Source organism: Amblyomma mixtum, chromosome 10, assembly GCF_055824585.1.
Source record: "Amblyomma mixtum isolate Tamu chromosome 10, ASM5582458v1, whole genome shotgun sequence".
NCBI classification, from domain to species: Eukaryota; Metazoa; Arthropoda; class Arachnida; order Ixodida; family Ixodidae; genus Amblyomma; species Amblyomma mixtum.
The window spans coordinates 124,084,667-124,156,539 of NC_143021.1; the positions used below are offsets into that span (position 1 = coordinate 124,084,667).

Below are 71,873 nucleotides of genomic sequence, written 5' to 3' on the forward strand. Positions count from 1 at the left end.
AATTCTCTCGCATTTCGGTGGACATTCATAAGAGAAGGGATAAAGGAGGGAGTGTGAGACGAAAGGAAGAAGGAGGTGCCGTAGCGCCCTGGGATAATTTCAGCCGACTGGGGATCTTTAACGTGCACTGACATCGCACAGCACACGGGCACCTCTTGCGTTTCGCCTCCATCGAAACGCGCCGCCGCAGTCGGATCACAACGTTCTTTTATGTGTCATAGGTATCTGCATGATGTGACATTGTTTGTCACGTCAACTACTTGTCATGGAGGTGTCGGTTTTGATGGGTTTTGAATTATGAAGTCTTTGTACAGCCTGTGATTAAAACCAAATTAAAATATCTTTTCGGCCAAAGGAAGTGTTACTATTGCCTGGGGGGCATCTCTATATAACCAGGAATTTGTTTCTGAACTTCGTAATTTTGTGTCTATTGTGTTTTAAAAAGATCACCTGTATGCAAAACAGCCTGGCCATGCAACTGTTCTGTCCCTTCTCCAAAAATATCCTGAAGTAGCATTTCTGCATTCAATTAGGATAGAAATGTGACATTGTGGTTGTACACAGTAGTGTGTTCTGTACTTCCTGGATTGCCATCAATGACGCATGTTCATCTCCAGCCCCACTGAATCACGCTGGGGAGAGCGTGAACGAAAACAGTGCGCCACCCAGCAAGCTGGAGGGGTCGACAGCTGGGACTGTTGATGGTGAGATTTCACTTTGTTTACTTCTGTGCAAAAAGAGAAATGCAAGCCAAACATGGGGACACAGTGAGAGGACAGAACAAATGCTGCTTGTCCCGTCTTTTCACTGCGTTCCTTTCTTTTAATTACACTCCTATTTTGTCTAGTATCAAGTGACACAACAAAATATAGAAGCTAGATCTGGTTTGCCTTAAAGAAAAACAGAGCAAATTTTAAATTTCTCATTGTACCTGCTGCTGCCGAGCAGCAGTCAACAGGCCCAGAAAGACCTAGAGAATATACTTATTCAGGAAGATATTTGCACGGAGTTCTCCTCAGTGGCTCTTGAAACTGTGCTAGGAGCACATTTCTAGTTTCAAACTATGTGCTTTGAAAGGGGTCACTCTGAAAATCATCACATGTATTTCTCAAAAACGATTGTATTGAACTGAAGTGGTACTGGAATTTACAACCTAGTACTTCCATTGCTTTCTCCTCTTGTGATTCATAGTGGAGTGGTTGTTGTGTGCCCTTCCCAAGAGCTGTATGTTGTGCTTTTGTTGGGTTCTTTTGGATCCTGGCATTTCTGTTGCCTCTCTCTGTATACATCACCACCAGGAAGCCACTCCTACGAATTGCACTCTACACAGTAGTCCCATGTTCTGTGCATTTGTTTCCTTACCAGCATAATTTGGTCGCTTGGTCGCGGTTGGTCAGCAAGGCCCATTGTAATTTTTCATTGTCTTTCAAAGTATTTTAAAAGTTTACTGGTTGGAAGTCAATGCAGTGCCTTGGATGCAGCGAAATGTGCTGAAAAAAATTAATTGCAACATCACAAAGCTCCCATAAAGGGTGCTGAAGGAGATAAGCAGCCAATAATAGTGGCATGCTCTGAAGGAGGACCTCTTGCTTAGGAAAGAACTGAACAGCCTAACTGCCTTGTGGAGCACATCAGCTGGCTCCTAGTCTTGTCTTGCCTGCAGCAAAATGGATGCGTGGTAAGAGATAAATGTGACCTTGTTTTATGTCTCAACGGTTTGGCACCTCCTGTGCCTAGCAAGAAACATTTCCTGTCAGCTAAGGGCTATAATTCCATAAGGGCTATCTTTGTTGCAGTTTTAATGCATTGATCCCTGCCGACACTTGCAGTTAGAACAGATGTCTACCTCCAGCATTTTGGCCAATGTGGGTTTTGCCGTAAGCAATACTTTCCAAATGGTGCAATGCTATATTAAGGGCACAGGCCTGCTCTGCTTTCTCGCTTCTATTAGCACATGCTTCTCATGACACTGGAAGAATCCATTTGCGACTAACTGCTGCCATCTCTGCCATGGTGCAATAGCAGTGGAAATGCCCATGAAGCAATGTAAAAATTGGCGAAGCTCATAGACTGAGAAGTCCTTTACACAACAAGGCTGCAGGTTCTGTGCTAGCTATCACACATAGAGCAGCTCCATTTCACCTAGGTGTTTGTCAGTGCATGGTGACATTTATGGCATTTAAATTAGGCTAGCAAGGAATAGAACATGAATTAGAAGTGTCCTGGAGGATAAAAACTGGTGGAAGTTTAGGAGCATAGTACAGAGTGTGTTGCTGCCTACTGTTAGCCTCATACTGTTCTTTATTGTACCTCAGTGCGCAAATGATATTATTGCGCCCAGGTTAACCCTGCTCTCACTGAAATTGTTGATTGCTTCAGTTTCAGCTACCCTGCTGAAGCTGATGTGCCTGGTGCTGGAGGTCCGACAGCAGCAGCGCGACTTAATGCAGCGGTTACAAAGGCTGGAGGATCACGTGCTGCTGCGGTCGGACCGGCAGCTGGAGCAGAGGACTCGGCCAGTGTCCCCCTCGCCACCGCCTCCCACCCTTGCACTGCCCGCATTCTCCCCCGAGGAGTTGGACACTGTGGAAGCTGCCGTCCAGGACGACAGCGTGGCTGCTGGAGTGGTGATTTAATGTTTCTGATAATTCGTGTCTGGAAAAATGAATGCCTACTAACGAATTGCATGCATAATGTAATTCCGAGGTTTGTGAAGAAATCTTGAGCTCCAAGAGTATTTGCATGCCATGCTCTGTGAATTACATGCTCTTCATAGATATAATTCCTACTGTTGTGCTGGAGTGTGCTGTCACAGTGTGTTTTGTTAATGTAAATGTCTTGTTCATGAAAGTTGCTTGCTGATATACACACTGGCTGTTTCAGTGAACATTTTCAGGAATTCCTAAGAATAGGGAGTTCAAAATAGAAGAAATATTTGCAGGTACAAACGCACACTTATGCAGTAAATTATGTCCACCACTGCTCAGAGATCGTTCCTCCAAAAAAAAAATTGTTTTCCCATATCGAACTTGCGCTTCTTTAGGAATTTTTGAGAGTGTTCACTGGAACGCCCTGTCGATTCCTTGTGTGGTGAGATTTACTGTTGGAAGCAAAAGTGGTACGCAATGCCCAGCCGGTAGCAGAGCTTGCAAAAACTGCATCACGTGTCGGGACAGCTGTTAGGGGACTCTCTTTATCTGCTCTTTGGCTCCTATCAATTTGTTGGGCTCAGTAGCAGTGCTGAACATGTGGCGCTCGCAATATTGCTTACGGCAAGTGCCAGTTGTCACATCATGTTTCAGCCACGCAATGCAAAGAAAATGCCACCTGCGAGACTGCTGTCGCATCAGAGCGTTTAGGCGAGAAGGAGCGCTAAACAGCAAACCAAGCTACTGATGCTGGTTCTGTGCGAAGCATTGCACCTGTCACATCTTGTAGTAGCTTGGTATTTGGCGGTGCAGTCACAGGCTTTTTTGGGGCAGTTGCTCTCAGATGGTGTCACTCAATGTCATTCGATGTAGTTTTCCAGAGCTCTGCCGGTGGCCGGTCGTTGCGTAACAGACTTGGTTCCAACAAATTTTTTTTCCCAGTCAAATATTTCTGTGATTACACTATTGTTTTACATCGATCAACAGCAAAAAAAAATCCCCTATGCTTTTGTTGCCTGTGGCTGCCTTTCTTCGTGTGTCTCATAACGAGCCCCTCATTTTCCTTACATTTGTCATTTATTGTTGTGCTGTTTTAATTTAGTTCAGCAGTGGACTTTGTAGCTAACATTAAGGATGTTGTAAGGTCTGTTTTACAGGAAGCTGTGCTTTCGGTTAATATACTGTTGCATGAACTGCTGTGAACACAGCTGGAAGTTGGTCCTCTCTCAGCGCGTCTTTAATTTCGGCTAGGTTTCCCAAATAATGGGGCAGCTTTAACCCACCTCTTCCCTGTCTTTTGCTCACATTATGCACATTTCATTACTTAATCTGCTGCCAAAAACAAGCAACATCGTTTAATTAAATATGGTTGCTAAGCACGCAGCTTTACTCAGGTGCTTGGGGATTTAAATAAGCGCCCTTTGTATAGCATTAATTAGATGCTCAATTTCAGGGTAGTGAGCCCCGCCATGGTGGCTCAGTGGTTAGGGCACTCGACTGCTGAACCCAAAGACTCAGGTTCAAACCCAGCCGTGATGGCCAGTTTTCCATGGAGGCGAAAAGCAAGGCGCCCGTGTGCAGTGTGATGTCAGTGGCGCATGTTAAAGACCCCACGTGGTCGAAACTTCCGGAGCCCTCCACTATGGTGTCCCTCATCATAGCCTGAGTCACTTTGGAACTTTAAGTTCTACAAACCAAATCAATTTTAGCGTAACGGCTGTGCAGAGAAAACACATCCAGCACATAGATATCTGCAAAAAGCATTATAGTTATAATATAATAATGTCCAAGATGCAAAGCATAATGGGTAGGAGTTGGCCACCTTTGCTTAATCGCTAAAGTTTCCCTGCTCTTAGTAAACTGGGAAAAAAAAGAATGTCCATATTGGTGGTGGTGCTTTCTGCTGGTAGCAACTAGTCAAGCTATTGTATCATACAGAAATTATGCATTATGATTGTAGGTACTCGCATGGGCTGTTGACAGGTAGTCACACAATTGTCTTAGCTATTCGATTCTGCTAAACTAAATGAAATTATAATTGATGTTTGTGCCTAATAGCTTGTGCACCTGTGGTGTTTCTTTTCAGCGAAAGCAGCTGGTCCGCCTGGGGGGCAAGGGCCTGAGGGAGGTGGGCTCCAACATAATGACCGCCATCATGGGGGTGGCTGTACAGAGGATGTACAGCCTCCATGGCCGCAAGGGCAAGTGGTCATTTATTGCCCTGAAGTTATGCAAGGTGGCAACAGGTATGTTGTTGCAGTAGCTTTTAACTGAATTTTAAAAGATGAGTGGAAGAACATGCACCAGGTTCTGCTGCGCTTTGTTTTCTTTTCTTCTTTTCAGTTGATACTTTACCAGTTTTCTTTTTCATTACAGGTGAATATTTTGTTACTGTTTTTATGGGGGTAGTCATCTGCAGTTTTCTTCCATGTGCATCTGAAGATATATGAGTCAGCAGATGCCTTTCAAAGAAAGCCCTCCCATCAGTCACATCCATCTCTTGTCATGGATCGTAGTCGTGCCTTGTATCTGCCAGCCATTTGTGCTCCCATATGTTAGTAGTGCAAAGTGGTCGACCGTGATGTCGCAGCAGCTTTATACAGTTGGTTAGAAGAGCTTTCAGGTGGATTTTCTCCTCAAGTTGTATTTGGATACTGTAGTCCTTTCATTTTGGCACGCACTTTGAGTTAACATGTACTTGTGGCCTTTTCTTTTTTCTCTGTTGCTGAAATAATCTTGATTTCTGTTAACGAGCAAACTTTTTCTGCTGGCCTAAAATGAACGCTTATCTTATGCAGATGCCATCTGTGAGAAGACGGGGGCGGATGTGGTGGAAGCGCAGGGGTTTATTAGGAAGTGGTTGCCAGGTTCGGTGGACCGTGGCGGCGGACGCAAAAGGCGTTTTGCCGAAGCGTTTCTGCCAAGTACCGCTGCCGGCCTGGCAACCACTGCGAGCCCCTGTGCTTCAGCCCCCAGCACAGTGCCCTCCCTTCCCCAAGCGGCCCCCACCTCCCAGAAATCCTCCTCCCGCGCGGCCCTGGCTCCTTCCCAAGGTCCCGCCTCCTGCGCGGCCCTCGCTGCCTCGCAGGTCTCGCGCAACCGCGCGTCCCCAGCCACGGTGCCTAATTATTTAATAAATTGTTTCTCAGTTGGATTCTTTCGTTGCCTCATTTTGTTGTGCATGTGTATAGAAGAGACGATTGCAGCTTTGCAATGCCAAAACCCATGGCTTTCCCAATGCGAACATTAACTGGAATGTGAATATTCGCTGAACTGGAAATGCAATGGCATAAACTTCGGGCAAGCGTTAGCAGAAAGGCTGAACAGTGGCCTAATTGTGGTATGTCAAGCCGGTGTTGGTAGAGCGGCTGAAAGTGGGTACAATAGCGGCATGAATGTCGGTTCAGTGTTGGTAGAGCGGCTGAACAGTGGTCTGATAGTGGCATGAATGTCGGTTCAGTGTTGGTAGAGTGGCTGAAAGTGGGTACAATAGCGGCGTGAATGTCGGTTCAGTGTTGGTAGAGCGGCTGAAAAGTGGTCTGAGAGTGGCATGAATGTCGGTTCAGTGTTGGTAGAGCGGCTGAACAGTGGTCTGATAGTGGCATGAATGTCGGTTCAGTGTTGGTCCGAACATCAGGCCAAGGTTGGAAAAAGTAACTTTTTGCCCCAATGCCGACGTCGGTACGACTTTCGAGCCGGTTTTGACCAGCATTATGCCAGCGTCGGTCCATTGTTGGTGTGCTGCTTGGGTTAGTATTGTTTTTTTCAGGCAGTACCCTCCGTAGGGCTTAGGCAGGCTGATGATGATGGTGACATTTTCATTATAGCGTTGAGAGTGAACGGTCGCAGGCCTTATACCATTTCTTGCCCGGCTGACGAAGTTTTTAGATCCATTCCACTAAACTCTAACTAATTTTATGTTTTTCGCTGAGGACCTGGCGAGTAACTTTGCTTCAAAAATCTTGTTTTTCGTTTTCACAGATTTATCCGTGAAAAGGAAAAATAAAAAAGGAATGATATGTACCTGCTCATTCTGCGCGCCTCCTTGTCTTCTCCTGGTCCACACGGAATTCCAAATATGTTCTTGCGCCGTTATGATGAACTTTTATCCGAATTTCTAGCCATAATCTTTCATACCAGCCTATCAACCGGCACTGTTCCCACGGATTCGAGAGTTGCGCGGATTCTGCCAATACTGAAAAAAGGTACAGCCTCACCTGTTACTAATTTTCGTCCGATATCACTTACATCTTCTTCTTGTAAACTAATCGAACACATTGTAGCCACTCATATAACTTCCTCTCTAAATGACAAAGACATTCTATCATCACACCAGCATGGATTTAGAAAGGGCTTTTCGACCGTCACTCAATTAAATTGTGTTGTACATAGCTTTGCTGACATTCTAAACAAAGCATGGCAGATGGATGTCATTTTTCTAGATTTTAAGAAAGATTTTGACCTTGTTTCTCATGCCAAACTAATATATAAGCTTGAAAATATCGGTCTTCCTTCTTTCATAATTTTCTGGGTTCCTGCTTACCTTTCTAACCGCGTCCAGTTCGTCAGTATTGATGCCCATTGTTCCAATTACCTTCCGCAAGGAAGTGTGCTTGGACCATTACTATCCTTGGTCTACATCAATGACATTGTGGATGTAATTAGTGAACCAGTGCAAATCAGGCTTTTTGGCGATGTTTGTGTATTATTTCATGAAGTCACATCCTACGAACACCAGGTCATCCTTAATTCTAACCTTCACAGCATTCACTCATGGTGCAGTCGATGGGAGATGGAGCTTAACAATGACAAAAGTCTTTATGAAAGTGACCAATAAACAAAGTAGCCTATCATTTCCGTATGCCCTTCCAAATCATTCTCTTGAGGAAGTTAACGAATACAAATACTTAGGTGTTACTGTAACCAATAACCTTAGCTGGAACAAACATATAGCCAACATATGTACGTCATCCTTTCGGAAACATTGCTTTCTTAGGCATAGATTAAAAGGTGCCCCTTCTAGTGCAAAGCTTCTAGCCTATACATCCTTCATCTGACCGAAACTTGATTACGCATGCACCGTCTGGGACCCTTACACAAAACATAACATTGAGGCACTGGAAATGATGCAGCGAAAGTGTGTTAGAGTAATCTTTAATAAATATCGTTCTACTGACTCTCCAACCACTCTTATGTCACAAAAAAACATACAGACATTGCAAACACGAAGAAAAATTCAACGATTGAAATTTCTTTTCCTACTCAAAAATAACAAACTTTCCATGAGCCCAGATTTATTTCTTAAACCGATCACAACGCCACTGACACGACATCGTCACACGGAATGACTAACACCTTACAGCGCTAGAATCAATGCTTTTAAATACTTATTTTTTCCTCACACAATAACTCAATGGAACGAACTCCCGCCTGAGGCTGTAAACAGCATGGATGCCATTAACAAAATTACTTATGATAATTGCTGAGTTGTTTTTTTTCCTTGTTCTTTACTATGTTCTATTACAGTTTTATTTTTGTGCTATGTAATCTGCCACGCCTTTTTTTTGTGATTTTGCGCCTCCTGCTTGGACCCATCTTAGGGTCTGCAGCATTCTGTAAATAAATAAAAAAAATCAGTAACAAAAGGCGCAAGAGTGTTTATGCGGACTCGGTCATGGACTTCAATGAAGCTCTAATGGACCCACCAAAGCTTCTTGTACATTTTGTTCCTTTTCGCAGGGGTTCTGTGATTCCGCTTCGTTCGCTTTGCTTAACTTGAAGTAATTCGGTAGGCTTTACCTTGATTTCTGGAGCAGCAGCATTAGCCATCTTGCTAGGATGTTTGATGTTGTCCAGTTCAGCTAAATTGAAAATTAATTCCCAGAACTTTTGTGCCAGAGGAGTTTTGATGATCTCCACAAATTAGGAGTAGAAAACATACACAGTAGAATTTCATGACAAGAAAAGAAGAATTGGTGCGAACGCTGTGAAACCGGTTCTGACATCTCACCTGGAATGAAGTCACTTTGATAAAATAGATGAACAGGTGTTTAAGGCGGGATGGCAGGCAGTGTTGTCAAACTCGGCACAAACTCGGCACACCCATACTCGGCACACCCTCGGCACAAACTCGGCACAAACTCGGCCCAAACTCGGCACAAACTCGGCAAACTCAGCACACCCAAACTCGGCACACTCGGCACACCCGTCAAACTCGGCACACCCATCTTTAAAACCTGGAACCAATCTTTGCGCGTACTAACATGTTTAAGAACTCATTTTTTTCCACGCACTGTCTCACAATTGAATGCACTCCCAGTAGAAGTTTTTTCCGCGCATGATGTAAATGTTTTCGAAGAACGTGTACGAAAAGCTCTGGGTTGATGTTATCTTCGCTTTTGCTGATTCATTTCTTTTTCCTTCTTTTTGTGCGTTTGCACTGCATGCTGCGCGTTTTATACCCTTTGATTGCTTATGATTGCTTGTGTTGGTTTTTTGTGATTGCTTCCTAAAGGTGGCGCTGAATTGCGTTTACTTATGATCTGTATTGCCCTCCTGCTTAGTCTTCAATGACTGCAGTATGTTTAAAAAAATAAAATAAATAAAAGCATTTTGGACTTAGCGATTTAAATATGACCGGATTCCTTAGGAACACACCCTCAAAATAGCGTGCTTGTATGCACTGGAAAAACATCCCCAAAATGGTTCCGACCGCACCTAGTCCCAGTTTAAAGAAGTGTGACTTGAGTCAGGCTTGATTTTGGGAGCTTCTTTTCTTGCAAAATAAACAAACGATGTTTGGTTTGGTTTGGTTTATGGGGTTTAACGTCCCAAAGCGACTAAGGCTATGAGAGACGCCGTAGTGGAGGGCTCCGGAAATTTCGACCACCTGGGGTTCTTTAACGTGCACTGACATCGCACAGTACACGGGCCTCGAATTTCTCCTCCAAAGAAATTCAGCCGCCGCGGCCGGGATCGAACCCGCGTCTTTCGGGACAGCAGCCGAGTACCATAGCCACTGAGCCACCGCGGCGGCCAAACAAACGATGTCCTAAAGCATCTGTTCCGTTTAGAAACTAGACACAACACCCTGGAGGAAAAAATTCTACGTTTCAATAGTTCTATGTCTGGTACAATTGCGCTGTGCGCTAGTGTTGAACCGCTATCAGTGGTTTTACTAGACGCAGCCTAGTTTTTGGACTTCAAGAAATCTGGAAGCTGCTTGCCGCTTTCTGAACACATTGCCAAAACACTTACTCCCGTTTTTCTTCGAATTCTGCGTGAGAAGCGAATATTTTGAGCAAACGAGTGTGCTGTGCAAGCCGTATTTTGTGATATTGTGCAAAAGCACGTGAACAACAACTTGATAACAAGAACCTGCTTTCGTGGTTCTGCCAAATGGAAGAGGTAGAAGATGAAGGACTTTGACACGACCGGCTTTATAAAGCACATCAAATAAGCGACCCGAGAGGCTAGGAACAAGGTACATTTCGAAACTGGTACTGCGCAACGAAAGTTTAAAACTCAGGTGATGAAAACGCAACGTTAGTTCACTTTGTTAACTCTCTGATCAACAGTGTCTGAGCAACGTGTCGAGCACTCCATTAAAGCCGGAATGGGTAAACAGTAACGTGCGTTTGCTCCATGATAGGACAGCGCTGACCATGCGCTTATATAAGAGATACATATAGCTTAAGAAAAAAACGTTAGACATCGTCTGCGGGAACTCGAATTGGAAGAATGCGAAGGCATTGCGCCTCCACGGTACTCGTTCTCTCTCTTTGCCTCGTATGCAGCCCATATGAGTTATATGTGTCAGTATACGTGCCTCATATGAACAAATATAGGCTTCATACGAGTTCATATGTGCCTCGTTTGACTCATATGGGCACCATATGAGCCATATGTGTCGACAAATGCGCCTCGTATCAGCACATATACTTCATACAAGTTCATGTGTGTCACAAATTAATGTGTCTCGTATGAACGCGTATAGGCTGCGTACGAGCTCATACGCGTCACAAATGTAACAGATGAACACATCTGCTGCATATATAGTAGTTCACGCGCTACAGAAAGGTGACTTGTATGGATTACATATGTGGCATACCTTAACTGACACGCGACACTCGTGCGTATACAAGAGCTCCGATATGCACCGTATCAGCTTACATCAATCTCGTGCGAAACACATAGCCGCTGATGAGTGCCTCTCATAGAGTGGGCCTTGCTGTTTGAAACACGCGGAAAAGAAGGGATGAACAAGCGATTAACAAGTGCCCAACCAACGCATAAAAAAAACTCTTGGCCTGTTTCAAATATTTTTCTCCTTGATTCTCTGCTTGTGCCCTCCTGTTGTAAACCGCGCCTATCCAAACAGTATGACGTTAGGCGTTTCCAATGTGCTTGGACAAACGTTCAGCCAGAAGGCAAATGTTGCCTTCTGGGCTTAGTTGAGCTAATAACGCCAGGTATTTTCATGCAAGAGCTCCGACTGTAGTTAACAATATGTGCGCAATGAGAGTACTACGATCAATGGTGCAGGCGCTGTGAAAATTAAAATACATACAAATATCAGATCTTTCAGTACTTATCACAGAGCACATCAAGATCCACAATATCAGTGGAAGTGCAATCGGCTGTAGTTCAGCTCCTTATACCTTAAAAATAAACATTTGTCCTCGCACCTAACCGTCGAATTCTATAGTAGTGGGAAGCATAGCATAAGTCTTCTCATCGAAATGTAAAGTGGTTTTTACCATGCCAGCAGCGATGCCGGACGCAAGCCTGAGGGGGCAGAACCTACTAGAAAGGAGACGGAGGCGTCGAGCGGTGAAGTAAGCGTGCCAGCGTTCCAAGAAACCGAGCCAGCGACTCTGACCGAGGAGAACCTTGACCAGAGCGGCGCCCGCACGACCGGCGTCCCTGCCCCAGCGAAGCGGCCACACGCCCAGACCGGAACCGAAGACGACAAGGCGGAAGCCCCCAGCGTCGAAGAGCCGCCGGCAAAAACGACCCAAGGACGGCGGTCGTCCATCCGGACACGATCAAATGCGTCGACGGAGAGGAGAGCCCTTGACAAGCCGCCCCCGCTGCCAGGCCTGGCACCAGCACCGGATGGCTCCGGTGTCAACGATGTCGTCTAGCCAAGCGCTAGACGTGAACGGTAAGCACCATGTTCCCGGCCTCTTTCTTCTGCATTAGAATGGCTCATGCGTTCCCCATTAAAGTCGGTACACTTAATGTCAGGGGACTAGCAAGTAAGAAGAAGCAGAGCCAGGTGTACCGCCTTTTAACTGAGCACGACATTGACGTCCTTGCAGTGCAGGAAACGAAAATTGACGGGGAAGAGGAGACCGGGAGCATGGTGAGACGTTTCACGTCTAGGTTTTTTGCAGTTTTCGCCCACGCTGTAGGAACGTCTGCGGGTTGTGTCATCTTTGTAAAGAATGTACCGGGACTTTAGGTTCAGGCATATACGGCGTGTCCTTCGGGTCGATTTGTTTTGGTTGACCTCCTGTACGACAAAACATATTGGCGCATCATTTGTGTGTACGCCCCAAATGCGGTGGATGAGAGGACAGCGTTTTTTCAACGCGTACAAAAGCACTTCAGTTGTGAGAAATGCCTGATCGTAATGGGTGACTTCAATTGCGTCCTGAGGGGCTGTGACAAAACCAGTGCAAGGGCATTTAGGGACAGAAGCACTGAAGTACTCTCAGAAATTATAGACACATGCAACCTCGATGATGTGGCCGAGTGTTTAGAAGACGAGCGTTGTGTGAGACTCACCCATTTTCAACGGTCAAGCCATGCACGGCTAGATCGCATTTATGTGTCACCGAACGTTATTTCAAAATGCAGTAGCTACAATGTAGTACCGGTATCATTTTCGGACCATTGTTTAGTGAAGTGTGGGATAGGGACAAAGAAACGAGGAAATCAGTTTTCTTGGGAGATGTGGAAATTAAATAATAAGCTCATTACAGACGACATCTTTAGCAGGAAAGTAAACGAAGAAATCAGTAAATTAAAGCCGAGCGGGGAACTGAAAGTATGGCAGCAGTGGGAACTTTGCAAACAACAAATGAAAATAGCAGCAATCGAAAGGTCAAGTTGCATACGACAAGAGGAGAAGCGTGAGGAGGACAATTTAAGATCTTTACTAGCTAGACTTCTCGAAAGGGAAAGCGAAGAGCCTGGCAAATGGATGGATGACATTAGGAAAATAAAAAATAAGATTGAACTCTTTGACGAAGAACGCTATCGTGGCGCACTGGTGCGGGCTAGGGCGCAAGATATAGCTGATGGGGAGACACCTTCAAAACGAGCGCTAGGAATGGAAAAAACGCATGCTCAACGAAACCACATTGAACAGATTGAATGGGGCGGGGCGTTATCTGGAGAAAGCGGGCATATCCAGCAGGCATTTCTTGAATATTATCAGGCGCTGTTTGCAAAGCAAGAAGTGGATGTGAGCGCATTCAAGGAAAAGTTTCTTGGCGCTTTGCCGCGATTAGATGACGAACAGAAAGAAAGGCTGCAGCTGTCGATAACTGCGTCGGAGGTCGAGCAAGCGATAAAAAATTTGAACCTGGGAAAATCTCCTGGACCTGATGGGTTAAGCGCCGCTTTTTACAAAGCATATAAACGCGAAATAGTGCCAGTACTGACAGCAGTTTTTAACGAAGGCTATAAAGAAAATGAATTGCCCCCGTCTTATGGTAAATCCCATACAGTGCTAATCCCTAAATCCGATGACGCAGAAAAGTTAAAGCAGGTCACAGCATATCGTCCTATCGCCCTCACAAACGTGGATTATAAAGTTTTCATGAAGATTTTAGCCTGTAGACTACAGTCAGTAATTCAGGATATAGTCGGTCCCCACCAGACGTGTGGGATCAAGGGACGCTCTATTGTTTCCAATATTCATAAAGCGAGGTGTGTGCTGGAATGTTGTGATTACACAAATAGCTGTGTAGCCATCCTTCAGCTAGATCTTGAGAAGGCATTCGATTGTGTTTCGCACGATATCCTGTTCTGCATACTCGACCATGTGAATTTAGGGTCCATTATTTGTGAGGGAGTGGCCTTGGCGTACCGGAGCTGCACGACAAGATTAATTGTAAATAAGAGTTTGGGGGCCCCCATTAGCCTGCAGCGTTCGGTGCGCCAGGGTTGTCCCCTCAGCCCTCTTCTATTCTGCATTTACATTGAAGCGTTGTGTTTGAATATCATGGAAAGTGAAAAAATTCGAGGATTCCAGCTACAGGCAGCAGAAGTTAAGCTGCTGGCTTATGCGGATGATGTTGCGGTGTTCACAGTGAACCGGGAGAGTATAACCGAGGCCGTGGCATGCGTAAAAGAATTCACCAAGATCACCGGTAGTAAAGTGAATTGCTCAAAGTCCCTGGGGCTTTGGCACGGAGAATGGCCAACGAAGCCCGGCAATTTTGCAAACGTGTCCTGGGTGACGACCCCAGTAAAGTACTTAGGCGTTCCACTGGACGGTTATCGCGATAGCGATTCGTACTGGAAAGCACAGACGCAAGCCACGCGTGAAAAGGTGGAAAGGTGGAAAGGGCGACACCTTTAAATTTTCGCAAGGGCCACAGTGTGCAATCTGTTTTTTATGTCTAGGCTGTGGTACGTGATGCAAGTGTTGCATTGTGCAAGGATGAACGTACAGAGACTGCACCGGATCTTTGCCGTTTTTGTGTGGGCTGCGGACTGGGAACGCTGTAGCCGGACCAATTTGTTTAGGCGGGTGAAGGATGGCGGCCTGAGTCTGGGACACTTATTTCTGCGGCAGATTGTAAGCAGATTTTGTTTTGTGCGCGATGTAAGCGATCCGTTTTTGCGCACTGTGTGCCAATTAAGGCTCGGAAATGCACTGCCGGACTTTGTTGTCACAACCGAAAGGTTCTCGGGACGTATTTTTGGTTACTTTAGAGAGGTTGTCGTGAGTGTTCGATTCCTGTCTGTTCGATTTTCGTATGAATATTTATCTTCTGTTAGCAGGAAGAAGTTGTATAAAGATTTGTGCGATGTAGTTCTTCCACAACCTATGTACAGGGCCTTATACAATGGAGGCCAGGGACGCGACGTACTTAAGCGTGTGAAGGCGATGCAGGTGCCGCCAAGTGCAAAAACTTTTTTCTTTAAATTACATACCGGAACACTACCAGTAAAGGAATTCTTGGAAAGGAAGCAGTTCTTTCTACCTTGGGGATCACATTGTTTAATTTGTAAACAACCAGAAACAATAGACCACGTTTTTTTGCACTGTTGGGAGGGGGTATACTTTTGGGACATTTTGCAACGGACTTTAAAAAAGGAATTTCCGCTCGACGCTCATGGTATTCGGTACTTGCCTGTAGAGAGTGAGGATGGGACACCATTCGACCTCATTATGCTAATGGGCCTCCATTGTATTTGGCGCTCCAGAATGGCAGGATATCATTGCGATCCTGATGCACGGACAGCACGGATCTATTTTCGGGAGTGCATGCATAAGTATATTGAAGTTCAGAAACTTGCTCCTGAAGCTCCCGAGTGGCTTGAAAGAGTTGAGCCTGTGGTGACGCTTAAGGGGTTTTAATATGATGAAGCCACGCACCCCCGGGCGGATAGTGTTGTTAATTATTGCTCATTGCGCTCTGTAAGTGTATTTGTGTACTGTGGTTCTTGCCGAAGTCAGGCAATAAATTAAAAAAAAAGCAGTGGTGTAGTGGGTAGTGTAGTGAGCTGTAGATCTCTAGGTCGGTGGTTCGAATCCGGAACGGCGCGTACTTTTTTTTTTCGCGTCCGAATTTTTTTTTTACTTTCCTTAGTTTACTAACTTCAATGGAAGCTATTTTATTGCTAATTGCCTTATAATTCCACCCCAGCCCTTCCCTTTCCTTTCCCAAAAATTGTAAACCAGACACATATGACACATATATACGAGATTTTTCGATAGGGACGTATTAATCGCTATCGGTTAATCGTCTTCATATTGATTACGGTCATAGATTTCAATCACGCGTCTTCAGCGCGCACTTCGCTTCTGCGTCGCGTGGTTGCTTCGGACGGTAGCAAGAGTTGGGGGGTGCGTACGTCGACTGATGTTTCGGAGTGCGATCGTTTCCTGCCGTCTTGATCCAAGCTTGAAGACGTAGATGCGACCGGCCGTTGTGAAATACCGAGATCTTGCAAGATCTGACGGTATTCTTTTTCAACGATACGGTACTTGCGTTGCTTTGCATTCATGGCGAAATGCAGAAGCTTTGCGGTGAAAGACGAGGACCGCAACAGCCGCACAAAGGGACAGCAGACAGGCAGTACGACCAACACCTCCACACCACAAAAGAAAAACAAGCGCGAGCACTCGCGTCATGACTCGCGGGCAGGGTTGCCGTTGGGAACATTTTAAAAGGAGCCAAAACTTGAGCTGAAAGTAGTCAAAAGTAGCCATGCCATTCCTTCTTAGCTGTCGCGTAAAATAAGATGTTTTGCTCATTAATAAATTGAAGTGTAAAAAAATTGATAAAAATTATTCTTGGCGGTGTTGTCAACACTAAGCTTCAAAGAAATTTTCCGAAACTAAACGTGTATTTATCCACCGCTTTACGCATAAACGTAGGCATCCGCTCTCGCTCCCACGTGCGTTCCAAGCCAATCCCAATCCATAGCTTGTGGTCATTTCGTTTGGACGTTTGGCAGCAAAGCGCGCGCTTGTGAATTTTTATTTCTTCAAGCTTTTTGAAGTTTGGTGGCGGCACGCGTGAGTCACCGAGGGGAACCAGGAGGCACTGCTTGCGTAAGTATACATTCTGTCCTTTTTTTCCTTTTCATGTTAGTTGTCAGCTAATATTTACTTGTGAACTTGTCAAGAGTGAGGACAATGAGCACGCCTCGTGTGTCGCCCCTTTATCTAACTTGTCTGTAGGCATCTGTCAGCAGTTGTCTTTTGATTAACTCAGCGGAGCATTGCAAGGTGTAACTGCGTGTAAGGGTTGGGGTAATATGAAGTAACACACACGTACACGAAGGGAAGCGCTTCTAAATGTCGTGTGTGTTTGTGTGTTCCTTCATCAGGGTGAACGCACTATCCCGGCAAATCTTGTTGGCGCATTGCTTCTGAGAGGGTTTGTTTCTCACGGCACATCGTACATTTATGTACGTGTATAGATATTATGATCATGATCGCAATGACAGTCGTCACGTGGTTACGGCGCTCGGCTGCTGACTCGAAATACGCGGGTTCGATCCCGGCCGCGGCGGTCGAATTTCGATGGAGGCGAAATTCTAGAGGCCCGTGTACTGTGCGCGATATCGGTGCACTCTAAAGAACCCCAGGTGGTCGAAATTTCCGGAGCCGTTCTCTGCGGAGCCCCCCATGACCAACCAGTTGCCACGTGCGATGCAGTTGAGTGTTTTTCATCGCCAATTTTTGCTTTTGTGAGGCTAATCGCTTGGTTCAGGCATGCATGTCAGACGTCATAGAGTCGCAGCCTGCATGCCTTGTGCTTGATTGACACATGCTTCCATGGCAGTGTTGACATTGTTGCGTTGCGAGTCTCCGTGCGATGAGAGAAATGTGACAAGAACAGGATGAATGAACACAATTCTTCTGTACTGCCAGAAGTAATGCTGCTCCTGCCAGTGATCGGTTACAGAAAAAAAATTGAGAGTACTTTTTATTTATGTGTGTCCCTTCCCGCTACTCAGAGCCTTGTATTACAAAGTCTAGATCAGTGTGACTCTAGCGAGTGCTAGCGAGTGCTAGTTTCGAGCTCGCTAATTGAACGCGCTTGTTTTCTCTCTTCCTCATTTGGTCAATCTTGCGTTTTACTGGTTTCTTTTTTCATCTCTATGCTCCTGGTAGACTGCACTCAGTTTGATGTTCAATGCAGTGAAGTTGCACGCCACTATTGCTGGCTGTTATTTGGTTCACATGACAGCAGGCACAGAAATATTGTTTAAATTAGTCCCAAATTGCAGGCGCTCGTGACACTTGTAACTCTCAACTCATGAAAGTTCAGAAGTGCGTTGCGAAGTAGAACGAGATGGTTGTAAGAGTACCTGTCAGTTGTCATGGTAGTGTGAAGTTTTCGGCACCCAAACAGGCAAGTGCCAGTAGATTATGGCACAGACAGTGCCTGGTAAAAGTCCTTGTTTCCCCATTAATCTTTTGTCGTGTTTTCTCTGTGCAGCATGTCAAAACCATTCGCTGTGGTGAAGTTTCCTCTTGAGGACGACTGCCTTGCAGTCATTCCTGTCGGATGGCTCACAGAGACAAAAGAAGAGTGCTACTGGCCTGTGGCCAGGAGCTCGGAGGTGACGCGGCTCGCAAAAGCTGAGGCCGAGCCAGCTCTCGGAGGGGAGTGGATGCGTTGCCCAGTGGTCGTCGTTACCACTTGCCATAAGTAGTCTTATTGCAGACATATTGATGGTAGCTTCATCAGCGATTGTAAAGGCCTCTTTGCTAGATTCTGTGAGTCTTTACCTCTGCATGGCTAAATTACGACTAAGAAGTCATGTTGATAGCCACCGCTTAGCCAGCTGTCAAAAAGAGGAGCAGAATGAACTGTTAGCTATTGCACTTGTAAGCTGATGAACTACTTCTGAAACTCATTAGTGCCTTGTTTTTGAAGACCTGTAGTTCCCAGAATTAGTGCTGCACTCAGTATGCTTAATAATATTTAGTACAGAAAGGTTTAGTATGTTAATTTTTTTTTCATTATGAAACATTTTTTGGCACACAGAAAGCACAGACAAGGAAAGAGCACACAATACAAATGCCAGACATCAATTGATGCTTTGCGTTGTGTGCTCTTTCCTCATCCATGTTTGTTGTGCACTGAGCCAGTGTTTCATAATGCAAATTCAGAACCAACTCATCCAGCTGTTTACATTTAGTTCAGTTTGAATTGTTAGCCTGTCGCAGTGGCTGAGTGGTCCATGCTGCTGAGCCGAGGGCCCAGGTTACATCCTGTCTGTGGTGAAATGGAGCAGTGCAGAATGCGCTTGTGCTCTGTAATATCAGTGCATGTTAAACAACCCCATGTGGTCTAAATTAATCTGGAGTCTTCCGCTACGTCATTCTTCATAGCTTAAAGCTGTTAAATCCTAGAAACCAGAATCACGCTTTTAATTGTAAATAAAACAATGCCTCTGCCACATGAGTGTTTCACAGGCTTTCAAACTGATAGTCTGTTGGCCTGAGTGTTGATATACAGGCAGCTGAACGGGCATCAAGTCAGCAAAGCAGCCCTCGGACATATTTTTTAGTGACAATTCTGTTAAGTATGGATACGTGTTTAATTATGAGGAATTATGTGAGTCAGTTTTTGGAACCCATAGTTTGTACGAGATTTTGGTGCATGGTATTGAGGGTGCCTAAGACTGTATGCTGTTTGGGCAATTAAATATGTGCTCTCGAAAGTCTGCCAGTTTCCTTTCATAAGGTTTCTGATATAAACAGCAAGCTTCTTGTGGTAAGCGGCCGTGATGGTTAGCAGTCTATGGTTGAGGAAGGAAGGACCCGTGCTCTCACTGTAATGTAAGTTATCAATCGCTCGTACAGCTCTTTTTTGTAAAGTAAGTACTTTCACAAAATTGGTTGAGGTAGTCGTTCCCCAGATCAACAAACAATATTGTACATGCGAAAAGACTAGAGAGAAATAAATTTGTAGTTTGAATTTTCGAGGCAGTATTGTGCGAAATTTATTTAGGATACCAACAGAGCGAGCCATTTTAGTGCAAACATAGTTTACACGATCTGTCCAGAGTAAATGTTCTTCAAAAATGACTCCAAGGAACATTGTAGAGCTGACACGAGTTATAGGAGCTTGCTCGAAGTGAATTTGGAAGTTGTTCGGAACTTCCTTATTTTTGGCTCTAAACAGTATGTACTTTGTTTTCCTGACATTAAGTTCTAACCTATTTGATTTTAACCAAACAGACAATTGGGATAACCAACTATTGGAGGCTGCTTGCAAAATATTACTATCTTGCCCTGAAAAAAATACGTTAGTATCGTCTGCATAGATTATAATGTTGTCTGCTGGATGAAGGTTGACGATATCATTAATATATAATAAGAACAACGTTGGTCCTAGAACGGAGCCCTGTGGCACACCAGACACAATCTGACGATCCCAGATGAAATACCGTTAATGATAGTTGTTTGAGATCGGTTGTCAAGGTAGCTAGCAAATAAGGTTAAAGGAACGCCGCGTATTCCATAACACTGCATTTTTTCAAGCAATATCTTATGATTAACCGAGTCAAACGCTTTCCTCATATCAAGGAATATGCCAACTGTTAGCAGTTTATTTTCTATGTTTTCAATTAGCTTTTCTTTGATTTCCAGTAAGGCGGCCTCAGTTGTTTTGTTTTTTTTGAAATCCGTACTGTTGCTTGGAGATGACATGGTTTTTGTCGAGATATTGAGAATGTTTGCAGGATCCTACAAGAGCGCCGAAAAAAAGGTGCGGCGCTACGAGTTCACTTCAGCCCTAGAAAGATCGGCAGTTTCTGGTAATTGAAATTCTCATATTTCTTTATTGATGAAAAATTATTTTGCATACTCAACAAGACGTTCATGTGCAATTCTTTTTTAGGAAATGAGGGCCACAACGATGTTGTACAGCTGCCGTCACCACGTAAGACATGAATTCTCATTTGTTAAGCCGCCGCAGTGGCTCAGTGGTTACGGCGCTCGGCTGCTGACCCGAAAGACGCGGGTTCGATCCCGGCCAAGGCGGCCGAATTTTGATGGAAGCGAAATTCTAAAGGCCCGTGTGCTGTGCGATGTCAGTGCACGTTGAAGAACCCCAGGTGGTCGAAATTTCCGGAGCCCTTCACTACGGCGTCCCTCATAGCCTGAGTCGCCTTTGGATGTTAACCGCCTTAAAACTAAAACACCATTTCTCATTTCTATTTAATGTAAGGTCGACATTGTGTTAGTTTTGATTGGGGATTTATGGTAGTATGCTTGCAAAATCTGGGAAAAAAACTTCACCGTAGCTAATTGCACTTGCAGAGAAATGGAACGTGCTCAGACTTGGCATCAGCTTTATACATTTGCCATGCTCTCAGATCAGCAGTGAATCTGCCAGTAACCATTTCGTGGCAAACTCTCTTACCCACGTTAACAGTACTGCGAACAGGTTTCTATTCACATGACATATATTCCGCTCTCTGTTTTTGGTTTCGCCATGACAGTTTCTTTTGTGTCCTTAAATGTACCGTATTTTCCAGTGTATAAGACGCACCCGCCGTATATGCAGGCTGTAATTGAAAAAGTTGCTATATAAGACGCACCCTTATATAAGACGCACCCCAGTTTTCCCAGTTGGGCTAGTGAGGATCAATTAAACACGCTTGCGCGACCATCACGAAATTCACCGTACTTGTGAGAAATTCTTAAGCAACGCTAAGTGGTCGAAAAAGGCAACACTCACGCCATTCCTGCCCACGTTTTGGAAAAAAAGAAAGAAAAACGAAAAAACTCTCCCACATGTCCATAAGAACATTTTATTTCTACTTAAAACCTTGGAAGTCTTCACCTTCGGATGCGCTATCAAAAAGTTCGCCCATTTCTGGTGGCAACGCGACTGAAATATTCTCTTCGCACTACGTACATGGAGCAAACAAAGTGGCAAAGGGTGGCTGAAAAAAGAACGCCGGCTTGTCCTGGCTTGTCTTGACAATGGCGAGAAGCGTGATTGTCGTCATCTTTTGGCATTTCACATTACTTTTGCTTGGGGCCTCCGAAACGGTGGTGTGTTTGTGATCCCGGAAGTCGTCATCCCCGTCGTTTCATGATAAAGTTCACCTAAAAAACGTTGCGCAAGGTGGTCCCCGTATTGAAGTATTAACCGTGTTACAACCGCTTCATTGCTAGTGATATTTTTTCGGTAAAAAAGGCTTGAACATGAACCTGAGTAATTTCTGAACTCTCTAAAAAAAAACGAAAAATTCGCATATAAGACGCACCCTTGTATAGGACCCACCAGCAAGATTTTTGAAAAAAAGCCGCGTCTTATACACCGGAAAATACGGTACCAATGCACCATGCTGGTGCATGAGAAATGTAATTATTGAAGTACTATAGACACATATTTAAAAAATTGAAAACTGATTTTTCAGGAAAGAAAGTGGTGCAGTAATTCTCTCGCATTTCGGTGGACATTCATAAGAGAAGGGATAAAGGAGGGAGTGTGAGACGAAAGGAAGAAGGAGGTGCCGTAGCGCCCTGGGATAATTTCAGCCGACTGGGGATCTTTAACGTGCACTGACATCGCACAGCACACGGGCACCTCTTGCGTTTCGCCTCCATCGAAACGCGCCGCCGCAGTCGGATCACAACGTTCTTTTATGTGTCATAGGTATCTGCATGATGTGACATTGTTTGTCACGTCAACTACTTGTCATGGAGGTGTCGGTTTTGATGGGTTTTGAATTATGAAGTCTTTGTACAGCCTGTGATTAAAACCAAATTAAAATATCTTTTCGGCCAAAGGAAGTGTTACTATTGCCTGGGGGGCATCTCTATATAACCAGGAATTTGTTTCTGAACTTCGTAATTTTGTGTCTATTGTGTTTTAAAAAGATCACCTGTATGCAAAACAGCCTGGCCATGCAACTGTTCTGTCCCTTCTCCAAAAATATCCTGAAGTAGCATTTCTGCATTCAATTAGGATAGAAATGTGACATTGTGGTTGTACACAGTAGTGTGTTCTGTACTTCCTGGATTGCCATCAATGACGCATGTTCATCTCCAGCCCCACTGAATCACGCTGGGGAGAGCGTGAACGAAAACAGTGCGCCACCCAGCAAGCTGGAGGGGTCGACAGCTGGGACTGTTGATGGTGAGATTTCACTTTGTTTACTTCTGTGCAAAAAGAGAAATGCAAGCCAAACATGGGGACACAGTGAGAGGACAGAACAAATGCTGCTTGTCCCGTCTTTTCACTGCGTTCCTTTCTTTTAATTACACTCCTATTTTGTCTAGTATCAAGTGACACAACAAAATATAGAAGCTAGATCTGGTTTGCCTTAAAGAAAAACAGAGCAAATTTTAAATTTCTCATTGTACCTGCTGCTGCCGAGCAGCAGTCAACAGGCCCAGAAAGACCTAGAGAATATACTTATTCAGGAAGATATTTGCACGGAGTTCTCCTCAGTGGCTCTTGAAACTGTGCTAGGAGCACATTTCTAGTTTCAAACTATGTGCTTTGAAAGGGGTCACTCTGAAAATCATCACATGTATTTCTCAAAAACGATTGTATTGAACTGAAGTGGTACTGGAATTTACAACCTAGTACTTCCATTGCTTTCTCCTCTTGTGATTCATAGTGGAGTGGTTGTTGTGTGCCCTTCCCAAGAGCTGTATGTTGTGCTTTTGTTGGGTTCTTTTGGATCCTGGCATTTCTGTTGCCTCTCTCTGTATACATCACCACCAGGAAGCCACTCCTACGAATTGCACTCTACACAGTAGTCCCATGTTCTGTGCATTTGTTTCCTTACCAGCATAATTTGGTCGCTTGGTCGCGGTTGGTCAGCAAGGCCCATTGTAATTTTTCATTGTCTTTCAAAGTATTTTAAAAGTTTACTGGTTGGAAGTCAATGCAGTGCCTTGGATGCAGCGAAATGTGCTGAAAAAAATTAATTGCAACATCACAAAGCTCCCATAAAGGGTGCTGAAGGAGATAAGCAGCCAATAATAGTGGCATGCTCTGAAGGAGGACCTCTTGCTTAGGAAAGAACTGAACAGCCTAACTGCCTTGTGGAGCACATCAGCTGGCTCCTAGTCTTGTCTTGCCTGCAGCAAAATGGATGCGTGGTAAGAGATAAATGTGACCTTGTTTTATGTCTCAACGGTTTGGCACCTCCTGTGCCTAGCAAGAAACATTTCCTGTCAGCTAAGGGCTATAATTCCATAAGGGCTATCTTTGTTGCAGTTTTAATGCATTGATCCCTGCCGACACTTGCAGTTAGAACAGATGTCTACCTCCAGCATTTTGGCCAATGTGGGTTTTGCCGTAAGCAATACTTTCCAAATGGTGCAATGCTATATTAAGGGCACAGGCCTGCTCTGCTTTCTCGCTTCTATTAGCACATGCTTCTCATGACACTGGAAGAATCCATTTGCGACTAACTGCTGCCATCTCTGCCATGGTGCAATAGCAGTGGAAATGCCCATGAAGCAATGTAAAAATTGGCGAAGCTCATAGACTGAGAAGTCCTTTACACAACAAGGCTGCAGGTTCTGTGCTAGCTATCACACATAGAGCAGCTCCATTTCACCTAGGTGTTTGTCAGTGCATGGTGACATTTATGGCATTTAAATTAGGCTAGCAAGGAATAGAACATGAATTAGAAGTGTCCTGGAGGATAAAAACTGGTGGAAGTTTAGGAGCATAGTACAGAGTGTGTTGCTGCCTACTGTTAGCCTCATACTGTTCTTTATTGTACCTCAGTGCGCAAATGATATTATTGCGCCCAGGTTAACCCTGCTCTCACTGAAATTGTTGATTGCTTCAGTTTCAGCTACCCTGCTGAAGCTGATGTGCCTGGTGCTGGAGGTCCGACAGCAGCAGCGCGACTTAATGCAGCGGTTACAAAGGCTGGAGGATCACGTGCTGCTGCGGTCGGACCGGCAGCTGGAGCAGAGGACTCGGCCAGTGTCCCCCTCGCCACCGCCTCCCACCCTTGCACTGCCCGCATTCTCCCCCGAGGAGTTGGACACTGTGGAAGCTGCCGTCCAGGACGACAGCGTGGCTGCTGGAGTGGTGATTTAATGTTTCTGATAATTCGTGTCTGGAAAAATGAATGCCTACTAACGAATTGCATGCATAATGTAATTCCGAGGTTTGTGAAGAAATCTTGAGCTCCAAGAGTATTTGCATGCCATGCTCTGTGAATTACATGCTCTTCATAGATATAATTCCTACTGTTGTGCTGGAGTGTGCTGTCACAGTGTGTTTTGTTAATGTAAATGTCTTGTTCATGAAAGTTGCTTGCTGATATACACACTGGCTGTTTCAGTGAACATTTTCAGGAATTCCTAAGAATAGGGAGTTCAAAATAGAAGAAATATTTGCAGGTACAAACGCACACTTATGCAGTAAATTATGTCCACCACTGCTCAGAGATCGTTCCTCCAAAAAAAAAATTGTTTTCCCATATCGAACTTGCGCTTCTTTAGGAATTTTTGAGAGTGTTCACTGGAACGCCCTGTCGATTCCTTGTGTGGTGAGATTTACTGTTGGAAGCAAAAGTGGTACGCAATGCCCAGCCGGTAGCAGAGCTTGCAAAAACTGCATCACGTGTCGGGACAGCTGTTAGGGGACTCTCTTTATCTGCTCTTTGGCTCCTATCAATTTGTTGGGCTCAGTAGCAGTGCTGAACATGTGGCGCTCGCAATATTGCTTACGGCAAGTGCCAGTTGTCACATCATGTTTCAGCCACGCAATGCAAAGAAAATGCCACCTGCGAGACTGCTGTCGCATCAGAGCGTTTAGGCGAGAAGGAGCGCTAAACAGCAAACCAAGCTACTGATGCTGGTTCTGTGCGAAGCATTGCACCTGTCACATCTTGTAGTAGCTTGGTATTTGGCGGTGCAGTCACAGGCTTTTTTGGGGCAGTTGCTCTCAGATGGTGTCACTCAATGTCATTCGATGTAGTTTTCCAGAGCTCTGCCGGTGGCCGGTCGTTGCGTAACAGACTTGGTTCCAACAAATTTTTTTTCCCAGTCAAATATTTCTGTGATTACACTATTGTTTTACATCGATCAACAGCAAAAAAAAATCCCCTATGCTTTTGTTGCCTGTGGCTGCCTTTCTTCGTGTGTCTCATAACGAGCCCCTCATTTTCCTTACATTTGTCATTTATTGTTGTGCTGTTTTAATTTAGTTCAGCAGTGGACTTTGTAGCTAACATTAAGGATGTTGTAAGGTCTGTTTTACAGGAAGCTGTGCTTTCGGTTAATATACTGTTGCATGAACTGTGTGAACACAGCTGGAAGTTGGTCCTCTCTCAGCGCGTCTTTAATTTCGGCTAGGTTTCCCAAATAATGGGGCAGCTTTAACCCACCTCTTCCCTGTCTTTTGCTCACATTATGCACATTTCATTACTTAATCTGCTGCCAAAAACAAGCAACATCGTTTAATTAAATATGGTTGCTAAGCACGCAGCTTTACTCAGGTGCTTGGGGATTTAAATAAGCGCCCTTTGTATAGCATTAATTAGATGCTCAATTTCAGGGTAGTGAGCCCCGCCATGGTGGCTCAGTGGTTAGGGCACTCGACTGCTGAACCCAAAGACTCAGGTTCAAACCCAGCCGTGATGGCCAGTTTTCCATGGAGGCGAAAAGCAAGGCGCCCGTGTGCAGTGTGATGTCAGTGGCGCATGTTAAAGACCCCACGTGGTCGAAACTTCCGGAGCCCTCCACTATGGTGTCCCTCATCATAGCCTGAGTCACTTTGGAACTTTAAGTTCTACAAACCAAATCAATTTTAGCGTAACGGCTGTGCAGAGAAAACACATCCAGCACATAGATATCTGCAAAAAGCATTATAGTTATAATATAATAATGTCCAAGATGCAAAGCATAATGGGTAGGAGTTGGCCACCTTTGCTTAATCGCTAAAGTTTCCCTGCTCTTAGTAAACTGGGAAAAAAAAGAATGTCCATATTGGTGGTGGTGCTTTCTGCTGGTAGCAACTAGTCAAGCTATTGTATCATACAGAAATTATGCATTATGATTGTAGGTACTCGCATGGGCTGTTGACAGGTAGTCACACAATTGTCTTAGCTATTCGATTCTGCTAAACTAAATGAAATTATAATTGATGTTTGTGCCTAATAGCTTGTGCACCTGTGGTGTTTCTTTTCAGCGAAAGCAGCTGGTCCGCCTGGGGGGCAAGGGCCTGAGGGAGGTGGGCTCCAACATAATGACCGCCATCATGGGGGTGGCTGTACAGAGGATGTACAGCCTCCATGGCCGCAAGGGCAAGTGGTCATTTATTGCCCTGAAGTTATGCAAGGTGGCAACAGGTATGTTGTTGCAGTAGCTTTTAACTGAATTTTAAAAGATGAGTGGAAGAACATGCACCAGGTTCTGCTGCGCTTTGTTTTCTTTTCTTCTTTTCAGTTGATACTTTACCAGTTTTCTTTTTCATTACAGGTGAATATTTTGTTACTGTTTTTATGGGGGTAGTCATCTGCAGTTTTCTTCCATGTGCATCTGAAGATATATGAGTCAGCAGATGCCTTTCAAAGAAAGCCCTCCCATCAGTCACATCCATCTCTTGTCATGGATCGTAGTCGTGCCTTGTATCTGCCAGCCATTTGTGCTCCCATATGTTAGTAGTGCAAAGTGGTCGACCGTGATGTCGCAGCAGCTTTATACAGTTGGTTAGAAGAGCTTTCAGGTGGATTTTCTCCTCAAGTTGTATTTGGATACTGTAGTCCTTTCATTTTGGCACGCACTTTGAGTTAACATGTACTTGTGGCCTTTTCTTTTTTCTCTGTTGCTGAAATAATCTTGATTTCTGTTAACGAGCAAACTTTTTCTGCTGGCCTAAAATGAACGCTTATCTTATGCAGATGCCATCTGTGAGAAGACGGGGGCGGATGTGGTGGAAGCGCAGGGGTTTATTAGGAAGTGGTTGCCAGGTTCGGTGGACCGTGGCGGCGGACGCAAAAGGCGTTTTGCCGAAGCGTTTCTGCCAAGTACCGCTGCCGGCCTGGCAACCACTGCGAGCCCCTGTGCTTCAGCCCCCAGCACAGTGCCCTCCCTTCCCCAAGCGGCCCCCACCTCCCAGAAATCCTCCTCCCGCGCGGCCCTGGCTCCTTCCCAAGGTCCCGCCTCCTGCGCGGCCCTCGCTGCCTCGCAGGTCTCGCGCAACCGCGCGTCCCCAGCCACGGTGCCTAATTATTTAATAAATTGTTTCTCAGTTGGATTCTTTCGTTGCCTCATTTTGTTGTGCATGTGTATAGAAGAGACGATTGCAGCTTTGCAATGCCAAAACCCATGGCTTTCCCAATGCGAACATTAACTGGAATGTGAATATTCGCTGAACTGGAAATGCAATGGCATAAACTTCGGGCAAGCGTTAGCAGAAAGGCTGAACAGTGGCCTAATTGTGGTATGTCAAGCCGGTGTTGGTAGAGCGGCTGAAAGTGGGTACAATAGCGGCATGAATGTCGGTTCAGTGTTGGTAGAGCGGCTGAACAGTGGTCTGATAGTGGCATGAATGTCGGTTCAGTGTTGGTAGAGTGGCTGAAAGTGGGTACAATAGCGGCGTGAATGTCGGTTCAGTGTTGGTAGAGCGGCTGAAAAGTGGTCTGAGAGTGGCATGAATGTCGGTTCAGTGTTGGTAGAGCGGCTGAACAGTGGTCTGATAGTGGCATGAATGTCGGTTCAGTGTTGGTCCGAACATCAGGCCAAGGTTGGAAAAAGTAACTTTTTGCCCCAATGCCGACGTCGGTACGACTTTCGAGCCGGTTTTGACCAGCATTATGCCAGCGTCGGTCCATTGTTGGTGTGCTGCTTGGGTTAGTATTGTTTTTTTCAGGCAGTACCCTCCGTAGGGCTTAGGCAGGCTGATGATGATGGTGACATTTTCATTATAGCGTTGAGAGTGAACGGTCGCAGGCCTTATACCATTTCTTGCCCGGCTGACGAAGTTTTTAGATCCATTCCACTAAACTCTAACTAATTTTATGTTTTTCGCTGAGGACCTGGCGAGTAACTTTGCTTCAAAAATCTTGTTTTTCGTTTTCACAGATTTATCCGTGAAAAGGAAAAATAAAAAAGGAATGATATGTACCTGCTCATTCTGCGTGCCTCCTTGTCTTCTCCTGGTCCACACGGAATTCCAAATATGTTCTTGCGCCGTTATGATGAACTTTTATCCGAATTTCTAGCCATAATCTTTCATACCAGCCTATCAACCGGCACTGTTCCCACGGATTCGAGAGTTGCGCGGATTCTGCCAATACTGAAAAAAGGTACAGCCTCACCTGTTACTAATTTTCGTCCGATATCACTTACATCTTCTTCTTGTAAACTAATCGAACACATTGTAGCCACTCATATAACTTCCTCTCTAAATGACAAAGACATTCTATCATCACACCAGCATGGATTTAGAAAGGGCTTTTCGACCGTCACTCAATTAAATTGTGTTGTACATAGCTTTGCTGACATTCTAAACAAAGCATGGCAGATGGATGTCATTTTTCTAGATTTTAAGAAAGATTTTGACCTTGTTTCTCATGCCAAACTAATATATAAGCTTGAAAATATCGGTCTTCCTTCTTTCATAATTTTCTGGGTTCCTGCTTACCTTTCTAACCGCGTCCAGTTCGTCAGTATTGATGCCCATTGTTCCAATTACCTTCCGCAAGGAAGTGTGCTTGGACCATTACTATCCTTGGTCTACATCAATGACATTGTGGATGTAATTAGTGAACCAGTGCAAATCAGGCTTTTTGGCGATGTTTGTGTATTATTTCATGAAGTCACATCCTACGAACACCAGGTCATCCTTAATTCTAACCTTCACAGCATTCACTCATGGTGCAGTCGATGGGAGATGGAGCTTAACAATGACAAAAGTCTTTATGAAAGTGACCAATAAACAAAGTAGCCTATCATTTCCGTATGCCCTTCCAAATCATTCTCTTGAGGAAGTTAACGAATACAAATACTTAGGTGTTACTGTAACCAATAACCTTAGCTGGAACAAACATATAGCCAACATATGTACGTCATCCTTTCGGAAACATTGCTTTCTTAGGCATAGATTAAAAGGTGCCCCTTCTAGTGCAAAGCTTCTAGCCTATACATCCTTCATCTGACCGAAACTTGATTACGCATGCACCGTCTGGGACCCTTACACAAAACATAACATTGAGGCACTGGAAATGATGCAGCGAAAGTGTGTTAGAGTAATCTTTAATAAATATCGTTCTACTGACTCTCCAACCACTCTTATGTCACAAAAAAACATACAGACATTGCAAACACGAAGAAAAATTCAACGATTGAAATTTCTTTTCCTACTCAAAAATAACAAACTTTCCATGAGCCCAGATTTATTTCTTAAACCGATCACAACGCCACTGACACGACATCGTCACACGGAATGACTAACACCTTACAGCGCTAGAATCAATGCTTTTAAATACTTATTTTTTCCTCACACAATAACTCAATGGAACGAACTCCCGCCTGAGGCTGTAAACAGCATGGATGCCATTAACAAAATTACTTATGATAATTGCTGAGTTGTTTTTTTTCCTTGTTCTTTACTATGTTCTATTACAGTTTTATTTTTGTGCTATGTAATCTGCCACGCCTTTTTTTGTGATTTTGCGCCTCCTGCTTGGACCCATCTTAGGGTCTGCAGCATTCTGTAAATAAATAAAAAAAATCAGTAACAAAAGGCGCAAGAGTGTTTATGCGGACTCGGTCATGGACTTCAATGAAGCTCTAATGGACCCACCAAAGCTTCTTGTACATTTTGTTCCTTTTCGCAGGGGTTCTGTGATTCCGCTTCGTTCGCTTTGCTTAACTTGAAGTAATTCGGTAGGCTTTACCTTGATTTCTGGAGCAGCAGCATTAGCCATCTTGCTAGGATGTTTGATGTTGTCCAGTTCAGCTAAATTGAAAATTAATTCCCAGAACTTTTGTGCCAGAGGAGTTTTGATGATCTCCACAAATTAGGAGTAGAAAACATACACAGTAGAATTTCATGACAAGAAAAGAAGAATTGGTGCGAACGCTGTGAAACCGGTTCTGACATCTCACCTGGAATGAAGTCACTTTGATAAAATAGATGAACAGGTGTTTAAGGCGGGATGGCAGGCAGTGTTGTCAAACTCGGCACAAACTCGGCACACCCATACTCGGCACACCCTCGGCACAAACTCGGCACAAACTCGGCCCAAACTCGGCACAAACTCGGCAAACTCAGCACACCCAAACTCGGCACACTCGGCACACCCGTCAAACTCGGCACACCCATCTTTAAAACCTGGAACCAATCTTTGCGCGTACTAACATGTTTAAGAACTCATTTTTTTCCACGCACTGTCTCACAATTGAATGCACTCCCAGTAGAAGTTTTTTCCGCGCATGATGTAAATGTTTTCGAAGAACGTGTACGAAAAGCTCTGGGTTGATGTTATCTTCGCTTTTGCTGATTCATTTCTTTTTCCTTCTTTTTGTGCGTTTGCACTGCATGCTGCGCGTTTTATACCCTTTGATTGCTTATGATTGCTTGTGTTGGTTTTTTGTGATTGCTTCCTAAAGGTGGCGCTGAATTGCGTTTACTTATGATCTGTATTGCCCTCCTGCTTAGTCTTCAATGACTGCAGTATGTTTAAAAAAATAAAATAAATAAAAGCATTTTGGACTTAGCGATTTAAATATGACCGGATTCCTTAGGAACACACCCTCAAAATAGCGTGCTTGTATGCACTGGAAAAACATCCCCAAAATGGTTCCGACCGCACCTAGTCCCAGTTTAAAGAAGTGTGACTTGAGTCAGGCTTGATTTTGGGAGCTTCTTTTCTTGCAAAATAAACAAACGATGTTTGGTTTGGTTTGGTTTATGGGGTTTAACGTCCCAAAGCGACTAAGGCTATGAGAGACGCCGTAGTGGAGGGCTCCGGAAATTTCGACCACCTGGGGTTCTTTAACGTGCACTGACATCGCACAGTACACGGGCCTCGAATTTCTCCTCCAAAGAAATTCAGCCGCCGCGGCCGGGATCGAACCCGCGTCTTTCGGGACAGCAGCCGAGTACCATAGCCACTGAGCCACCGCGGCGGCCAAACAAACGATGTCCTAAAGCATCTGTTCCGTTTAGAAACTAGACACAACACCCTGGAGGAAAAAATTCTACGTTTCAATAGTTCTATGTCTGGTACAATTGCGCTGTGCGCTAGTGTTGAACCGCTATCAGTGGTTTTACTAGACGCAGCCTAGTTTTTGGACTTCAAGAAATCTGGAAGCTGCTTGCCGCTTTCTGAACACATTGCCAAAACACTTACTCCCGTTTTTCTTCGAATTCTGCGTGAGAAGCGAATATTTTGAGCAAACGAGTGTGCTGTGCAAGCCGTATTTTGTGATATTGTGCAAAAGCACGTGAACAACAACTTGATAACAAGAACCTGCTTTCGTGGTTCTGCCAAATGGAAGAGGTAGAAGATGAAGGACTTTGACACGACCGGCTTTATAAAGCACATCAAATAAGCGACCCGAGAGGCTAGGAACAAGGTACATTTCGAAACTGGTACTGCGCAACGAAAGTTTAAAACTCAGGTGATGAAAACGCAACGTTAGTTCACTTTGTTAACTCTCTGATCAACAGTCAGAAACGCTGTGCTGAAGCACTCAGGACTTATCAATTTAGGCGTTGCCCATTTACTAAACTAGAAAACCTGAATAACAGTAAATGTTTTGTTAAAATATATATTTATATCGTGGAAGAAAGAAGCTGTGAAAAATTTCAATGTCAGAATTCCAAAACTTTTTTTTTGCAAAATAAACAACCATGCACAATTACAGTTCTTGAGTAAACATTTTGCTTATTTGATCATATTGATGTAAATTTTCGTGTTTGTGGTGGCAATAAGCACTTTTAAGTGTACCGTTTAAAAAGCTCCCCAACACGCCTATTGTTTGCCTAGTAAATTGGCCCTGGCACAATTGCACTGGCAATTTAGTGGCAATAGATATACTGGCAATTGATTTGCACTGGCAGTGGCACAGCTGGATCGCAGCCGCCATCGCTGCGCGGATGACTCAGAGGTGCCGCGGCCGCGCTCTTCAGTTGCGCATGCGCGGTATGCGCACGGCTAGCGTGCTGGGGTCGCCGGCACGCCAGCTGTGCGTAGTGATGTCACTTGCTCCCCGTGCATGTGCAGTATGGTCGTGCAGGAGCACGCGAAACGGCGACAGTGTGGGCAATGTAGGTCACGCGCCAATATATGGCTACGCGCAGATGTTGCTTTCGCAATCCTCCAGGTGTAACCAGAGCTTAACCACAGCAAACAGTTTTATCTAAAGACTATCCATGATATGCTATTGACGGGCACTTGGGGCAAGTCGTAAGTGCTCGTAGATTTATGACCGTGCGATTTTCGCCGGACTATCTTACGAATTTGAAACGCAGAAAGTTAATTCCATATATAGCGGATATATTGTTTCTAGGACTAGTGTGCAACAGACGACAAAATAAGTCGGGACATGCTGCAGGCGGCCAGAATCAGATAAAACTGCATCGCTGCCCCGTCTGACATTGCGCTTTTGGGGTCGACACATCGCAGTGCGCGTGCACTTCCTTTCATGCTCGCAGCCGTACCTTTTTATCGCTCGGAGCTGACTAGCTGATTACATGATGCGTTTGGAGGTATGATTCGCTTTCTTTATTCACTACGTCACGCTCTCACATAGGCGGGCGCATGACAAGGGTGAAGCGTTTGCTGCTCACTTTGCTCTAATTGAACAATGGATAGCAACGAGACAAAAAAGAACATAAAACATAAAAAGGCTCCCGAGAAGAGCACTGCATCAGCATGAAAATTCGTCTACATAATTAACGAGCTGGTTTTCACTGATTCGACTAGAATGTGGTTGTCATGCGATTCTTTTACCTTCATCGGCTCGGCAGGTATTCGGACTTGTCATGGGACTGGGATACCTTTTAAGGGCATGAAAACGTGGAACGGCGAACAAAGCTGGGTCGTCTACTGAAATGGCACTATGTGTTCCGATTGAAGACCGAAGATTAATCGCCACGCTTTTTGTGGAGGGTGTACCGCGGCGTCAGATATGCTTAAGGACTGGTAGGTCGAGGACGTCGGTGGGCAGAATTATCCGTGCCTTTCGAGATGATTGAAGACTTGCGGACGCCAAGCGGTTTGGCCGGCCAACAGTTAAGAACAATGAGGACGACATATTGATTGTTGCGGCAGCTGTCGTGCCTGCATACATTGTGGCAATACACAATGGCGTCAGGAACGATGATCTTGACGCCCGCCCAAAGTGCACTTATTTGGTTGAATGAGCATGCAAGTATCGCGCCCTTTGTTTGGCGCAGTCAATAGAAGCCTATCTGTGGAGACAATGTATTTCTTCGCCTAGAGTCTGGATAAGGTGTTGCTGGCATGTTTATTGTCCAGATTAACGCACGGTTTTTCTTTTTCAAAACTGCAGGGCATCCCTCTCTGCCAGCTGTGCTTAAAAGGCGACCGAGTTGTCCTCGGTCTCATCTGTTTGTGGGTCACCTTCGTGCACTAGTAGCATGCGTTCCCATACACCTGGTGACCGTGTGGGGGGAGCGGCTTTGGTCTGAAGCAAAGTGCCCTCGACTCAGCGTGGCGAGCTGTGCGAGAAACCAGCTACCAAGTGAGACGCGGCGTGGTCCTGTGGTGACCAGCTTTCGCCGATCGCAAGTCAGAGAATGGGTCGGAGCAGAATGTTCACAAACAAAACTTTGTAGAGCAAAGAGACGACACGGAGGAGTCTCTAATCACTCTTAAGGGAACAAATAGCGCACACGAGAAGACGGGACAAGCGAGGAGACACAGACAAGCGCGAACTTTCAACAGACGGTTTATTGCAATATCGGGAGCATATATACACATGTCCAGAAAGGCAACAAAGAACAAGAACGAAGATAACATCAACAAGACACACCCCCCCTCGGCAGCCATCTGCTTATCGTGCTAGATATGCAAGCTCTTTTTTTCACAAATTAACGGAAGGTTCACTGACGCAATCCGATCCAGAACGCACGATGTTCGACGCTTCAACAATCTCCCTGGTAAGTTGGTCGCGGTGATTGTACAAAATTACAGTATCTTCAAAAATCGGGCGGCAAGGAGGGTCACAGTCACATGTCTTGCAATGCAAAGCCAGATGCCCGTCGACACCACCTCTGACTTTCTTCGCATGCTCTTTTAGGCGTACGTTGCGGCATCTGCCCGTTTGCCCGATGTAGAATCTACCGCATGACAAGGGGATCTTGTAGACTACCCCCAGCCGACAATGGACGTAGGTCTGCCTATGTCTGATAGTAAAGTCGGGTCTACGCTCTTTGACCGGGCAACTCATTCTGCAAAATCTCCCCAGCCTCTCAGGAGCCGTGAACACGACCTTAACATGAGACCGTTGACCCACCTTCTTGAGGTTGTCTGATACCTTATGCATGTAAGGTATCACCGCCAACTTTTCTTTCTCTCTTCTATCCTTTTTCTTTTTCCTGTCCCCTGCTCTTTATTCATGAGTCATGACTCAGGCGAGAAGCTTCCTTCCTTTTGCGATGCAAGCATTCAGCAACCGAAGCTATCACGTGAGTCGGATAGCCCGCGCCCTACAAACTTGTAACTTTTTATTTATTTATTTATTAGAGATACTATCAGTCCGGTCAGGACCAAGATAGGAGTGATACAAGGTACAGATTACAAAGGCGGAACACGACAAACAAAACACCAGCACCATCCAGTCGGTGCCAAGTTTTAACATATCAAAAAATGGAACTGACCTCTAAGCAACAAATAAAAATGCGCAAAAATATCGCTGCAACGAAACAGAAAACAAAGTGAAAACACCATGCCCAACACAAATGCAAGGCGCATTATATCAGGCACTATACCAACCAATCACGAACTCCAGCAGAGAACACATCCACACCCGATGCGAGCACCACATTCTCTGGCAATCTGTTCCATTCTCTCGCTGTGGACAGGAAGAAGGAATGCTTGTAGCAGTGCTTAGAAAACTTTTGTTCTTTTACGTGTCTGCAATGTTTACCCCGAGTGATACGTGAAGTAGTTTCGCTTATGTATTGCTGCTTATCGATATGTACCATGTTGTTCATAATCTTATAGAAAAGAATGAGTCTCTTTTGTTTCCGGCGACATTGAAGAGGGCGCAAGTTCGCTAAAGTGTAAAGTGGGGTTACCTGATCTTGTCGTCGGAAGCGAGAATAGATAAAGCGAAGTGCACGTCGCTGCACTCGCTCCAGTTCAGCTGCAAGTGTTTGAGTGTAGGGATCCCACACCTCACACGCATATTCCATTATCGGGCGTACGAGCATCTTATAAGCCGTAAGTTTAGTATCCTGTGTAGCATGCTTAAGTGACCGCCTAATGAATCCTAATCTTTTATTTGCTTTAGCAACAATGTTATGTACGTGAGTGTTCCAACGCAGGTCTGAAGTAATTGTCACTCCCAGGTATGTATATTCTGTTACTCGATTAAGTTTGTTTTCTTGTAATGAGTAGTCAAATTCGAGTGGCTGATGTTTGTGTGTGATTGTCATACATACTGTTTTACTGGGGTTTAAAGACATTTGCCACTTTCTACACCATTCGCTAATGTTGAGCAGGTAACCATTAAGCTTAACTTGATCTTCAACTGAATTAACATTAGTATAAATAATGCAATCGTCTGCAAATAATCTGGCCTTGATTTCTGAATCTTCAATGAGGTCGTTTATGTAAACAAGAAACAATAACGGTCCGAGTACCGAGCCTTGTGGTACTCCCGATGTCACGTCACACACTTGGGATGCGCTCCTGTCAATACTTACAAATTGCCTGCGGCCCACAAGAAAACTTTCCAGCCAACGAACTATATTTGAGTTTTTGAGTACTGATTGAAATTTGCTTAAAAGTTTTCTATGATTTACCTGATCGAAGGCTTTCCTAAAGTCTAGGAATATTATGTCAATTTGCCCTTTCTGGTCAATGATTTCGCTAAAATCGTGCAAAGTTTCTATTAATTGTGTAACCGTCGACATGCCCTGTCGAAAACCATGCTGACACCTATTCAAGAATTCAATATCTGTTAAGTATTGTCGAATGTGCTTTGAGACAATGTGCTCTAGAAGCTTACAACAGGTTGACGTTAGTGCGATGGGACGATAATTACTGACCGTTTTTGAATCTCCAGTCTTGAGAATAGGAATTATTTTGCTAGTTTTCCAATCATCGGGAACCGTGCTTGTTGATAGTGACTTCCTAAACACTAGTACGAGGTATCTAGCTTACCATTCTGCGTATCCCTTCAAAAACAGATTAGGAATATCATCAGGGCCCATTGATTTTGATGTTTTTAGGCTTGCATGTTTAAACCCTCCTCGAACGTATGCCGGCAGGACTTGTCAAGAGCATTGGTCAGGAACGAAAGAACGATATTTCTTTTGACAAGTTTAGAATGCGCTGAACTGTATGGCAAAGGGGACTTGTTAGCTCTGGGCTCGTATATCCAACAGGCATGGTCCTTTCGAAACCGCAGCCGCAGGTCTCAGAACCTAATGCTGTCATGCTCAGGCATTTCAGACGCTAATGTCAACGGGTAAAAACAATCAACAAAATAATTTAAAATGCGCGTGACAATAGAGTGACTACTAACGAGAAGATTAGATCGTCCGACAAAAGGGTCAGTAAAAACAGACAGGTCAAATAGAATTAAAAAGTCATCCACATAACGAAAAATCTTTAAAATCTTTAGATCAGTTAGTCGCTCAAAAAGAGCCTTGTCACAACGAGCTAAAAACAAGTCACTCAAAATCGGAGCGATGCAGGATCCGATGCGAACACCTTGCTTTTGCAGGAAAACGTTATTGTCAAAGGTAACAAAAGTAGAAGTAAGGTAAACGGATAAAAGCTCTAAAAAACCTTCGGTGCTCACGCCACAAGCATTTTGAAAGTCGACAGCGCCGCTATTGTCGATAGCATCCTCGACGCAAGACAGCAGCCCTTCATGGGGCAACGAGTAAAACAAATCTTTTAGGTCTACTGAAAAAGCAGCAATGTTTTTCTGGTCATTGGCTTTGAGGAAGTCAATAACGGCTGCAGAATCCTTGGTTAGGAAAGGATCAATCACAGTGAGGAGTTTCAAATTGGATTGCAGGTAGTCCGCAACGCACTTCTGCCACGAGCCAGACTCTGAGATAATGACGAGAAATGGGCATTCTATCTTATGTGTCTTAGCCAAGAAAAACATCTCCAGTGTATCTTTGTCGCTATAATCTATGCCCTTAACGACGTTCGTCAGGCTAAGCTTGTCGCAAAGCTTTTTTGCCCGCGCCTTCACCTTTGTTAGCGGTACGCGTTTCATCTGCTTGAACACAGTCTGTACAGCCTCCGAAGCCTTTACACGAAACAAATCGTGTCCAAGCACAGCAAATCCACGTTCCTTGTCGGCGGGGAGCACACATTACGAGTGGTCTTTGAGGAGGGTCGACAAACGTTGAAACCGAACTTTAGGACGCTCCAGTTTACAGCGCTCGAGCACGCAGAGACCTTGCGACACACAAGCGTCCTTCTCATCAGCGTCCGCTCGCCTAGCCACCTTACGAACACAGGCCAGTAGTTCCGCAGCGTCTTTCCTTGACTCGACAGCGTTCTTGGGACCAAAGCGCGAAGTCCGGCTAACTTCATCCGGCAAATCCAAAGTTAGCGCTTGTCTGTGTCTCCTCGCTTGTCCCGTCTTCTCGTGTGCGCTATTTTTTTCCTTAAGTATGTCTTACCAACATGCCCAAGCCTCATCTCTTCTAATCACTCATGCGAGCGCATACAAAGGGATTTGCAAAATAATGCAACTTGGCTTGCTTTGGGCTAGATGGTAACAGTTCTTAGAAAACATAGCGCAAAAAAGACACCGACGACACAGAACGGGACGGTTCTGTGTCGTCCATCCAGTTCTGTGCCGTCCAGTTCTGTGTCACCCGTGTCCTCTTTGCGCTATGTTTTCGATGTAACTTGTACAAAATAACACGCAAGAGAGACTAATAAACAACAAAGGTGTTGCACCTAAGTGACTGCACTAATACAGATGAGAGGCAAGGAAACAAAACACAATACGTTTATCTGGCAGTGCCACTGTCTGGCGACCGTAGGATCATGACGGGGCCTTCCCTCCGGCGCACGCTGCCTTCCTGGACGAGTGATGTCGTATACGGGAGTCCAGCGGGCGCGCTTCACCAAAGCTTAAACTGCGGCAAGGACTGGCAGTGCTCAATGTCTTTCATATAGAGAGTGCTCCACTTAAGGCTTTGCACAAATTTTAAAAATAGGCTTTTTGTACTAGAAGACTTGTTTCAAGGGCATCAGTGTCATCGGTTTAGTACCTCAGAATACTGCTAAAACGGGCTAACGGCAGGTTGATTAGCTAATTCTGGAAAGATAACTTTTCCGCTATTACTGTCATGCATCTTAATTACTGAGAGACGTTTAGCCTACCGTAAGTAGTATCCATAGCAGTTTTTTAATCCAGAAAACAAGGTTGCCTTCGGCGCCGTCTGCCAGTAAATGCCGCCTACATCGCACCAAAATTTATGCGCTTTCCAGAAGCTTGCAGGCAAAGCAACCTCTCCAGAGCACGTAACTCGTGGAAAGAGCCATAATTTGTTAGGCCACAGTGCCGAGAGTAACCGCATTTTTGAAATAAAAAAAAGTGATACGGATATTACTTACGGGGAACTACACGCCACGCAGTAATTAAGGAACCTAACGGCAGTAGTTACAAAGTCAGCTAGTGAAGTTCGCGGTGCTGTAGTTTGTTTGCCGCATCCGGTCGCTTTATGGGAATGCCCATTAAGTCCTTTTTCTTAGGCCCTCCGCACAACCGCACAGAAAGGGGTCAGTGAACCCAGCGGGAGAAGGGAGGCGCCGAATGGCGGGGGATTACAGGAGACGTCAAACTCCCCTCATGGAAGGAGTCGTTAGGCGGCATCCTGTGTGCACGTGTGTACGGCGAGGCTGACCCGCGTCACAGTGCGTGGCTCTTTGTACCATGTCTGCAGCGGCATGCTTTGACCTATTGTCACGCTAGCTGCAGGCATGAGGAGTGACGATGGGAAAGAGATGGATTGCAGTGGCTTTCCTCGAACTTGGGGCAACCGGACGTTGGGAAAGCGAGTGTTCGCGAAGCTCGCAGCGGGAAAGCATAATTATCCGAAATCGTGATGGTGGAAAGCGTGCATATGTGTACAGTGTCGCGATGAGTTACCTTCTTTCCCCAATCATTCACTGGTTGTGTTATTCTTTCCCCAATTGCTGATTGGTGGTATTTTCCTTTCCCCAATAAGTTATTGGGTGGATGTTTGTATAGTACTTGATTGGTTATTCTCCCACCGAGGGCGGGGCCATAGGATTTAAAACCCGCTGCTTCGGCAGGACCGAGGGCTGGTTTCGTCACCTAGAACTGCGAGCCAGTCAAGTGTAAATATGTTTCCTCCTTGCTTGTATCCTCCTTTGTGCTTTTAATTGTTATAAAAAGTTAACCTCTCCTAAAGTGTCCTCTTGCAATGTGATTGAGCAAAACGAATCTGCAAGACGTCAAGAATCCTACAACAATCATCATTAACTAAATTTCCCTCTACGAGATCAAGAGGGAATCCAACTGGCGCAGCCGACAGGATTTGCTACGTCTTCCTGCTCGAGGTATCTGACGGAGGGGCGGAGGATCAAGTCGGTGGACAAGCTGCAGAGCGGTACGTCCTAAAGGAGGAACGTCAGCGTCATAGAGCGACGTTGAAAGCTTCATGAGACTGCTGGTCATTGTCAACGGGACGTAGGAGGCTCAAGTCGGCGAGGAGCTGAAGGAGCCAGGCGACCGACGTGTCGTGGAGGTGCCTAGTCCGTGAGCTGCGGAAGGAACCAGGCGTCCCCGTTGAGGTTCAAGAGAAGAACCAGGAGACCAGCAAGTCAAACGAGGCAGGACAAGTCAGCGAGCTGCTGTGAGAGCCGGGGCTCAACTCAACTCATCCGCATCAAGGAGCCCGCTGTCGTCACTCAGGGCGACGTGACTACCGTGGCAGAGGAAAGCAACCTGCGAGGTAGGAGACCTTTCTGCTTCCTCCGAAGTCACCATGTCGGTGTAGTGTTTTCGTGCTATAGATGATAGCACGGAAAAGGGAGATGGCTGCAGTGCGGTACGATCGGGAGGGCATGATGCGATGTTTGGAGACTGAGCAGAAGGCAGAACAGCTGCTTGAAATTGGCAAGTTGAAACTCGAAATTGAACGAGAAAAGATAAAACTTGCACAGATGCAATCTAAATTCAACCAGGGAACGAAATCTGATAGAGGGATGTTATTGGCAGCAGTTCAATGTTTTGACTGCATGGAATTTGGGCATCTAATGATTGACTGTCCGAAATCGAAGCGAGAACAGCATGTTCCCGTATTGAGAATGACCTGTGGGCCAATGGCTATAGGTGTGAAAGCTGCAGCGTTTAGGCAGCAGGGCCTAACCATGTGTGCCGTGCCAGGAGAGATGGCCGAGGGCATAGGGGCGTGAGTCACGCCTTTGAAGCGCTGCTTGTCAGAGCAAGCCGAGATAGAGGAGACCCAGGAGGCTCATGAGTGTTTTGTTTGTGAACAGGAGTTCAGCATTGAGCAAGAACAGGTTGGCGCAAACTCTGGCGCAGCTGTAACGCTCGACGAAGAGCTAGAGCAGGCGCGCATAACGGGAACACCCTTTGCAGGCGAAGGTAAGCTGGTTGCCAAAGATGAATCGGTTAGCCAGCCGGAGCTGACACTCTGCGCAGTGACAGCAGATGTAGCGGACGGTGTAGGGAAGTTGGTGACACCTGAGACGCACTCGCTGTTAGACCAGATAGAAAGAGAGCGGCTACATGAAGAAACAGAGCGAGCTGATTTTGAAGAACATTTCAAAATTCGAGACAAACCTAAGACGCCGGTAGAGCTTGAGGCCAATCCGGTAGCTGCAAAAGTTTTTGCAGCAGATTGTGAGCTAACAACAAGCGATGAGGCTGCATTTGATGCCGAGGAAGGAAAGAATGCGCGTTTGATCACTGCAATGGTTTTCGAAGCTGATAAGGAACTGCAGGATTGGGAAAATGCATCTGTCCCCGTGGCTATCAGTATGGAGGAGAGACAGTGTGTTGCATTGCCAGAAGTGCGCAAGCAAGCTGGTGGAGTCAATTATGAGAAAAGAAGGCTCGAAGGCATGACTTTCTTTGAAGTGAACGTCGGTGGGCAGTTGTACGAAGAGCTAGGGCTACTTGAATCTCGATGCAAAACTGCATGCGAAGTAGCTGATGAGAGGCCTGACCCTACTGCGAAACTCAAAGAAGGGGAGAATGCAGACGCGAGGGCAGTAGCAATCTTCGTGGCCCGCGAGGAGCAGGTGTGCTCTATTGATCCGACGGCGGCGGCAGCCTTTAGAACCGGTGTTTTTCCCGGATAATTCGGAAGTTGGGTCCAGTCTTCTGGGCAAGGCTCAAAAGAAACAAGTGTTGTTTCGAGATGTAGGTGGCTAGAATTTATTTCTGCCAGTTTGGGGCACCGATCTGACATGGTGAATTCTGGAATGTGCAGATTGGTTTCCAGCCTTGTGTGTGCGGGTTGAAATATCCGCTGTGCGCGCGCATGTGTGCGTGCTGGTGTACTGACCGGACAGCCGGCGCATGTGTGCGTGTTGGTGGACTGACCGGACAGCCGACGTACGTGTGCGTGCGTGCGTGCGTGTGTACTTTTGTTGTTGGACACCGTGGCTGAACTTTAATGTCCCACTGACAGCAAGTGTCCGTGTGACATTCTTGGTTGGGAGGAGTGAAGTTCGCGGTGCTGTAGTTTGTTTGCCGCATCCGATCGCTTTATGGGAATGCCCATTAAGTCCTTTTTCTTAGGCCCTCCGCACAACCGCACAGAAAGGGGTCAGTGAACCCAGCGGGAGAAGGGAGGCGCCGAATGGCGGGGGATTACAGGAGACGTCAAACTCCCCTCATGGACGGAGTCGTTAGGCGGCATCCTGTGTGCACGTGTGTACGGCGAGGCTGACCCGCGTCACAGTGCGTGGCTCTTTGTACCATGTCTGCAGCGGCATGCTTTGACCTATTGTCACGCTAGCTGCAGGCATGAGGAGTGACGATGGGAAAGAGATGGATTGCAGTGGCTTTCCTCGAACTTGGGGCAACCGGACGTTGGGAAAGCGAGTGTTCGCGAAGCTCGCAGCGGGAAAGCATAATTATCCGAAATCGTGATGGTGGAAAGCGTGCATATGTGTACAGTGTCGCGATGAGTTACCTTCTTTCCCCAATCATTCACTGGTTGTGTTATTCTTTCCCCAATTGCTGATTGGTGGTATTTTCCTTTCCCCAATAAGTTATTGGGTGGATGTTTGTATAGTACTTGATTGGTTATTCTCCCACCGAGGGCGGGGCCATAGGATTTAAAACCCGCTGCTTCGGCAGGACCGAGGGCTGGTTTCGTCACCTAGAACTGCGAGCCAGTCAAGTGTAAATATGTTTTCTCCTTGCTTGTATCCTCCTTTGTGCTTTTAATTGTTATAAAAAGTTAACCTCTCCTAAAGTGTCCTCTTGCAATGTGATTGAGCAAAACGAATCTGCAAGACGTCAAGAATCCTACAACAATCATCATTAACTAAATTTCCCTCTACGAGATCAAGAGGGAATCCAACTCAGCTATTCCGTATTATTTAACCATCCTGCTAGTTAGCATGTATTAGCAGTATTCTGATGTACTACACCGCTGAAAATTCCATGCCGAAAAAAGCGCTCTTCTAACTCAAAGAGACTATTTTAAAAACTGTTTTAAGTTAAGCCTTAGGTGAAACACCCTGTGGCAGGCGCGCACATAGAGTATGAGGCGCACAATTGTACTCTCATGCTCGCGCCGAGCTCGCGTCACCACTGATTTTTCAGAGGATTTGAGCCTGTTCTTTCCGCCCTACCACCGACTGCGCGCGAGCGAAGTGGAGAGAGGATCACTTAGCACGCTGAAGGCTATGCGCTCTCCTTTAGCAACGAGTAATTTCTTCAGACTTCTGGAATGATTGCCGGCGTGCGCGGACGGGATTCCTTTCGCGCCGCGCCGGCGAAAGAGGTGGCGATGGGCGCAACACACGAGGTTACATGCTCTCCGGGGTTCATTTCTTCAGTGCTCCAGAATAGTCTGGGCGCGCGCTGCCGAGATAGCTTCCGCGCCGGCTTTTCGACTGTCCACCAAACTTCGTGGCATATTCGCGACTGGTCACGGCCGTGGTTTCCTGAAGGAGGTTTCTTGTGCTATTGATTTCCTCACAGTGCGTTTTCGTTGCAACATTTGTTCGACATGTCAACAAACTAGATGAAAAAGCTACTAATAGCGTCTTTATTGCCTGTTTCTTTGTATCGGCAGCCTCGAATTTTTGGAAACGATTTAGATCGCGTGTCCCATCGGTAGTCTAAGCCATATTGAAGACGGGTACATTACTTACTTGCACAGAGGCTTATCTGTTTATCAGCAGCAAGCTGTCATTGTTGAAGTGCTAGGTTCAAGCGCACCATTGCCTCAGTCCACCATTCCGGTGGGAAGCGGACTTCGGCAACTTTTCTTTGTTTCTTTTCTTCATCATTGGTATCATTCCCCATATACAAGTGAATAGTAAGCTTTTTCAGATGACTGCGTCGTCACTCAAGAAATGAAAGCTTCAACGCTCAAAACCTCCTAAAATCAATCTATTAACAATATAATCAAGAAACAGAGAAAAATATAATAAAAATAGAATAGGTTTGGTTTGGGTTGAGTTGGTTTATGGGTTTAACGTCCCGAAGCGACTCAGGCTATGAGGGACGCCGTAGTGAATGGCTCCGAAAATTTCGACCACCTGGGGTTCTTTAACATGCACTGACATAGCACAGTAAACGGGCCTCTAGATTCTTGCCTCCATCGAAATTCGAGCGCCGCAGCCGGGATCGAACCCGCGTCTTTCGGGTCAGCAGCCGAGCACCTCAACCACTGAACCACCGCGGCGGCATAAAAAGTAGAATACAAAAACAAAAAAACTGCCGTCGTTTCTTCTTATAGCACAGACGGTCAGCAATGATCCTCCGTAGAAAGGTGCAAATATCTAGATGTCATGATCGCATGGTCTTAGATCTAATGATAATGTTATATTCAAAAGAAAGCAGTAGTCAAACTAGGTTTATTAAGGTCCTGATTAAGTCCGCTCATGAAACAAAGCTAAGAGCATAGAAAACATTCACCAAGACAATATTGAAATTCCCTGCAGTCGATTAAGATCCCTACGCCCAAGCAAAGTAATTAGTTTCTTCTTTAATTCCTACATTTTGGAAACATAACCGGGAATTATTTCAGATGGCGGAAACTTAGGAACATTCCAGGCAAGAAGACCTCACGAAAGTCTGAAATACGTGCATCTAATCTCCGACTGTAAGAAATCTGAACTGAGAGCACTACACTGAAGATATCTGTTGACACTGAGCACAATGGTATCGTTCTAACAAACCTAGAAACTTTTCTGGCAGGACTGATGGCTAAAGGAATTCGTTCTTCGCGCGAATCGTTCGAGAAGGAAATAACCTGTCCCAGGATGCCATGGAATCTTCTACACTGGAGTCGATTTTTGGAATGTATTAAAACCGTTTTTTTTTTTGTTAAAACTAGGTATTTTAACATCTGCATCCCCCTTTGTTTATGTTTTTGATCGGGAATTGCGTCACATTCCTTACTTTCCCCTAGTATCTAAGTATCTCTAACTTCAGTAGCGTGCAAGGCGCTCGAACATATTTTGTTCAGCAGTATAGCAGCACATATGGACGCACATTCATTGTTTAATCCTCGTCAGCATGGTTTTCGAAGGGGCCTATCGTGTACTACGCAGCTGACTGAATTTGCGCACGATCTGGCTGAGGCATTGGACAGGCGACTTAGCATGGACTGCGTGTTTTGGGACTTTAAAAAGGCTTTTGATACCGTGGCGCATTCTTTACTAATTCGAAAAATGTATTTTTACAATATTAGCCCTCAAGTGATATCATGGGTAAAAGATTACCTATGCCTACGTCAGCAGTTTGTGGTTATGAATGGCGCCGAGTCTCAAAGAGTGCAGGTTGTGCCTGGTGTTCCCCAGGGCTCCGTGTTGGGACCGCTGTTGTTCCTGCTGTGTGTGAATGACATTGGTGACGGAATAGTATCTCAAATGCGGTTATTTGCGGATGACTGCGTTTTTTATAGTGTTGTCATTAGTGATCTGGATGTTGGAATGTTCCAGGAAGACTTGAACAGAATCTCAGAGTGGTGCGTTAAATGGAATATGAATTTGAATTTTTCCAAGACTGTCTATATGAAGTTTACAAGAAAGAAAAACCCTGATGTGCATTCATATGTTATTAGGAACACGCTGTTAGAACAGGTATTCGAATTTAAATATCTAGGCGTTTATTTTACTCCTGATTTGAGCTGGCGCCGTCACGTCGATTATATCTCTGCTAAAACATGCAAAAACTTGGGATTTCTCCGCCAAAATGCAAACACTTTTCCACTGTCATGTCGTGACATTTTATTCAAGACTTTATGTCAGGTAGGTTCTGGACTACGCGTGCACTGTCTGGGACCCGCCTACTGCTAGAGATAAAGATAAGTTGGAGAGGGTGCAGAACATTGCCTCTCGTTTCGTCTCTGGCACACGCGGGGCTCGCTACAGTGCATTGCGTACGAAGGAAGCACTGAACTGGGAATTGCTTGACACGCGCCTAAAGAAGTTACGCGTAGAAAGGAACCGAACACTTGGCACACGGTGGACAAGAACGGGACTATGACGTCGTGAAATAACTAAAAATGACGGGTCACCAGCAGGCTTGAAAAGAGGTGCCCTAGCGCCAGCCCTTCCCCTTCCCCCCTCTGTCTTTTACCCGCCGGCACAGGTTCGTTCTGCTGCAACGTTCCCATTCGGAGGCCCATATGAAGACTGCAAAAATCCTGTGTAGCTTCTGAATGTTCACACGACAGCAATGCAAAACCTGCATTACATAGCAGAACTTGCTAATAAAAAAAGGTTGCAGACTGTAGTGATGGCGAAAATTCAACGATTGGTGCCTTTCCATTTCCCAGCTCTGTCAAGTGCGATTTAGTTTGCTATTTCCAGTACTCCTCGCTTTCGCGTTAAGCATCTAGCGGAACGCCCAAATACTAAATGGCCCGGGCCATAGCCATCATCCGTGCCAGAGTCCAAGGCACATAGACCTATTAACCCCGCTTCCGGTGACTTGGCTGAACTCGCGTACACACCCGACAGCCTCGCGTATGCTACCCTGATCAAGCTGCATAAGCTAGCAGGTTAACTTCAGCTGCTTGTCACCTAAAGGTAATAATACTGTTGTTTTCTATTCTTTCCATACACAGCATTTCGGTATAAACACAAAGTAAGAGATGGTTGAGGGGGCAGCCCTGACGTACAGAACGCTGCACGCAAATGGAGTCCCCCAGCCTCTCGTTAACGATCAATCGTGTCCGGCAGTTTTGATACGCCAGGGATAAACCCTCACGGATAACTGAACCAACATTCATATGGTCTAAAACGGAAAACGAAATTTGAAGACAAGCACAATAAAAGCATCCTTTCGAGATCAATCCAAAGCATGGCCACTCACCCATTAATGTCATCGCAGCTTTCAAGTACATTGCACGCTGTACGAATATTTCAAAAAATTTAACGACCATGGTGGGGTCCAACAATATCCCGGATCACTGTCCCGGAAGGCTGTAGCGCGAAGGCTACAGCCTTCGCGCCAACACCTTCATAAATATTTTGTAATGCGCATTAGTGAGCGCTATCGGTCGATATACGGTAACCAATTGTAGTTTTTATTTTTTCTCCGCTTTAGGTACGAGTACTGTATGGGAAATGCCAAAAGACGGAGGCACTACGTTTATTCTAACGTAGTGCCTCCGTCTTTTGGCTTAGGAGCGGTCCTCGTTCAGAAAAATGGAAGACAGGAGAACGTTATCGCGTACGCTAGCCGTTCACTGTCGAAAGCCGAGGCCAACTATTCGACCACCGAGAAAGAATGTCTCGCCATTATTTGGGCCACATCGAAATTTCGCCCCTACCTGTACCGACGACCATTCAAGGTTGTGAGCGATCACCATGCTCTGTGCTGGCTAGCCAATTTGAAAGATCCCTCCGGCCTCCTTGCTCGTTGGAGCCTGCGCCTTCAAGAATTCGACATAACTGTAGTCTACAAATCTGGCCGCAAGTACTCCGACGCAGACTGCTTGTCGCGAGCCCCCGTCGACGCAGCACCGGAAGAGGAAGACGGCGACGCTTTCTTAGGACCGGTAAGCGCCAGCAGTTTCGCGCAGCAGCAGCGCTCGGATCCTGAGTTGCAAAGCCTAGTTGATTACCTGCAAGGCAAGACCGCATCGCCTCCCCGAGGGTTCAAGCGCCAACTGTCCTCCTTCGTCTTTCACAATAATGTCCTCCTGAAGAAGAACTTCGCGCCCAACAGGACAGTGCATCTTCTTGTCGTGCCCAAAAATCTCAGGCAAGAAATTATGCAGGCATGTCATGATGAGCCGACTGCGGGGCATCTCGGGATTGCTCGCACGTTGCACCGCATCCAGGAGAAGTACTATTGGCCGCGGCTAGCTACCGACGTTTCCCATTACGTGAAAACGTGCCGTGAGTGTCAGCGACGCAAAACGCCTCCGACTAGACCAGCCGGACTCCTGAACCCCATACCACCGCCAACTAAGCCCTTTCAGCAAATGGGGATGGACCTCCTCGGCCCCTTTCCGACTTCGTCATCAGGTAACAAGTGGATCATCGTGGCCACCGACTACATGACCCGCTACGCCGAAGCAAAAGCGTTGCCTAGTGGTACCGCAACAGAAGTCGCAAAATTTTTTGTCGAACAAATTCTCCTGCGACACGGCGCCCCCGAAGTGCTCATTACAGACAGAGGAACGGCATTTACAGCGGAGCTGACGCAAGCCATTTTAAACTACAGCCAGACAAGCCATCGGAGGACAACTGCCTATCATCCACAAACCAATGGACTCACAGAGCGTCTGAACAAGATCATCGCAGACATACTGTCCATGTACATCGACGCCGAACACAAGACGTGGGACTCCATTCTGCCCTACGTGATCTTCGCCTATAATACTGCCGTCCAGGAGACAACCAGGTTTACCCCATTCCAGCTGGTATACGGCAGGAAGCCCACGACAACACTCGACGCAATGCTCCCGCACGATTCCGACGAAGACAACATCGACGTCGCCGCCTACCTTCATCGCGCCGAGGAAGCCCGAAGACTTGCGCGGCTTCGCATTCGAGACCAGCAGCACACCGACGCCCGACGCTACAATCTGCGCCGACGAGACACGCATTACAAGCCAGGTGATCGGGTTTGGATATGGACGCCAGTTCGCCGCCGTGGATTGAGCGAAAAGTTGCTGCGACGCTACTTTGGCCCGTACAGGGTTCTCCGCCGCATCGGTGACCTCGACTATGAAGTCATCCCCGACGGCACGACAGCATCTCAGCGACGCCACCCACGCCCGGAAGTCGTACATGTCGTACGCCTGAAGCCGTATTATGAACGCTAAAGGACTCGAAGTTTTCATTCTCCGTGTTTATTTTCATTTTAAAGCATCGAGACGATGCTTCTTTGGAAGGGGGGTAATGCCACGTATCATTGTGGTGTTTGTTCGCTCACGCACAAGGCTGCAGGAAAGGGCTGTTATCATTTTTGGTCTTGACGCGAGAAGCGACCAGACTAATCTCGATTGATCGCAGTAATGAAAGGCTGCATCTAGGTTTTTCTAGATTACTGTAGATGATCTTGTCCTGTTATGTGGAAGTTTCCTTGCCGCCTTTAAATTGAGCGATGCCGCGAGCGGCGGACATTCGTAGTTCGACGACCGCCGAGCACGCCTGTTGCTTACGCCGCCGCCGAGTGATTCAGTTCTTTTGAGGGCGCAAGTCAGCCCAAATAAAGAGCTTCGTTTGAAAGTCTTTGTTGCTGTCTTCCTGAACGCTGGACTGCCGTCACTACAACGTGACATCTACTACAACGTGACAACGTGACAACGTGACAATGTTTAATGAGGCACTACGTTTATTCTAACGTAGTGCCTCATTAAACATTGTACACAACACTGGGCAATTTCATGCTTAAACTCTTTATAAAACGCCGCACTGAATTCATCTGGTACTGGTTATTTTCCGAGGTTTAATTTATCTATCGCGTGCTCGACTTTGCTTTGAGTTATTGATAGTTCCATTTTCTTTTTCATTTCTTCGTCCAGCCGTGGAATTGCACCAAGAAATTGATGCTTAAATGCGAATGCGTCTACCCGATGCGATGATAAAAGTCTCTGGAAGACTTCTTTAGAGGCTGTTTTAGATGTGCTCTGTGTCTACCGATAAGATAACACCCCCCCCCCCCCCCCACATTCTATTTTGCCTATGTGACTCCTTTTCGCGTGGGCTTTTTCTAAACCTAGCGCATGTTTTCATGGCGCTTGGCCAGCAGCTGTGTCTTCCACCCTCGCCCTAACCAAGGACAGTGGAGCCACAGAGGATGCAAAACAGAACCAAACCCAATCACATGTTAATAAACGATCTATGACCACATGCTGTACATCAATAGAGTACAGATATGCGTTCAAATAATTCACACTTTTTTTACTTTCAGAAAATTTAGTATAAATCTATTCTGCTAGGACAAACGAAAGTTAAGCACATGACTAGGTTTCTAGAAGTCTTAAGATGACGTAGTTGAGTAGTGCTTATGCCAGCTGACGGCGTCACGTGGTTGTCTTTTGAGCGCGCAAACACCAGATATTTCAGACTGGTTTTATTAAATCTAGGCTCAATATTGCACCGAAATATTTCGCAATAGGCATCCGTAATATTTATTGAAGCATTAAAAAAAACAACCCAGCGTCCTCATTTTCTTTTCACAACCTCGTTAATTTGGATTGGAGGGTGAAATAATATGAATAATTTGAAATAGTGATAGGAATAATGCAGATTAATTGTGGAACACGGTCGAAGAGTGGGTTGGTACTCGAGCATTTAGACCTCAAATATTAAATTTGGCAGGGCTAATAACGTTACAATCCTCTGAACCAATCACGGAAATTTGCTAAAAAGAAGGTTGAAGAGTGGGTCGGTACTCGAAGATTTATCTCTCAAATAACAAATTTTGCGGTGCTGACGACGTTACGAAGCTCTGAAGCAATCACGGATATTCGTTAGGGAGAAACTCGCTGGTTTTGCTAGACGACAGCCTAAGTGATATCGCACTGATATTTCCGGTCAGCAATTTCTATAACAAAAGTAAGGAAAAAAATGCGAAGTTGTAATGTGTTCTTTTGTAAATTTGCCAGCGTGAAATTTATTTTTAGATATTATCTGTTTCTTTCGTTGATAAATGCTACTTCTCACTACTGTTCCTTGTACCAAATTTATGAAGTGTCGGGAAGGAAATGACAAATATTCCGCTGTGTGCTGCTAAAATAATTCTTAACAATAATATAAGTAATGTAGGCGGAGCATTATAAGCTCGTGAGGTTCTGAAAGCAAAACTTTTCGAAAAAAACCCATCAAAGTGAGATTTGAAAATTCGTATCAAAGTTGAGAATGTCCGTATCGTTTTGAATCTTCCAACACTGACAATGCATTTAGTTGTTTAGAACCACAAATTTTCGTGTGCAAGCAGTTAAAAGGCCTGCAAAATGTTGACAGATCTCAGCAATAAAGCCTTTTTAAATGCCGAAAACTATTTTTCAATAGCTTCGCAAAAAAACGGTTTAATTTATTGTTTACTGCTCACTGCAAAATAAAATGTTCTTTGCCTCGATTCAAATTAAACCCACATTATTTTGCTTCTAAACGTAACTGGTGGCATTTTTTTATCCTTGTTTCCTTGGACGCGGATGCAGATTGTCATCTTACAGTGATCGGAACATTAATGTTTCCGTCTTCTGAAAAGTCACTTTTCTATGCACCTGAAGTTTCTCGCGGAAATCTGAAGTTTAGTGTACTGGGTCCTCACATTTTTCTACCACATGGAAACGGGTGCGCGTTTTTGCCCGAACACACCCAGATGCGCTTCAAGCCTTTGCAACGAAAGAACAAACATAAACATACTACTATTTTTTTTAGAGGCAGGAGCCAAATAGACACACTGCAGGTACGCTGGCTGCTGCTCCCACTTCTACTTTTAATATTGTCTTCAGTTAGGAAACTTCAGTTTAAATGTGATTCCGTGCGAGGCATCCAAACAAAACAGCAGGCGTGGCCTTTATTATTATTTAAGCCAGTGCCGTGTGAAACGGGATTGACCTGATGAATAGATTTGTGCGGAAACCGTGTTATACTGCAATGGGCTCCAAAATTTAAAAGCCAGAATTCTCGCTATGTGAGAGGTGGACAAGTAAAGTGCGTGTGATGGATTAGAAATGAATCTAATCTGTACACAATTCGACAAAAGTAAGGACACGAAAGGTCTTGCTTCCAAGACGCATAGTGTGGCTCATGTAACATCCCTGGAAGACCTGAATTTCTGAGGGGCGCCAGCAACAGCACAACTGACGAAGGCATATTCAATACTTGCGATGCAAAACGAGCTATATAGCATAGGCCAGAAGTATACTTCTTGACTTGATAACACATGAGACAAAATTTTCAAAATACGGCAACTTTTCATAAGACTCCCGAAATAGTAGTCAATTTTTATTCTCAAAACGAAAAATTAGTATTTTTTTAACAAGTTCTAAATTGAGCAATAGAAACAAAACAATATGCGTTCAGGAATACTCTCAATAGTCCATAATACGTCGTGTAAATGTCTTGTCTTGTTGGATACAGTGTTTTCATTAACGGACTGAGTGAAATAACAACTTAAGTTTTCCCTGAGTGAGCTTTATAGATTGCCGCGCTACAAGATGGCTCTGTATTCATTGTTCAGTGCATAGCGGACAGGGTAAGCCGTGAACTTGCAGAAGCATAGTTTTTTGAACAATATATTCTGACACCAAAATTGCCTGAAAAAGCTCGGATATTTAAGGTCACTCGCAAACACACTGCACAAATCATAAATGGTGCGTCAATCAGGGGAATGCGAGAATATCAACTCGAAGCGGGTAGGAGTTTCTGCACATGGAGAATGTTCCGGATCTGCAGCTGAAAGATGGTTTGGTTTGGTTTATGGGGTTTAACGTCCCAAAGCGACTAAGGCTATGAGAGACGCCGCAGTGGAGGGCTCCGGAAATTTCGACCACCGGGGGTTCTTTTACGTGCACTGACATTGCACAGTACACGGGTCTCTAGAATTTCTCTTCCAAAGAAATTCAGCCGCCGCGGCCGGGATCGAGCCCGCGTCTTTCGGGTCAGCAGCCGAGCACCATAACCACTGAGCCACCGCGGCGGCAGCTGAAAGATGGAATTATAATTAATACGCTGCTGATATTTTTCTCTTGGTACTGTAAGAAAGAGAGTTGGGGTTTGCTGCCTCAACGGCTAGCGCTGCCGAAGGAGAGGAACGAGCTGACGAAGCTCGGGTGCGCGCTGACGCACGGCACCGAAACAGATGACAGCCTGGGCAGGTTGGACCGAGGTGTCGGACGTCGTGGTAGAGCCTGGTAGCCTGGGCATCGTGGCGTAGAACAAGAAGCACCTCCACCAAGTGTAATGTGGAAACTCGCACAGTTGTGGTCGGGCACAGTCCTTGCCCCAGCAGTGCTGCTCAGCAGGCCGGCGTTCGCAAGCGCGCACCCGAGCTTCGTCAGCTTCGTGAGCTTCGTCTTCTGTCATCTTCCTCTCCTTCGGCAGCGCTAGCCGCTGAGGCAGCAAACCCCAACTCTCTTTCTTACAGTACGAATAATTCAGCGACAAGCTGACGTCGGTGGTGGGCATGGACACAAAGTGCATTGTGGGCGCGCTCCTTTTCAGGGCCGGCGGCGTCTATTCGCCGTTGACGCTTCAGCTCCCGCTTACTGGGCAGAAAGTGTAGTCAGCTTTGGTTTAGACGGCCTTAGTGAACGCGATGACGGGACAACTCGTGTTGTCGTTACAAATATTCCCACAGCCTGCAGCATTCCAGCATTATTTTTAATGACCGCGGAAAATATTTCGCAGAATGAGCGGACGTCTTAAACAACACGTTTCCATGTTTTCCATTCTTCTCTTTTTCCCACGCACATTTTTCTGTATGTTTACAGTAACAGCAGACTCTCGCTGCGATGTTGCGGCACTAGTCTAATTGTCCAACGAGTCTAAAAATACTGTGTTACACGGGACAGCGTTAGTTGGCCTCCCACTCAGATGTGATGCTTTTTGCTTCTAAAGTTTCCTTCTGTGGCACTCCGAGGAGCAGCGTTCTCCTGTGGTCTATTTAGCGGAACTGCTTTTTAGGATCTTCTCGTTGTAAAAGCAGGAAACACGTTATCATTGAACGAAGCTACTTGACAAGGGCTGGAAAATGAAACTAAATATTTTCAGCCCCATAGCAACGAAGCACCATAATGACATTAAAAAAAATTTCACTTGCTAATGACAGCTGAGTTTTTAGAATAGAAAAATGCAAAGAAAAATTCCTTGTTAAGGACAACAAAATTTTCTTGTTTAACTGTAAGACGGATTTCGAATGCTAATTGTTGGCAAAATTCTCTGGCGATCTTCCATAATAAAGCTTCAATTTTTTTCTTTATTGGCGGGATTGCGATGTCACCAGAATTCGACTAAAAAGGTCAAACAATAAAACGTTTTGACATTTAGGCATATAATGTCACTCCAATATTTTCTGAGTGCCATAGTTTTTGCTCTCATGATTTTTTCTTACAGATCTTGTGTTATCCCACGCAGCACTCCTAGCATCAAAGTGGCGAACGGAGGAAACATTTTGATCTCCACGAACAACGGAAACATTGTCTCTTCTGAAGGTTTGAGGAACAGTTCTGTTGTCTGAAATTCTATGACGAATATCATTACTACATTGTCTAATTAACAACAGCTGAACAAGCTACCGCAAAAAAATGTTTCAAGTGGGGTACTGGAATGCAAGATCAAAAACGCGTGACGCACTCACTTATTCGATTGGAGAGGTATTTTTACTGCGGCTAAACAAAAGTATCCAGAAAGCAATAGGCTCAAAAAAACTATCGACGAAAGAAAGCTTTCAGCTGGGAGACCTCTAGAAATTAATGATATTCACCTTACTGAATTCTCCACACAGAAGAAGCGTAAGCTTTTCTCACCAAATGTTCTCGATTGCGGAAGTGTGGGTCGCTTCAAGCCTCTTTCTTATAGCCCGGGGTCCCGAAGAAGACAGCCGCTGCGCAAGCTTGGTCTGAAGGCGAGCTGGTCCTCCAGGACTGTGCTGGTCAAGGTCGCCTGGCACTTATCAAAGGTGAAACGTTTATGTGAATGCACTCATTTGTTACGTTGACAAGGACATGTGTCCCGAAATTGTGTAGCTCTATCCCCGCAGTGTAGACATCTATTCTCATTCCCGCTGGGAGGCATTGTTCTTAGTATGTATAAGCACGGAAGGGACCTGGCTGAAGCTGGTGTCAGCGTGTCGCCTTCTATTTGCTGAACTTAGAGTAAGCCGGTGGGTATCGTCTACTACTGGCCCTTATGTGCTGCAGTAATACGAACAGGCCCCGGTAGCTACGTTTAAGTCCCGTTAAGTAAGTGTCGCCTCGAGCAATGACGTGAGCCGCGTGGTTCCCAGAGAGCCCCGCGTGTACTGGTGTCCATATTCTATGAGGTTTGTGTTTGGAGCTTGTACCGCCGTGTTGATGAATGAATTGCACGGACGCCGTACCTAGTGTTCCGCTGAGTGCAGTTCTTTGCAAGATCTCTGCGAGTCACTGATTATGGTCAGACACTCTCCCCTCACGTTGCCGATGATTACTGCTAGAGGTGCTGTGACCACTTCAGTCTGCTGTGCACATTTGCAGTCTCTGAAGCTGACGCTGGCTATTTCTCTGTACGCAGAGTCGACTGCCGTCGCAGCAGCCACAGAGCTTCCAGCAAACCAGGCATCGTCGACGTAGAGGACATACGATCTACTCTCAAATAGTTTTTCGAGACTATTGGCTCCCGGCTCCTTCTTGCTTCGGTATCTGGAGGGCAGTACAGAGCGACATGAATTTGTCCCTGACGTCTACGACCTCTGATGCTCCCGAGGCAATCTAAATAGCCGATGCTCTTCAGTAGAGACCCGCCGTTCATAGTTAGCAGGAGCCGTTCAGCTTGGGAGCTGAGTTGCATCTTCTGATGTTCTAAGTAGCCTTTGGCCACGCCTAGGTCCCCTAGCTTGCTCGGAGAGGCCCGCTTCGCGAGGGCCGAGGGCATCTTATAGGCTTTGTGAAGTAGTGCCTCGGTACTTGGATTCTGATTTAATGGGCTTCTGATATACCAGGCCTTAGCTGGCTTGTACCACACTCACCATATCTTCTTCCCTAAACCTTTCAATTATTTGCAATTCTCGTTATCATTCGAGTCACATAGGCGGTAGCAACATGTTGGAACAGACGGTAGCCACACGCTCAGTATTCGCAGGGTCTGAAATTCTGAAATCACTTTCCTGCCAGGCGCCATGTCCACCTTGAGGAACATGTCATATTAGATTATTTCGGACTTTTCCGCTGAGCAGCCGAGGCCAAACCCCTTTTTTCCCCACAGAGGAAGCAATCGGGAAATGTCCCATGAAAAAGTGGGATTCTAATCAGTTAGAACTACTGATTAGTACAAAAATTCACTAAGTAAAGGGAGTAAATGGCAGGAGACGAAAGAGGAAGCCACGAAGTTGGAGGAATATGGAAATTAAGGAGGCCATCAAAACAACGACCGGTGGCTTCAAGGGAACACAGATAAGGGAAGAGGGCGTAGTTATCTGAAGAGGAAATAGGCCGAAAATAGAAATCTTATCGACAAAAGAAACAGCAAGTTCAGGTCCTCGTCCAGGCTAAAATAAAGCAGTCCTCTGATAACTGGATGGCTGAAGTTCGCCTTGCAATTTAGGGGGGGGGGGGGGGAGGCAAGAAAATTCTCAAACCATATAAGTTGGCTGGGTAAAACGAACCAAAGAAAGCAGGAACAGGTTAAAGATGCAGAGAGCAAATGGTTAGAGAGAGACGACGCTGTGAACTATATTACATCAGTTGTAGGTGCGTCATTTCAGAACGACGCTATGGTAATCTCGCAAGTGAGGGAGCAACATAGGACAGCACAATAGAGAACAGCAGAGAACTGCCTAGTTTTAGCTGGAGAAAGGCGGAAGAAAATATTCCTAACTCCACATTCGCAGGGATAGACGTGATTCCAATTAAGCTGATTAATGAACTTGGCCCAAGAAGAAAGGACGCGCTGGTAAAAGCATTGCAGACAGTCATAACAAGTGAGCAAATTTCACACTTCTGGAGACAGAGTAAAATGAATTTGATTTATAAAGAGAAAAGGAGACAAGATGAACATAAAATTCATGTGACCAATTACGATAACATCTGTTATATGCAGGCTGGCAATGCAGGCGGTGAAAATAAAAATGCAGTCATGGGTAGAAAGTAATAGGATACTCGGAGAACTTCAGAATGAGCTCAGAAGGAGTAGGCGCATAGGTGATAGCCTGTTCCGGCTTACAGAATGCCGAGAAATAGCAAAGGCGGAAAACAGACCTCTGTATTTAGCCTTTCTGGACATAAGAGGTGCGTACGACAAAGTGAACAGAGATCTTTTGTGGGCCATATTAAAAGATGAAGGTGCCGGTCATTACGTAACCGATTTTCAACACGAAATCTACCAAAACAATAACGTTGAAATTGCATGAGAAGGGATAAAAAGTACAAAAACTGAGGAGGTACTCAAAAGTTTAAGGTGAGATTCTCCTGTATCACCACTGCTGTTCATGCTTTGGGTGAGGAATATGGAAAGAGGGCTACAAGGAAGTAATCTAGGTTATAATCTGTCGTACAGATTAGGTGGAAATGTCGTTGAGCAACGGCTCCCGGGTTTATTGTATGAGGACGATATTGTAGTGAAAGAAGATAGCCAGGAAGATTTGCAAGCCCTGCTAAATTGTTGTCGAGACGAAGGAGATGCTCTAGGATTCAGTTTTAGCGGAACTAAGTCAGGTGTGATGATTTTTAATGCTACAACTAATGTAGAGCTCACGATACAAGGCCATGACATACCCACACTGTCGGAATACAAATACCTCAAGATATGGCTACACGAAGGGCAGATATACACGGAAGAGCACGAACAGTCTCTTACGGCAAAATGGCAAGGAGAGGCCCGGATAATGAAGCATAGTGCATTAGGGGGCTACAACAAATAGGAAGTACTGACAGGTGTTTGGAAAGGAATAATGGTGCCGGGGCTTACTTTCGGGAATGCGATCCTGTGCTTAAGGGACAAGTTCGGTCTAGATTAGAAGTAAGTCAGAGAGCTGTGGGAAGATTAGAACTAGGCGTCCCAGACAAAACCACAAGCGAGGCAGTAAAAAGGATGTGGGCTGGACATCGTTCGAAGCACAGAAACCGCAGAGTAAAATACTATATGAAGAAAGCCTGAGGAGATTGGACGATGACAGTTGGGCAGGTAAGGTATTTAAATATTTATACAGAAAGAGCGTTGACACACACTGGCTGAAAAGACCAAGGAAACCAATCAGTAAGTATGCTGGAGGCGAGGACGGAGAAAGAAAGAGCACTAAACGACAGGTTAAAAACGCGGAAGTTGAAAATTGCTTTAATTCAATGAAAAAGTAGTATAGTGTAGAACTATATCGAAAAACTAGAAAAGGCAGATAAGGAAGGAATTATTCTATGATAATTTAAGAAGTGGCCTACTCTTTGAAACTAGGTCAGGGTGTCTTAGAACACGCAGCTGTGAAAAAAATTTAACAATGATGATGGCACATCTGCTGTGTGTGGTATGTGTGTGGTAAGATGTTATCCATCCACTTGTCGATGCAGGCACAGTCACTCTTCCTGTGGCCCTAGGGTTTGGTGATAACAATGGTCATGTAAATAAATCTGCGGTGGAAGTTAGTAAAAAGCAGTTGGAAGATTGATGGCTGAGAAGCGGAGAGGTGCAGAAAGGTTAAAAGTGTAGGAAAATTGTAGTGGAAGAAAATGGCGGATTTTAATGTCAATTTACGTCACAGTTAAACAGTGCAGTGGCGCAGACGCCAGTGCAGACGCCAGTGCAGTGGCGAACGATGGCGGCGGCTGTGCGTTTAGGCTTTCGTGTGCGAGAGAAATGGCGCGAGGAGCGCGCGCAGCTAGGGCAGCGCGCTGCCTGAGATGCGGAGCTGGCTAGGATAAAGCCCCTTGATAATATAGCGGGCACCAAAGAGCTGAGCGCGCAGGCTCTAAAATAGAGGAGAGGGAAAGACTCTCGTATTTTTTATCTGAAGCAGATATATACAATTATGTCATTTTTTGGGCTTGCTTGTGCCCGTGAATAACCCGGCGGCAGAGTAGCAACAAGCGCGCTCGGCGGTCGTCGAACAGAATGCGCGCCGCTCTCGGCGGTACTCAGTTTAAAGCCGTTAGCGAACTTTCGAGACAAATCGAGCAAGTTGCAACAACATTCTGGAACAACGAAAAATCGGCTCTGTCTGGAGGCGATCAACTGAGATATTTCTGGTCGCGTCTTTCAGTGGCGTGCCGGCAGCTACAAATGAACAAACACTACAAATACTCGTGGCAATTTGTCTTGGTTGAGACGTCTTGTAAACACCCGCACACAAGTGACCTTGTTGCGTGGTACGCGCGGTGGCTCTCTAAAATTGAGCAGGAAAGGCGAGTTGACGAGAGTTGGAAGATTTTTTTTTCCTGACTATTTAATTGCGACATGCATTCGAAATGAATTATATCTGAATTAATTATATCTGAATGCTTGTCGCTTTCATAAGGCCAATATTTCGTATTTCGTCTTCCTGTAAAAATAAAAAATTGCTGGAGTGAAGAAAGTAAAGGTTAAACAATATCCGGTTCCAGCAGTGTCTCGTCGATTAATACGAGCCTTGTCGCTAAGGGCGGTCGAAAAAATATGCGGTCATCGACCACAGCTCGTCGCAGCTCTTTGCATCTACTGTTGATAGCATTTACATTTTCTCAACGCTGCGATCACAGAATGTGAAATGAATCGAATCACCAGGAACTGAACAATTTAAGCCTTGCCTTTGCATGCCATCAGAGACTCTGTATTTGAGAAGTAGATAGAATTCTTTCGCGGTTGGAAATAGCTGTAGTCCTTTGGAAAAAAATGAAGAGCATTTTCATTTCACTTGCTGCATTTTTGATAACTTTTTCCGGTAAGGCTTAACCGTGCTCTCTTTTTCTGGTGTTACAGTTACGTAAGCACATGTTATTTGCTAGCTATTTTGTGGGCTATAAAACGGTACGAAGGCAGCCAGCCTAGTGTCTGAGGCAATCTACGAAAGTAAAATATAGTGAAAAATGGTTTTACAGAGTTTAACGTCCCAAAGCGACTGAGACTATAAGGGACAGGAGTAGCTGTCGCACGTTGACCGTTTTACATTAGTTTGGTGGCACCCTTCTCTTCCTTGTCCGTCCACGACAACCGCCCTCCGGATGTTTTTTTTTTCGGTAACCATCCTCTCTTTATGCATTTCGTCTCCCTGGCCTTCCTCCCCTGCGTCTACTGCAACCATGCGCATTGCAAGCAAATACTCTCTGGGTGTTTCTCATGGCAAGCGCTCACTGCTTGCGCCGTAAGCCCTCGCCATTCCTTCCTCCTTTCGCGGAAATCACCCTACGGCTAGGCTTTCTAATACTCTCGCCATGTTTTCATTTGGTCAAGGTACCCAACATCCGGTTACGCTATATTACGCTCTCGCTACACCGTTTTCCTTTATGAGTAACCGCCTTTCGGACGGTTCCCTTTGGCACCAGCCTCCGGTTACGCCATTGTAAGCTCCAAAATGAGAAGGATAGAAGGATAATAACCTCCTCCTTTTACGGTAGCAATACTGCTCCTTTCAAAGTAACTACCCTCCGGTTGATTCCCGTACTAACCATACACCGGCTGCGCCCTCCTACGCTCTCGCCACCTCTCTTCCCTCCACTCCTGCCACGACAACCATCCGCCGGCGGCAATTCCGGCGCTTTTGCCACATGTCCCGCTTCCAGCGTAACCACCTTCCGGCGGTTCCCCTGTTGCACTTTCCTATGGTGTCGCGTTACGCTCGTCGCTCCCCGGCAACTCTCCTCGTAGAATGATAAAAAGGAAAAAAAAATAAACAGGAACGACAGGCATGAGTTTAAGATTAGTTTTTTTTTTCTTATGTTGAGGTACAAGATCGTCGACTGAAGATGGCTTGTGGCGGTTTAACGCAACAAAGCGACACAGGCTACGAGGGACGCGGTAGTGAAGGGCTCCGAAAATTTCGATCACCTGGGGTTCTTTAACGTGCACTTACATCGCACATTACATATGGGCCTCTACAATATCTCGTCCATTGAATATTCGACCACCACGGCCGGGAATGAATACACCTCTTTCGGGTAAGCGCCATAACCACTGAGCCACCACGGCGCCGGTGGCTGAAGAAACAATGCAAGAAAAAGGCGAAGCTTGGCAACAGAAACTAAGCGGCCGCCTGCCTCACTTGCCGGATATGCCTTTCATAGAAGAGAGTAAAAAAACTTGCGAGACACTTCTTTAACACTAGCTGTCACCAAATGATACCACAATAACCTCGTTTTGTGCTGCCAAGCACAAGCACAGATATCATATAAGTGGAGAGGGAAATATGTCCCTTCATACTTAAACACCTGCAAACCTTGGCTTCTGACAGGCTGCCTCCAGTGGCAGCCAACATTCGGTCTGTCCCAATCTCCTCTCCCCTCAAGAGAAGACGGGCATTTCGCTTTTTTTACCTTGGCATCTGCCAACAGTGACAGCTAGTTGTTGCAACTGGCAGTTCTTTTTACGAACTTTCACAGGTGACAGGGCTGTTACCGAGGCAGGCACCTTCCGATCTCTCCCTCCTCTGCCCTAAAAGAGAGTAGGATTTTCTCTCTCCAGATTGCTACAAGCAAGCCGTGGCAGGCGGTTGGCTGCAGCTGCAACTCACCTATCCGTGTTCTTGGCAGGAGGCAAGAGACACTATGGATACTAAGACGAGCACACGTAAGAAAGGTCACCCACGAGAAGCGCTTGTCGTGTGTGGCCTTTCTTACGTGTGGTCGTCTTTTTTTTACCCTGTAATACTCATTATGGATTTGTACCAGCATGGCCAACAGTATGCCTTCCTTCAGGCAAGAGCCATTTACTGAGGTACCGGTTGTTGCCTTGCAGGTGTCACAGTTGAGCACCACCGGTCAGTGCACAGACATGTCGCTCTCATACTATACCATAAAAAAAATGGCTGAGGCTTAGCTAAGGTTAAGCCTACTCAGATGCGAAGCATATTGATGGCTAGGCTTGGTAATACATGGCTTTCCTTGGTTGAATACTTGGTCATTTTCATACAACCACTAGAAGTGTACCAAGGATTGCCGTGGCAGCTATATACGGGATCATCGGTGATCAAGTCGCTGCCGTCGCTCTTCAGAAGTTTCCCGGGCACGCCTATTCCATTTCGTAGCATTCCAGCCTTCCGAACTTGTAGAACTACTGACGGACTCGGTGGCAGCACTAGTGGAAGCATTGCTGACAAGTTCCTCGCTTTGTTCTTCAGTTGTTGTAGAACGTTGTCGCCGAGCCGCATATTGAGCACGCCGCTTAGCCAGACGTTCATCCCGCTCTTCATCGGTCTCTGTGGCACGCTGAAGCTTTCGCTTCTCGTTCAAATCAGCCCTGCTTCTAGGCGGCATCCCAACACCTGGCCGCCTCGTAAGTGCCCGGAGAGCGAGGCAAGCTCAGCTTTATACCGCTGCTGTAGCGTCACGTGGTTAGCCGCCGCGCCTCCACCGCCGCGGCCGACCGCGCGAGCCGGCAGCCCATCTCTCCTCTGCTGTGACGTCATGTTGTCACGTGGTGTCACGTGGTCACGCTAAACGTCACGTGGTCACGTGGTCAATGGTAGCTCCACCGCCACGCTCGACGGGCTGTAGTGTAGCTCTAGTAATATGCTTCGCATAAAATACAACTGTTTTCGCCCTCGGTGCGGTTAGAGCTATCTCCATTGCAAAATAAATAACACCGTGATGCAATTCATGGTTGCCGGATACGACATAGCTGCGACACATTGTTCGGTGAAACACTCAATCGTATATCGCGGCAAGCACTTCCTCGAATTTCGATGAAGGCAAAATTTTAGAAGTCCGTGTACTGTGCTATGTCAGTGCACATTAAAGAAACCAAGGTGGTCGAAATTATCCCGCAGCTCTTAACTATGGCGTCCCTCATAGACTGAGCCTCTTTAAGACGTTGAACCCCCATAAACCAGCCAAACTTCCTCTTACGAGGCAGGTCCTCAAACCTAGACTTTCCACTTTGGATAATAATCTCCGTCGTCCGTGTGATTTACCGTACCACCTCTCCGGCACTCTGAATATTTTATTTTTTTCAAAAATATTCTTCGTTTACTGGAATATTTCTGAGTGGGTGGCAAACTGAAGAGCTGCTAGAAACACAGCGATGATAATGATTCCACATTAAACTAAACACGCATAAAAAATACGTCGTTCAGTTCTTCACTAGATGTAGGCTTAGCCCAGACGCTCTTCTTTAGGGAAGAAAACATGGCAAAGAATTTTACAAACAAAGAACGGGGTAGAGTACATAAGCTCAATGCATTAGGAACAGCAAAGTTAATTACAACGTGCCTTTACTTAAAATCTTAATTACTTTGCTGTTGCGGGCAAATGGTGTTATTCTTGAACATACATCCTAGTGTCTGGACGTCGTGCAGGACTCTTCCTTCTGCGATGTTGTGCCCAGCTCGAAAACTCTCTTTTAGAAATATGGCGCCGAACCTACTGTCACAAAATTCGGCGCATTTTAGAAACAAACAAAGAAAAACCTCCGCGCGCACGGCGTCTCGCCGGCGCGAGCCCAACGGGAGAGAGGGAAATCCCCACCGAGCGCGTGCCTCTCTCTCCACCGCCACGGCGTGCGCCGATAGAATGAGTCATCCACGCCGAATTCTCTGGAACATACGAGTTGTTTCTGCGGCTGACGGGGGGAAAGGGCGTAGCCTTGCGTGCATTAAGACACGTCCCCCTCGCCCGTCGGCAACGGCGCCACTCAAGAACACGCTCGAAACTTCGAGATGCAACCCCCGACCTCTGACCAATGGGGACGCGAGGCCAGTGAGAAGAGGGAAGGGAGACAGCACTGCAAATGCTGCGTGTATGTGCGCGCCTACTCTGGCGCGTAGAACAAACAGACGTGGAAGCGAGTCTATAAAAGAAGGCGTTGACCGCTATCAGTCAGTCCGGACCGCCGTTTAAGCTTCATCGAAGCGCGCCCGTTCGACTCCCGGGAAAACACCACTCGGCCAGCATCGGACCAACGAGGCAACGGTCGCCAGTCTTCGGGACGGCATCGTCATGGAACTCTGGTCGTCGGACTGCCGCAGTGCCCGGTGAACAAATTGTGTTTTGATTGTTTACCTCTCTCTCCTGTTTTAGTGCACTTTAGGTGTAATATTTCCTTTGAGTATTGTATTCTCTCTTGAGTTTAACTTTGCACGTGTTGCATTGTTTTGTTAATCACTTTGTATGTGTTTGTACTAGTGATTGTGAAATCCTCTGTATCGTCTCTTTGCTGTATAAACTTTGTTTTGTTTTGTAAACCTCTGGCTCCGACCCATTCTCTGGCTTGCGACCAGCGAAAGCTGGGCACCGAACGCCCAAAAACCTCTTGTCACTTGGTAGCTGGTCTCCGCTGAGTTTGCCACGCTGAGTCGAGGGCATCTCCTTTGAGTCCGAGACCGCTACCCCCACACGCTCTAAGGGTGTCTGCGACCTTTCCACGTAAAAGTGCGCGAAGACTGGGTGACAATATATTCTGGCGTCCGCGACAGCACGTTTGGTGTTTGTAAGCACAGAGAACGGAGAAAGAGTCCTAAGGAGTTTACGAAGAGGGCGTAAACGAATGTTTGCAGCAGAGCGATAATCTGAGGTGCCGCGCCGGAGCGGTTAGGGAGGTTCACCGTGTACAGGTATTCATTGCCTTGAATGTAGAGTTCGGTCTCCAATAGTGAGCTTTAAGGAGCTAAAGGAGCTAATAGAGGTCGGTCTCCAGATGGGGATGACAGGAGCCGAACTTCGAGAATGGGTGGACCAGGAAAGAGAGAGGGCTCGAGAAGAGAGAGAGAAAGAAAGACAGCGCGCTAGAGAAGCCGCCGAAAAAGAGAGGCAAAGAAAACGTGAAGAAGAAGAGAGAGAACGGAAAAGGCGCGAAGAAGCGGCCGAAAGAGCTTTTGAAATAGAAATGGCAATCATTCAGAGGAAGCTTGCTGAAATGCGGCGTTCGAGGAAAGTCAGGGATCCAGTGGAGCCTAACCCCGGAGAGGCCGGGTGGAAGACTAACGAGTCTAATTTGTTGACAACCACGGAAGAGGTTGTAGCTAGCTCCACTAGTGAGAGTGAGGTTGTGGAACAGCCTGTTCCTGCAGCTGAAATCACAGAGAGGGAAGGACAGACCGGAGTGTCGCTTCCTCAGCAAGTTGAAAGTGTAGCTACTGCTGAGGTAGTACGCACTGAAGTAAAGGCCGACCTGACGCTGCAGTCCGAGGGGACCCTAGAGCAGCCGCCTGAGGACGAAGAAGCAGTCGAGATCTCTATGGAGGAGTCCGAGTGCTACACCTCTGAGCCCGGCAGGGAAGACCACGAGAAAGAGTGGTTAAATGGCACTGAGTGTGAAAGCTCAGACGTAGAAATACCTGAGGAAAGCGCACTCAGTGAAGACCCGGAAGCCGTTCCGAGTGAACCCTCGAGCAGCGAGGAGGGCTTTCCTGAAGAGGAAGGCGAGGAAATTTGTGCCTCGGAGGAAGGAGACAGTGCAGTACAAGGAATGGAGCACCACTGCACTGAAACTAACGAGCTCAGGAAAGTATCAGAGAAAGCTAAGGAAGCAACACTGAGCGAAATTGAGGAGAATGGGTCATCAACGGCTAATGAGCCAGGCTCAGAATGCCCCTCACAAGGAAGGCTCCAAAAGAAGAAAAATGATTTGGAAGAAGAAAGCTCAGCCCTCGAAGAACAAAAGAGAGCTGAACCAGTGGCTTCATCGCGAGAGAACACCGCGGATGACGCAATTGACAGTGAACCGGGCTCGACCCAAAGGAAAATTTGGAAGAAAGTAAAACGAAAGAGCAGCGAATCGAGTACCGCCGATACAGGTGGAATCAAACAGCCGAAACCCCGGAGGAAATTCTGGAACCGAATGGGACGAAACCGAACCAAGCTGAAGACAGCCGAGCCGAAGGCAAGCGAGCTGCCCGAACATCGCATCAAAGTCAGAGAGAAGCTCAGAAGAACGAGCCCAGCCTACAGCAAGGACTCAGTGTGGAGGCGCAAACGGAAACAGAAGAGCGCACACGGAAAAGAGAGCAAACACCTGAAGCGCAGCCGTCGTAAGCGAACTGGCGTTAAATTTGCTCGCAACAGACGCGCTGGCCACAGGAAAAGAAGAAGGGCTCGAAGACTGGCCGCAGAACCAGAGAGGAGTACGAGCAGGAAGCGGAGCCAAAACCGCGTTCTGAAGAGAAGCTTCAGCATGAGGCGAAAGAAAAGCAGAGCTCGCGACAGAAAGAAAGGTCAGAGTCGTGTGCGTAAGAGAATTAAAAGCGCGACTGTAGGCTTGAGCGAAACATTCCTGTTCCGAACCAACTTTGTAGGCCAAACCTGGAAGTATAGGCGAAAGCATGCCTCATACTTGTGTGCTTCCTGTTTGTAATGTTGAGATATTGTACTGCCGAATTCCGGCGTGTTTTGAAAAGTATTGTGAACACTACATTTTGTTATGCATGTAAAAGCATCAAGGTATCGATGTATGTATTTTGGCATTCGCCACAGACTTTGTGAGGGCATGCATGTGCGCGCAAATTTTGTGTTTTGTGAATATTGTTACACAATATTCTTAATGGAAGGGGCAGTGTCACAAAATTCGGCGCATTTTAGAAACAAACAAAGAAAAACAGCCGCGAGCACGGCGTCTCGCCAGCGCGAGCCCAACGGGAGAGAGGGAAAGCCCCGCCGAGCGCGTGCCTCTCTCTCCACCGCCACGGCATGCGCCGAGAGAATGAGTCATCCACGCCGAATTCTCTGGAACATACGAGTTGCTTCTGCAGCTGACGGGGGGAAAGGGCGTAGCCTTGCGTGCATTAAGACACGTCCCCCTCGCCCTCGGCAACGGCGCCACTCAAGAACACGCTCGAAACTTCGAGATGCGACCCCCGACCTCTGACCAATGGGGACGCGCGGCCAGTGAGAAGAGGGAAGGGAGACAGCACTGCAAATGCTGCGTGTATGTGCGCGCCTACTCTGGCGCGTAGAACAAACAGACGTGGAAGCGAGTCTAAAAGAAGGCGTTGACCGCTATCAGTCAGTCCGGACCGCCGTTTAAGCTTGATCGAAGCGCGCCCGTTCGACTCCCGGGAAAACACCACTCGGCCAGCATCGGACCAACGAGGCAACGGTCGCCAGTCTTCGGGACGGCATCGTCATGGAACTCTGGTCGTCGGACTGCCGCAGTGCCTGGTGAACAAATTGTGTTTTGATTGTTTACCTCTCTCTCCTGTTTTAGTGCACTTTAGGTGTAATATTTCCTTTGAGTATTGTATTCTCTCTTCAGTTTAACTTTGCACGTGTTGCATTGTTTTGTTAATCACTTTGTATGTGTTTGTACTAGTGATTGTGAAATCCTCTGTATCGTCTCTTTGATGTATAAACTTTGTTTTGTTTTGTAAACCTCTGGCTCCGACCCATTCTCTGGCTTGCGACCAGCGAAAGCTGGGCACCGAACGCCCAAAAACCTCTTGTCACTTGGTAGCTGGTCTCCGCTGAGTTTGCCACGCTGAGTCGAGGGCATCTCCTTTGAGTCCGAGACCGCTACCCCCACACGCTCTAAGGGTGTCTGGGACCTTCCCACGTAAAAGTGCGCGAAGACTGGGTGACACCTACCTGATCCACAGTATGGACTAATGACACTCAGACAGTTTGAATCCTTCATGCCTCAAAAGATTAGCAAAGTCGCGGATATTAGGAGCATACTACAGGCACAGGAGACCGAGAGCTGATCTTTTATGACACATGACAATGTACAAAAGGGTGATAAATTTGAATGTTAGTAAAGGCTTGATAACAAAATTGTGCTCTGCAAAGTGCGCTCAATTCCGAGGGCACTATGTTAGCATTCTTGCGTACGTCTCGTTTTCTTTTCTAAATGTGTGTTGCTCGGAAGCCTGCGCCTAATTTTTAACAGTAGTCCTATATGAGTATAAAGTTACCAGCGTTGACACACACCAGAAAACAGTGAATTAAGTTAGCTGATAAAAATATGAACTACTGATTGCTAACATTTTAAAGATTATAAAGTTAAGAACCTCGTAGCGGATAGGTATTTGCAGCTGGTCGTCAGCAAGAGCAAATAAGTTTTTGAAATTGAGAAACGCACTAACCGTCTTACCTGTGGCGCTAATATTTTGGAGATTTCGTGCTCTTTGCTACAAGCGTCAGGAAGGCGATGCCTACCAGCCCACTTTATATTACGGTCGTCCTCTCCCCCCTGTGAGCCGCAGCATCGAGCAGCGGTGAGCGCAGGAACGCGAGGGGGAGAGAAGCTAATTTTGCGATGTATTTTAACACCGTATATCTTTAGGCATTTTTTTTGCACGCCCTAAGGACGCAATGCTTTTCAAAGGCACGCGAAGTGAAGATATTGTCAGCAGCAGTGACGAGGCTATTTTTGTTTTTGGAAGATGTAATAACTTCTATAGCCGTGTTAAGGGCCGAATGCATATACTTGATTAAAGGCCGGCGACTAGCAATAACAGCTAAAACATGAAATATGAGAAATTAGTTTTCCATCATGATTCATCATTTTATTATCTCCGCAAACAGTGGTACCGCTATGCTACTTATGTCCTTGTTACACCTGAAAAAGTCAATTTTAAAAATCAATGCTGGTTTTCTCTGAAACATCCCATTTAAACAAATCCCGATGGATTGAATGTTTAACGTCATATTCGTTCTGTCTTGTTTTTTCGCATCAATGAACGGTCATGTGGTTTGAAATAACTTGATAGCGCAATACTTTCACAATATCTGTAATAGGCTTCAACCTAACATCACAGTTATCTTAGAATTTACAACCTTGTAGGTTTCTAAGGAACAGTCCTCGGTTTGCATTATCTGTAACCACAAAGAATTTTCAGGGATCGAATAAAACTAATTGTCCTTCTCGTCATTCGGCTCTTGTCAACAATTATTCTTCCATATTCTTTAACAACACTCACCCAAGTTTAACCTTTATTATCATATTAAATATTTGACCACAGGAACAATGCATAGTGGGTCAGCGAACAAACGCGAGTTGATGACATCCTGGTCGACATCAGGAGCAAGAAATGGGCTTGGGCAGGACATATAATACCAAGGCAAAACAATCGATGTTCGTTATGGGTAGCAGACTAGGTTCCAAGAGAGGGCAAGCATAGCAGGGAGTGGACGAAATTAGGTTTGCGGATAGGGTAGCCACCGCTGGCACACGAGAGGCGTTTGTCCTGCAGTGGGTGTAGACGGGCGTATGATGCGGATGATGAGTTTTCAGGGCGTTAATCTCCTATGCACAGGATTGCTCGGCTAAGCCGAGGAGGACAGCAGAAAGGAAAGCGGAGTTGGGCAAGCTGTGTTTGCTAATTTCCTCGTTACGGAGATATTGACTGCGCATGTGCCTTACAACTAAGTTCTATCCTTGTTAATGCTTTTGTGCACACTGCGCTTTTAGAATGGGGTCTTTGTAAGAAAAATATGGGTATTTAAGCATCATTCTTTCTACCTTTTTACATAGTGACAAATTCAATGCCGTAATTAAAAATCCGCGCGTAAATATCAAGATTTCTAATGTTTTCGGGTTGCTTACGAGCCTAGTTTAAAGCATATTCACTCTCCTTGTTTCTGCAAGAAATGAATGGTTACAAAAAAGTTTGAATTTCTGGAAATTTTTAATTTTTGTAGGCGTTCAGGCCATTGATCACTAAAGGCACCTTGTGTGTTTGCACAGAGCAGAAAACAGAGAAAAACATGAGCATAGGCTCTAGAAATGTCAGGAAGGAAAGAAAGCATTCAACGTACCTTGCATTGGCCAGAATAATAAAGAACTTGCTTCAAACATGCATGGATACGAAGCGCTACTCATTTCATACATTTTTATAAAAAGTAGCCAAGTAACCAAAAAACACATGTATGCAGGCTGTTTACACGAGGCACATATCTAATACCTTGGCAAATGCCGTCTTGAGGCCGACCGCATATGGACTATTTGCTGTTGTTCCGCAGGAATCTCATGCGCTCCTCATGGAACAACGGCCTCACCCGCCTTTGACTGCAGACGGACACGCACTCAGGTGAGAGTACTAAGTACTAAGATTGTTTATATTCTAGAAATATTATTATTCCAACAATGGCAGCATTATACGACTATTTCTTTATGGCGTGAAAGAGAGGAAATGACATAATATTGGCTGCTTGGGGCCTTTAGGGAGTGAAGAGTTCGGCGGTTCGATCCCGTTCATCAAATTATGTAGGTTTGGAAAAGCGAGCCTACCTAAGAACAAATGTTATTTTTTTATTTAGTAAAAACGAAAGTGAATTCAACTTGAAGTTCCGGAATAACATTATCAACCAGTCTAAGACCATTCGCTTTCTAGGTGTTATGTTTCACGAAAACGTTCCCTGGAATGTGCGCATAGATGCTCCTACAAATAAGCTTCTCGCGCTGTTGGTATATTAAACAGGCAGAGATGCTATCTTCCGGTTTCAGTAAAGCAACAAATTTACTACGTTCTCTTTCTTTCACGTGTAACATACTGCTCCCTGGTATGGTCAGACACAACAAAAGGAAACCTTGACTATCTGCAGTCTCGACAAAATCGCTCATTATGTGCAATTATAAAAATTACAAAAATAGAAAAAATGCTCGGATACTTCAGCACCTATTGTATAATAGAGGTCAGTAAGCTATTAAATTACAAGCTATCGCATGAAATTGCGCGTCAGTATATGTTAGACCCATCAAACTTTTAGGTTCTATAAAAAACTGACTCCATATCTCTTTAAGGAAGATAAAGTTTAGGCGTCCCGATCTCGCACCATGATGATCACAGGTTATGAACGCAAATAACAATTTTTTTAAATCAATATCCAACCATCTTTGAATTATTATCAACCTACTCCACCATAATTTTTCTATCCTTCAGTAAATCTGCATTTCGCTGAGCCGCACTATGTGCTTTCCATCTCTGTTTTCCGAGTAGGCCTAACTTCCGTGCAAGGCTAAGAGCAACATGTCCAATTGTCCGCACCATTGGCTTCATCATTACCTTATAAAATCATTTTCCAATGTAGAGCTTTGTGTGGAACGCTACATACTCATTCCTCTATCGCTTCTAGACTACCTCCATTGCTAAAATCTACTCGATTCTCCCCACGTTATACTTTCTGGTGTTGCTCACCTGTTATTTACTGATAGTCTTTTTGAATGGTTTATTCTGCAATTGCTGTTTTCCCTCCCGCTCTGTCGTCCATCTATACCTTGTTTGGTCACTTGGTGAAACAAATATGGTTGATGGTATTAGAAGCACCTCTGGTGAGTGACCTTTAATCAACGGCTAGGCGGCTGCAGCGCCAAGAACATGCAATGCATGGCGGACAAGCCTATTTATGGAGGCACAGGAGGCGAGCACTTTAAGGTTTGAAGGTTTGAAGGTTTATTTCCGCAACTGGGTGTTGCGAGGACAGCCAGGGAAAAAGCTGTATAGACAGCTTGAGAGGTCCTGGCTTCCTCTTACAGTGCAGCATTGACGGTGGCGGAGTACGACATCAAACAAAATGTAAGTAAAGTATGTTCGGTACAGAGAATGAGACATGTACGTTCAATACGCAGTACATTGTGCTTATAAAAGAAAGAAGAACTACATTAGATCAAAGAGACTATAAAGGCAAACACAGGGAGGAGAAAGTAAATGACAGCAAAATTGACAGGTGCACTCAAAGTGGTAATAGGAAGAAAAAAAAAACTACATGAACATTTCGGGCAATTCTTTCAGAGAAATATTGGATAGATCAAGATTCTTGTGGAAGTACAACTGGTTCAGAAGTGTCGGTAAGGTATGCTGCAACATTTGTTTGCCATAGTTTGTGCGGCATTTCTTAACATTCCAAGGTTCTGCTGCGCGGGTATCATACACAGTTCTGCTTTGCT

General features: G+C 45.7%; 2 protein-coding genes across 2 annotated transcripts in view; both read left to right on the top strand.

Annotated features, from left to right (window-relative positions):
* The window catches only part of LOC149326851 (uncharacterized), a 9,504-nt gene extending 2,863 nt beyond the window's left edge, over nucleotides 1–6,641 (top strand). Inside the window, exons 3-7 of the mRNA XM_089564702.1 lie at nucleotides 618–704; nucleotides 2,380–2,627; nucleotides 4,735–4,894; nucleotides 5,447–5,736; nucleotides 6,630–6,641. Of these exons, the coding sequence (XP_089420828.1) occupies nucleotides 618–704; nucleotides 2,380–2,627; nucleotides 4,735–4,894; nucleotides 5,447–5,736; nucleotides 6,630–6,641 (797 nt within the window). The remainder of the gene's footprint in view (nucleotides 1–617; nucleotides 705–2,379; nucleotides 2,628–4,734; nucleotides 4,895–5,446; nucleotides 5,737–6,629) is intronic.
* Nucleotides 6,642–18,943: 12,302 nt separating this feature from the next.
* On the top strand, nucleotides 18,944–55,516 carry LOC149326852 (uncharacterized). Its single transcript, XM_089564704.1, has 8 exons — nucleotides 18,944–20,174; nucleotides 20,258–20,299; nucleotides 22,424–22,510; nucleotides 24,186–24,433; nucleotides 26,540–26,699; nucleotides 27,252–27,541; nucleotides 54,691–54,864; nucleotides 55,421–55,516. Exons 1-8 carry the CDS (start codon nucleotides 19,949–19,951, stop codon nucleotides 55,514–55,516), a joined length of 1,323 nt encoding a protein of 440 aa, XP_089420830.1. The 5' UTR covers nucleotides 18,944–19,948.
* Nucleotides 55,517–71,873: the final 16,357 nt, after the last annotated feature.

Bases quoted from the DNA above. Each gene is read 5' to 3' on its own strand.
- LOC149326852 (XM_089564704.1), top strand. From the start codon at position 19,949: ATGCCAACTGTTAGCAGTTTATTTTCTATGTTTTCAATTAGCTTTTCT. The intron at 20,175-20,257 runs GTAATTGAAATT...ATTCTTTTTTAG, and splicing joins AGAAAGATCGGCAGTTTCTG to GAAATGAGGGCCACAACGAT. The intron at 24,434-26,539 runs GTGATTTAATGT...GTTTCTTTTCAG, and splicing joins ACAGCGTGGCTGCTGGAGTG to CGAAAGCAGCTGGTCCGCCT.